General features: G+C 42.0%; 1 protein-coding gene across 1 annotated transcript; it reads left to right on the top strand.

The window, feature by feature from the left end:
* The first annotated feature begins 27158 nt into the window (after positions 1-27158).
* Positions 27159-70261, top strand: LOC147092433 (uncharacterized). Its single transcript, XM_085975594.1, has 18 exons — positions 27159-27261; positions 28881-29033; positions 31393-31553; positions 34533-34731; positions 36696-36856; positions 39971-40169; positions 40875-41081; positions 42999-43159; positions 46279-46477; positions 50040-50209; positions 53295-53493; positions 55405-55565; positions 58672-58870; positions 59582-59788; positions 61716-61876; positions 64987-65185; positions 68244-68354; positions 70083-70261. Exons 1-18 carry the CDS (start codon positions 27159-27161, stop codon positions 70259-70261), a joined length of 3129 nt encoding a protein of 1042 aa, XP_085831720.1.
* The last annotated feature ends 1828 nt before the right edge of the window (positions 70262-72089 follow it).

Genomic DNA, 72089 nt, shown 5'->3' with positions numbered 1-72089 from the left:
CGCCTATCTTTTAATAATCGGTAGACTTGAAATAACAGGGCTTTGTGATTATTCAAACTGATTTAATAAAATACCACGGGGCCTTTAATATTATTTTCTTAACTCCAGTCCAATATTTTGAAAAATTCCTTTTAATTTTCTACCATGGCAACCGTAAATTCCATTCTCAAACTTGGACTTAAATTTATATTTTCTTAAATAAACTTTTGTTTTGAAATTTCTCAGCTTTTTTACGCCAGCATTTTTAACTTAAATTGTAGGTCAATTTTTTTCCCTCGAATCTGGGTGCACCATCTTAAATTAAAATGAACATAACCAAATAACTATATTTACAATTTTATACAACTTAGAAATATATTTTCTAACGACTCTAATGATTTATTTTCTCTGGTCTTCTCAACATTGTTTGAGTTTGCCACTCTTAATTCTTTTGCCTTTTGATACTAATCCACGTCTGGACTGCTCAAAAACGACACTGATTTCTTATATCTGTTTTTTTCCAAAGTGCATTTGGATCCTATTGCAGGTGACTACACTCCCGTATTTTTCCTTCCATTGATCTCTGCAATGAATTATAAACTCAAATTGCCAAAATGTATGTGATATTCCCAGGCTGCGACACAATAAACATGCACCTAAACTCTCAGAAACGTTTTCCTTTTTTTAAGAAAATTAAAACCAAATGTGCTGAAGACGCATCCTATTTCTCCCTCACAGCGATCCTATTTCTTTAACTTTGGCTGTGGCCTTTTTAACTTCATTCTCCTTTTCCTAACCCCTTTTGTTGCAGATCAAGTATTCAATACAGGCTTGCAATTAGCTGATATTTACACTTCTAAATTGTCAGGCAATGTCACGCCTGGAGTTTGGTTAGCATTCAGTTTGATTACCATTCCTTGTTTCTAGCTGCTGGCGTCCTTTTTCACTCTCTCTTTCATTTCTGTGGTAGTGTTAACCCTTATGTCGCCAGGTTGTGTGCAAACGTGAGCTGCTTAGTTTGACAACGTTTTGCCTTTATAATCTTCAGCCCACACCCTCCATGAGGGTGCTTCAGTATTATCGCTTATCATATTATTTTTAAAGTTTCCCTCTCTTTGGCCCTCTCCTTTTTGGACTCGGCCTTTATCAAACTTCCCCATAAGGTCGCTGTAAGATTCACGGTTGCCCCCCTCAAATAGGTTCTTCCCGAGTATCTTCTTCTTAGGCAGTCCCTCGGAACCGACGATGACTTGCTTCCACATTAAAATGAATTTTCAGGTGACTGATGAGTCCAATGTGGGAACTAAAGACTCTTTCACAGGTGGGGCAGATGGTGGTTGAATGGGCAGGAGGGTGAGATGCTTGGCTTGATGTGCACTCCTTCCGCTGTTTGCTATTGGCTTCCGCTTTCTTCATGCGAAGAGGCTCGAGGTGATTGGCGCCTTCACGGATGCTTCTCCTCCACTTTGAGCGGTCCTGGGCCAAGGATTCCCAGGTGCCAGTGAGGATGTTTCACTTTATCAAGGAGGCTTTGAGTGTGTCCTTGAAGCGTTGCCTCTGTCCACCTCTTGCCGTTTCAGAGCTCCGATCAGAGCTGTTGTTTTGGGAGTCTCGTATCGGGCATGCGGAGGATGGTGCACGTCCATCGGAGCTGATTGAGCGGGGTCAAAGCTTCGAGGCTGGGGATGTTGGCCTGAGTGAGAACACTTACATTGCTGTGCCTATCCTGTCAATGGATTTGCAGGATCTTGCGCAGGCACCATTGATGGTACCTCTGCAGTGCTTTGAATTGCCTGCTGTACATGGTCCATGTTTCTGATGCATACAGAAGGGCGGGTATCAGTGCTGCTCTGCAGACCATGAGCTTAGTGCAGGGTTTGATGTCCTGGTCATCAAACACTCTCTTCCTGAGACGACCGAAGGCTGCACTGGCACACTGAGGGGGTGTTGAACTTCGGCATCGACGTCTGCCATTATTGACAGTGGACTCCCGAGGTATGGAAAGTGGTCCTCGTTGTCGAAGTCCTCGTCATGCATTTGGATAATCAGGGAGCAGCACTGAGTGGCGGGGCAGGTTGGTAGAGGACCTTTGTCTTATAGATGTTTAGTGTAAGGCCCATGCACTCGTGTGATTCAGTGACAGTGTCGACGATGGTTTGGAATTCGACCTCAGAGTGTGCGCAGACGCAAGCGTCGTCTGCATAGTGTAATTCGATGACAGAGGATCGGGTGCACTTGGATCTGGACTGGAGGTGACGGAGGTTGAACAGTTATCCATTTGTTCTATAGATTAGCTCCACTCCAGCGGGGAGCTTACTGAGGGTAAGATGGAGCATTGTGGCCAGTAAGATCAAAAAGAGCGTTGGTGCGATGACACGGAGTTGCTTGATCCTGGTCCGTAAATGACTTGTGTTTGTTTTGGATCCGTTGGTCAGGATCACGGCTTGCCTGCGGAGGATGATGACAATCTTTTGAGGGCAGCCGATTTTGACGAGGACATTCCATAATTCCTCACGTTTGACAGTGTCAAAGGCATTTGTAAGGTCAAAGAAGGCCATGTACAGTGTTTGGTGCTGTTCCCTGCATTTCTCTTGTAGTTGACGTGCGGCGAATATCATGTCCATTGTGCCCCTTAGTGGGCAGAATACGGAATGCGACTTTGTGAGGAGCTCTTCAAACAGGGGGAGAACGCATTTGAGGAGGGTTATTGCAGTGACTTTCCCTGTGGCAGACAGTAGGGAGACTCCTCTGTAATTACCACAATGGGACTTGTCACCTTTCTTGTTAATTGTCACCATTACAGAGTTGCTGAGATCCGATGACAGGCACTTCCCGAGTTTGCTTTTAAACATAAACGTCTGCCCACAATATCCACCACAATATCACCTTGTCATCGTTAATTTTTACAGTTGTTCCCTGTCCAGCTCTCTGCTTCTTGAACTCGGGCTTTATTGGATGTGATCAGTCTCCAATTTTCCCAAATACAACAACCGTCCCCTTTCTATAATGCCTATAAGACATTGAGAGCTTTATAATCAATAAAGTAATCCTCCAGGCACTGTTACGTTACAAAGCTTTTAAATGTTTATCTGCTATAGCCCCTTAGAAAATTGAATACTGCTCACATGTGTATGTTCCTTTATCCTGAATCCTGCTTCCTTTATTTGGTTTGACTTTGGTGAAAGTAATCTCTCTCCTTCCCCAGACATCGCCCACGATTGCATTCTTGATGGCTGATATTCGACTTCAGTCCCATCTCGATGCCCGGGTTTTCAAACAGCAACAAGATTAGGCCCTTTGCTCAGTTCGCCGATGTTGTCTTACAACAGACTTCTGGGCCTAGAAATTCAGTGGGTTGCGCCAGCCGCTAACGCCATAAAAGGGCTATATTTCCGGCGCAAGACACTTAGCGCCTGAACGCAGTCCGATCTGCGCCGACGCCCAACTTCAGTTGACATTTAGCGCTGGCGCAAAGTGTTTGCGCCCGCTCAGGTGCACGCGCAGCTTATGACGTCATATCGTCGCGCAACGCTGTTTGTGCGCCCCAAATCGGAAATTCAGTGGCGCCCGCCCAATGTGGGCGTGGCGCTGCTAAGAACTGTGAGGTGGAACGCAAAAGAGGCCCTGTGGGCCTCGGGGAGTGCAAATTAAAGGGCACTTACACTGACCTATAAAGCCCAGCCATTTTGCTTTAATGGCTTTACTGCTTTGGATTTCTGGACAGAGACCAAGGGACAGAGGTTACAGATTTGGGACAACATAGGAGAGGTATTTTTGGCTTCTGGCCAGTGCTTTGACATTTGATTCATTGTGATTTATCTGTTCTCAACTTTATTATGGGGGCTGTATGGGGGGCCAACCCTCAGTTGCAGCATTATGTGCGAAGGGCTCGCTGACGCTGTGAGAGAGGGCCAGCCATGCCTAGACGCAGAGGGGCCATCAGGCGTTGGCAACGTAGGCCTTACCCACTCAGGCAATACCGGCAGCAGGTGTCCTATCTCACCATGACTGCGGCGCATTGTGTGAAGAGGCTGCGCTTCAGGAGGGAGGTGGTTGCAGAGATCTGCCAGCTGCTTCACACAGATCTGCGTCCACAGCTGATGTGCAGGACGTCTCCCTCGGTGGAAGTGAAGGTTACGGTGGCTCTGAACTTTTATGCAAGCAGCTCCTTCCAAGCCGCTGCTGCGGACATAGCGAACATCTCCCAGTTCGCCGCGCATCGCTGCATCCGGAAGGTCACCGATGCACTTTACGCGAGGAGACACCAATTCATCTCCTTCCCCATGACCCGACAGAGGCAGGAGCAGCGTGCAGTCGGATTTGGCAGGATCGCGGGCTTCCCCATGGTGCAGGGCGCCATTGACTGCACGCATGTGGCTATGAGGGCACCTATCCACAATGCTGAGGATTACCGCAACCGGAAGGGCTACCATTCCCTAAATGTACAGCTGGTGTGTGACCACAGGCAGCGCATCCTAGCTGTCAATGCCCGCTTCCCAGGAAGCAGCCACGATGCATTTATCCTGCGCCAGACTACTGTGGCTGACATGTTCGAGGCACAGCCTCCACCAAGGGGATGGCTTATCGGGGACAACGGCTACCCTTTGTGTACATGGCTCATGACCCCGCTCCGTGCGCCCAGGACCCCAGCGGAGGAGGCATACAACGAAAGCCATCAAGCCACAAGGAACATCATCGAGCAAACGATAGGCGTCCTCAAGCAACGGTTCCACTGCCTGGATCGTTCCGGAGGATCTCTTCAGTATTCACCGGATAGAGTCTCCCAGTTCGTCGTCATGTGCTGCATGCTGCACAACCTGGCTATCCGCAGGACTCAGGCACTGCCACCTGGAATTGCACCACCACCTCAGGAGGACGAGCAGGAGGAGGAGGAGGAGGAGGACCAGCCCAGGAGGGAGTGACAAGGGCCAAGGGCCGTCTGCCGGGGGCTTATTGATCGACACTTCTAGGCCCCCTGTCAGGGAATGGCCTGTGGCAATGAACGCACCTGAGGCAGCCGCTCCGCAAGCCCTCAGCCGGTTAATGCAACAACCACTTCAAACATGACACCTGGACATGCTGAATAAGTCAAAAGCTTTATTTCACAAACTCAGGGCCCTTCCCACATGAAACAGAAAAACAGACAAGACCCCCAAAAAACAGTCAAAAACATCTGTCACTCCCAAAACCTGGGGAGGACTAACAAAACTGGCCCATCCAAAAGGCCTTCAACAGCGGCCTTACAAAAATAAGCCCGCCCCCCCACAACAGAGACAACCCCATGAAAGCAAAAAATGCCTTGATCCTCGGACTTAACAAATTAATACCCCCCACTACACAAGCCCCCCAATATAAAAGAAACCACTCTCACCACACTCTAATGGGTGTGCCGAGAGGGTGAGTCCTTAGACAGGCTTCTCCGGCCCCTGGCCGACCTGCTGCTCCGCCTCAACCTGGGCCCTGCGGGTGTGGCGAGGCTGGGGGAAGGCTCATGAGGGCCACAAAGCGTGTCGGCAGATGCCCTTGGGGGTCGGCCTAGACGAGGCCTGGCCCGGGAGGGGCCGGCTGCTGACTGCTGCAGCTGTGGCTGGGCAGCATCAGTTTTAGCAGCAGCTCGTCACACCTTGGCTGGGGGAGTGGCAGTGTCGGCAGCACCATTGGGGGCAAGCTGGCTGATGGCAGGTGCGCGCTGCTCGCCAGAGACACTGGCACTCGGCCGGGCTGGCAGTGTAGCAAGCGCAGCAATCTGGGGGAGGCCAGACCGCTGTGCTGCAGCAGGGCGGCGGGTGCCATGGCGATGCCTCCGTGCCACAGCGAGTGTGGCAGAAGTGAGTGCCCGAACTGCCCTGGTATGTGCCCGCATCAGCTCTGCCAGTGTGTGGACGGCACCACTCATCTCGCGAGTCTCGTCCTGCGCTGCCGCCAGTTGCTGCACACCCGCGTCCTGCAATGCCGCGAGTTGCTGCACACCCCTGTCATGTGCTGCGGCCAGTTGCTGGACACCCCGTCGTGCGCTGCCGTGAGTTGTTCGAACCCCCTGGCCTGTGATTCCCCGAAAGCCACCACACTCTGAGCCAGGGACTCAATGGCATGAGGCATCTGTTCGACCACCCCCATGAACTCTTGGTGGCGCCGCTCAGACGCCGCCGACATCTCATCGAGGACGCGCACCTCCTGGGCGAGGACCGTGTCCGGACTGGAGGGCGGACTCTCCCTCCGGGGAGAAGGCCGCCGAGCTGGCCGACCCTTCCCGCGTGCATCGACCCCACTTGGGCCAGGTTCTGCCCTCCCCTCCAACACCTCCCCCCGCTGGGCAGAAGGCCGGCGTGCTGCCGGAGCCTTCCCGCGTGCGTCCACCCTACTGGGACCAGCTTCGGCCCTCCCCTCCAGCACCTCCCCCCTCTGGGGAGAAGGCTGGCATGCTGCCGGACCCTTCCTGCGTGCGTCTACCCTACTGGGACCAGCTTCGGCCCTCCCCTCCAACACCTCCCCCTGGCTCTCCTGCAGGCCAGACGTCTCCCCTCCATTGCCATCCCCTGGCGCAGAGGAGGGTTCCCCCGATGTGCCGCCTTCCTCCTGGTCCTCGACGTCCTCCTCCTCCAAGGGCCTGGCTCTCTGCGCTTCAGGGACCACCTCCTCCTCACCAGCTGAAAGCAGGAAGGCACAAGAGTAGCTTTAGAGTGAGGACAGGCCGTCAGCGAGGGAGGCCTGCGTGGTGCATTATGCGCATTTGTCGGTCAGTGGGAAAGGATGTAGATGTGAAGCGCAAGGGGAATGAGAGAGGTGCAACCGGTCATGTCCTTACCAGTGGGTACCAGTACAGGGTCCGCCTCGCCGATCGCGACAGGGCCAGTCACCCGGCCACGCATGAGTCGTGCCATGCTCTCCTCCAGATCAGTGAGTGCCTGGTATTCGGGACGGCCTCCACCAGTGACAGCCTGGCTCCTTACATTGCTCGCCAGCTTGGCCTGCAAGAGAAAGGACAGCCTCTAAGTACAGTGTGGTGCCCTGACGCTGTGTGCACTGCCTCCCATGGTGGAATAGCTTGGCCAGTGTGGTGCCCTGTCGCTGGGTGCACTGCCTCCCATGGTGGAATAGCTTGGCCAGTGTGGTGCCCTGTTGCTGGGTGCACTGCCTCCCATGTTCGAATAGCTTGGCCAGTGTGTTAAGTGCAGAAAGTGCTATTGATGAACATGCAAGTGCCATTGCTGTGGGAGGAGGGCTGCCCATTAGGCCTTTGAGGTCCCTTTGCCCATAATGTGAGGTGCACATGCAAGGATGAGGGGGACACTGGAAAGGGTACTCCCCTTCACCATCCGAGTGAGGTCGTTGAACTTCTTGCGGCATTGGTCCGCACTCCTGGGGACATCACAGGTGGATGACACCCTGCGGGCGATTTTGCCCCAGGCTCTCCTGTACTGGCTCCTGGGAGCCTTCCTGCCACTGTCCGGGCACAGGATCTCTCTTCGCTTCTCCACACCATGAATGAGCACACTCAGAGCATGCTCTGAGAAGCGCTGCGCTCGCTCACGGGCCCTCTCCATTGCTCCAGGCGCTATTTTGGCACACCAGTAGTGCTGAGGCCTAGCTGCAGGGCTCCAGTATGCAGGGCGTGGCAGCAGTCAAAGTTGACCCTTCCCCCTTTAAGAGCTGGCTGGCGTCAGGGTGTCTGCTGTCAATCAAAACATGACCACACCTGCGCTGCGCCCGGCTTCGGCGTTATTAGGCCGCATCGCCGGCTTAGCGCCGGAACACAGCATTTCAACGCCAGTTTCAGCGCTCGGCCAAACTTAGGGCCAACTCTACTGAATTTCGGCGATGTGGCCTACACTTTCCGGCGACCGCTAACTTTAGCGAGCGCCCGACTTTAGCACCCCAAAAGTGTCCAGACTGAATTTCTAGGCCCAGTTGTTTACTTGAGTAGTAATTAATTCAGTCACCTGGGTGTAATCATTTTATTCTTTAAGGTCAGCATAAAAAGCAATTTGCAGGCGGAGTATATAGTCACAGATAGATCAGGGGATACTAGGCATGGGCCCCGACCCATGCTGCTTGAAAAAAGCAAAAAGCTTATATTTATACATTATTCTCTTTACCAAACTGGAAGTAGCCTTGCCTTATTTGGTAGTCTCCAGTCAAAATCACCGTCCTTCAGCCGATGCACAAAAGTTTATATTTATTGTAAATCAACATTCGCTAGTTTACTTTCAATGTACCATCCTTCAACCGGCTTGTATTCAACATTATCTGGAAAAGATTGCATTGGTGCATGATGGAATGTTTACAGTATGGCAGTGCTTTAAACATCCCAAAGCCCTACTTCAAGCTTGAACACTAGCTATTGCTAAGCAAAATCTGTACCCCTCTCTCTCTCTCTCTCACTGATGATGCCAAACACATTTTGCCTATATATTGAATGAACTAAATATGAACACTATTCATAAGATCAATTAACCAAGTGCCATAAGCCAACACTAATTACATAGATTCCATAAAACATGTGGGGTAAATCTCTCCACTGCTGGAGTCATAACTGTCACAAAGGAAGATGGTTTTGCTTGTTTGAGGTCAATCATCGCAGACCCGGGACGGCAGGAGATTCTCAGGTTAGTGTCCTAGGCCCAAACATTTCCAACTGTTTCATCAATGATCTTCCCTCTAGTTAAAGGTCAGAAGTTGGAATTTTAGCTGATGAATAAACACTGTTTAGCCCCATTTGGAATTCCTCAGACAATGAAGCAGTCCGTGCCCAAAATCTACATACAAGCTTGGGCTTTTTTTTGTGCCTGGGAAGTGGGAGACGCTGGCAAATCCAGCATTTATTGCCCATCCCCAATTGTCCTTGAGAAGGTGGGGTGCGCCCCCTCTTTGGACCGCTGCAATCTGTGTGAAGAAGGTACTCCCATAGTGCTGTTAGGGAGGGGTTTTCACTATTTCGGCACAGCGACTATGAAGGAACGGCGATATATTTCCAATCAGGATTGTGTCTGACCTGAACGGGAACTTGGAGGTGCTGTTGGTCCAATAAACCTACTGCCCTTGTCCTTCGAGGAGTTAGAGGTCGAAGTTTTGGGCGGTGCTCTTGAACAAGCCTTTGCGAGTCACTGCAGTGCATCTTATAGATCGTACACACTGCAGCCACTTTGCGCCAGTTGAGGAGAGAGTGAATTTTTAACGTGGTTGATGGGCTGCCAAACAAGCAGGCTGCATTGTCCTAGATGGTGTCGAGCTTCTTGAGTGTTGCTGGAGCTGCACCCATCCATGCAATTGAAGAGGATTCCTTCACTCTCCTGACTTTTGCCGTGTAGATTGTGGCATGCCTTTGGGATTCAGGAGGTGAGACACTCCTCGCAGAGTACCTAGCCTCTGAACTGCTCTTGTCACAGTATTTATGTGTTGATAAGTGAAAAGTATCATTTGCGTCACAGAATTGCCAGGAAATGATAATCTACAGTCGAACCACCTCCCCATGACATTCAACAGAATTACAATGGTCGAATCCCCCACCGTTAACATCCTGGGGGTCATGCTAGACCAAAGCATAACTGGACGAGCCAGATAAATAATGTGGCAACAAGAGCAGGACAGAGGCTGGTTATTCTGCGACCAATGGCACACCTCCTTACTCCCCAAGGGAAATCCGCAATTGGCAATAAATGCTGGCCATACTAACGACACCTATATCAAATTAATTGATTCGGCCCAACCAGTCAATGCTTCTGTTTGTGCTCCACTCGAAAGGCCACCCATATTTCGTAATCTAACTCCAGGAGCAAACACACAAATCCCATCTCCCTCCCATGCTTACCTAGCTTCCTCTTAAAAGCAGCTGTGCTACTCGCCTCAACCGCTCCCTGTGTTAGCGAGTTCAACTTTCGCACCACTCTCTCGATGAATACATTTCTTTTGAATTTCCCGTTTGCATTTCTTGTTGACTACCTTATATTGATGGCCTTTATTTTTTATCGTCCTTACAAGTGGAAGCACTCTCTCTGCATGTACTCTATCAAAACTTTTCCTAATTTTAAACACCTTTATTAGGTCAACCCTCAACCTTCTGGTTTCAATAGAAAAGTGACCCAGCCTGGTCATTCTTTCCTGATAGTTTTAAGTATTTTTCCCGACCCCTCAAGTGCCTCTACATCTTTTTTTATAAAATGGCCAACAGAATCCTGCACGGTACTCCAACTGTGGTAACGAAGGTTCGATACAAGTTTATCATAACTTCTCTACTCTTCAATTCTATCCATCTATAAATAACCCACAATACCTAGTTTGATTTTTATGGCATTATTAACCTGGGTCGCTACTTTAAATTGATTTGTGTATTGTCATTCCCAGAACAATTTGTTGCTCTGCCCCGTTAAGATTTTATTTCCCAAATAATATGTGATCTCCATCTTATTCTTTTCCAAATTTAATACATCGCACTTATCTCTGTTGCAATTCATTTGCCAATTATATGCCCATTCTGCAAGTTTATTAATATCGTCATAATTTCATGCACTGCTCCTCATTATTGACAATCCCCACCAACCAATTTCTTGTTCACCTGTAGAATACTTTGCTTTTTTATTTTCCTTAGTTTAGATAATTTAGTTTCAAAGTTCCTCTTTGCTTTACTAATGTTTTTTTTTATGTCTCCCCTCTTTTATTCGTATTTCACTTGTCCTACTCTCTCCTGGTGTCCATGTAATTAGAGAATGCCTCTTTCCTTAACCTCAATTTTCCCTTCATCGTTATTCACACATGGTGCATCATTGCTATTAATTGTTTCTTGTTTTTGTAATGGATTATATTTTCCTTGAATGTGTTGAAGAACATTTAAATGCTTCTAATTGATGTTGTACATGTTTGTTTGCCAATATTGTCGTCCATCTTATTTTCCAAATTCTATTCTCAGACCGTCAAAATCAGATTTTTTTCATTTTATTGCCACGGTCTTTGTAAGGCTTACACACTTCACAATAATTATCTTAAAATATTTTGTGTTATGGCCACGAAGGTCTCGATGTTCCACTACTTTTACTTATCTTTTCTGCCCTGGTTGATTCCAGTAGCGAAACCTCCCTTGTTGGACCACTTACATAATGGGTTTTAATAGATTCCTGTACATATTTTCGAGATGCTGTTCCCTTATCGCATTAATCTCCCTCATCTGGCCAATTAATTTCGCTCCAGTTGAAATCACACCATGATTATTATTCTATATTTTTCACACATTCCCTAAATTGCTTGCAGATTTCTTCCCCCTTCTCCCTTCCACTATTACGTGGTCTGTCGACTACGCCTATTATGGTGCCTGATCATTAATTATCTTTTAAGAAGCCACACAACACCAGGTTTTAGTCCAACAGTTTTATTTGAAATCACAAACTTTCAGAGCGCTGCTCCTTCGTCAGGTGCTCCTGGTGTTGTGTGACTTCTTACATTTGTCCACCCCAATCCAACACCGGCATCTCCACACCATTTATTATCTTGTATCTCTATCCAAATGGATTATTTTTTTTCTCTTACTGATGGCTGCGTCAGTTTTTCTACTGACATTATTATATCTCCAGTAAGTAGAGGTATTCCACCTCCACTTTTCCATCTTATCTTTTCTAAATATGTTGTACCCTGCAATACTTATTTCCCAGTCATGAATTTGCTGTAGCCACGTCTCAGTAAACAATTAAAATGGTGAGCAATATAGTCGAATCGAGGACACGAAACTGAATCCATCTACAGAAAACAATTTCTCTGCAACGTATTATGAATCGCAGATTAATCATTGTTATCACACATAGAATTAATGACTTAAATAAAAATATTAGTAACATATCAGAACACTTTAATGTGAATGAGACTCAGTTTGATTCAGATCGAAACCTGCACCAGAGAACAGGGCGGGAAGGGATTGTACTGATCAGGCTGAAGTTCGGTTTTATGACTGTGATGTGTAACTGACCTTTACTCAGGGTGTGTTCATTATCCTGCAGAACACACAACGCTAACTTACCCGGACTCTCCGGTAACAGAACCAGGAGCCGCAGCACAAGGCAAGGACCCACAATATACCGAGCACAGTTATTAGGTTTTAATGTACGGGAATGGATATATCGCCGTTGAATGCTGTCGTTGTTCAGTGACAGTGAAACTTTGTATTATACATAGGGGATGGGGTATGAAAGGATTATTTTTTTCAGAAATAAGTTGAGTGCAAGGAGCGGCAATTAACAGACCAAAACTTCCAAATATAAACTGAGATGCTGACATTCTGCGGCTGTAAATATTATTTAAATTATTTCTCGTTTATGACACTGTCACGACGAAAATGTTAGAGCTCGAGACTTTTGAACATAAAATACAACTACTAAACATCACTGAGTTCGAAAGTTTCAATCTATGCGAGTTTTGCCATTTCAATCGCATTATATCAGAATGCAAAACCGAGTGAAATGCAGCTTTGTTGTCGAGGTGAGGTACGGTCACCTGTTCTCAAGCATTCAAATATTGCATCAATGAAAAAATCCGAATTCTCTCATTTCAGGCACCACCCGAACTGAATATCGGTAAGCAGGTTATTGATGAGTTAATGTCATTTGATCGCTCTATTGAATAGTCCATCCATCGCTTTTCTGATCATTATAAGGCAGCTGATATGTCATTAATTGGCAGGATGCAGTCTGTTTTTTAAATTTGTGGGTAGGACACAGTTGGTCATCCTTGTTTATTGTCCATCAGATGCCAGTTTCAGATGCACTGGATTAGTGTGGCTGCGGATGGGGTCAGCGAGTTCTGAAGTTGAGCCCTTCTACAGCTAATGGTGCTATGTCAGCAAGGCCAAAAGTACTCACTGTGTTCTGTGCATTCATCTGCTTCTTAACGGCAAATCGATGGAACTGAATTCGTGGGACACTGATAGTATGAGTGTGGCAAAACGTCGATGATTCCCAATACTACTCGGCAAATTTGGTTGAAGACACTGTCACGCACTGCAATCTTCTATCTTGAAATCACGTGCTAATGTTACACTTATTTGAGGATAGTAAAGTTCATAAAGTCTAATCCTTCAGGGAAATAGCAGAGACTTGAACAAATATATTGTGTCAGTCTTCACGGTTGTAGACACTAAAAGCATCCCAATAATAATTCATAATCAAGGGGTTATAAGGAGGGAGGAACTTAAAACAATCACTGTCACTAGATAAAATTTACTAGGCAAACTAATGGGACTAAAGGCAGACAAGTCCCCAGGATCTGATGGCTTGATCCTAGGTTCTTAAAATAAGTGGCTGCAGAGATAGTGGTTGTAATCTATGAAAAGTCCCTGGATTCTGGAGAGGTCTCAGCGGATTGAAAAACCGCAAATGTAACTCCCCTATTCAAGAACCGAGGGAGACAGGAATCATCAAGCTATAAGTCAGTTCATCTAACATCTGTCAATCCGAAAATGCTGAAATCCGTTTTTAAGGAAAAAATAGCAGAGCATTTATAAAATCACTAGCTGGGGGAGCCCGGCTTTGCCAGGGCTGTTTTGGGCCGGGCGGTTTAAATCGAGTCCCAGGCTTTGGGGCCTCTCTGTGTCCCTCTGTGAATCTGCTGCCCGGCAACATTTCTACCTTTTAATACCTTGAAAGATGAAAGTGAAAGTACTTATAAAACGTTTTTGGTAAATGTTACGTTATTTTTAAAAGAGATACTAACTTTTTCAAAGCTGGATGAGCAGAGTAGTTTGAGCTGGAAGCAGTGAAGCAATGGCTGGCACATCCCTGCGATGAAAACGATTAGTCCCGCCCACACACACACACCGATTGTCCAACAATCAGGGGACTGTACTGTAGGATTGGTCAATCGTGATGGCACAGGATTGCTCGAACCTTGACGTCAGTCAATCAATGCTAAGTAGCAGATAATGAGATTAATTTTGAAGGTTTTTTGCATAAGGCGCGAACAACTTTCGTCCGACCGAAAAGTAAATACGCTTACGACCGTCCCGGAAGCGTAAGCTTTCTTTGGAGGTAACGCACGCATAGGTACGCTCTATAACTTTCAAGCGCATAGCCAGACAGACGCACACCCGAGGACAGACAGACAGATAGACAGACAGATCGACTCGTTTATACATATAGATAAAACAATCAGGCAGAGTCAACATGGTTTTATGGAAGGAAAATCTTTTTTGACAAATGTACTACAGTTCTTTGAGGATGTAATGAGCAGGGTGGATGAAGTGGAACCAGTAGATCTAGTGTATTTGGAATACCAGGTTCAATAAGGTGCCAGATAATAGGTTACTGCACAAGTTAAGAGCTCACAGGGTTGGGGTAATATATTAGCCTGGATAGAGGATTGGCTAATTAACGGAAAACAGAGACTCGGAAAAATTGGGTCATTTTCAGTTTAGGAAACTGTTACTCGTGCGGTGTCACAGGGAGCAGTGCTGGAGCCTCAAATTTTTACAATCTATATAAATGACTTGGATGACGGCACCGAGTGTACTGTAGCCAAATTTGCTGATGATACAAAGATAGGTGGCAAAGGAAGTTGTGTGTAGGACACAAAGAGTCTGTAAAGCGATATATACAGGTTAATTGAGTGGGCAAATATTTTGCAGATCGAGTACAATATGGGAAAATGTGAGGGTATCCACTTTGGTAGGAAGAATATAGAAGCAAATTATTATTTAAACGGAGAGAGACTTGAAAATGCTGTGGTACAGAGGGATATGGCGGTCCTCGTACCTGAAACACAAAACAAATTAGCGTGCAATTACAGCAAGTAATAAGGAAGTAAATTTGAATGTTGGGCCTGATTGCAAGGGGGGTGGACTATAAAAGTAGGGAAGTCTTGCGGCAACTGTTCAGGGCACTGGTGAGAACACATCTGGAGTACTGCGTGCAATTTTGGTTTGTTTATTTATGGAGGGATATACTTGCATTAGAGACAGTTCAGAGAAGGGTCACTAGGTTAATTTCTGAGATGAACTTTTCAGCAGGATGTGCCTATACTCATTGGAGTTTAGAACAATGAGAGGTGATCTTATTGAAGCATATAATATTGTGAGGGATCTGAACCGTGTGGATGCAGTGAGGATATTTCCCCTCGTGTGGGAAACTAGAACTAGGGGGCATAGTTTCAGAATAAGAAGTCGCCTGTTTACAACGGAGATGAGGAGGAGTTTCCTATCTAATAGGGTCGTGAATCTTTGGAATTTTCTACACCAGAGAGCTGTGGAGGTGGAGTCATTGAATAAATCCAAGGCGGAGCTAGACATTTATTTGAGCTACTGGGGAGTCAAGGGTTATGGGGGACGTGTGGAAAAGTGGAGCTGAGGCCAAGAACAGATCAGCCATGATCTATTGAATGGCGGAGCAGGCTCGAGCGGTCAAATGGCCTATTCCTGCTCCTATGTATTATCTTCTTATGTTAGTTATATGATTAATCAGCACCATACTTGACTGGTTGCAAATGGTTACAATATTGTGCTGTGGTCCATCATTTGGAAACTGGTTTTGCTCTATCATTGTCCACTTGTGATTTTTAAATTACAGGTATGATCTCTGAGTGGTGACAAATTCCAAATTCTACCTGAGGCTGGTGATGACTCTCCTTTTTAAATTTCTCTTTGAACTAGAGTTTATTTATCAGCTTGAAAGTGACGACGGGCTGTTGGATGTTCTGAGTTGTAAGGTTATAATTAATGGAGGTGGGATACCTGGTGATCAGCAGAATGTTTCTTTGACTTTCTTTGACCTGTAGGTACGTGGAAGTATGTATGGCTGTGGTACTAAATGGATACTACAAATAGGCCTTCATTAGAGAAGAGGAAGCTGCCAATCCAGCAGTAACGGAGGAAGTAGTGCTGATATTGGATATGATAATAATAGATAAAGAGGAGATACTTAAAACGTTGGTGGTACTCAAATTAGAAAAGTCACCACATCCAGAAGGGATGCTTCCTAGGTCACTGAGGGAAGTGCGGGTGTAATGTAGAGGCTCCGGATAGAAAGTTTGTGCAGGTTGGGAATATATACATTGGAGTATTGAAGAATGAGAGGTGATCTTATTGATACCTATAAGCTGCTGAGGGGGCTTGACAGGGTAGATGCAGGGAGGATGTTTCCCCTCATGGGGGAAGCTGGAAAGTAGGGTGCACAGATATGTGGCCATGCCAGAGGACAAGTTACACCAATGTAACGCCTCTGTTCGAAAAAGTGGAGAGGGTGAAAACTGTCAATTACATGCAAGTCAACCTAAAGTCCCTGGTGGGAAAATTTTAGAGATAATAATCAGGAATAAATAGTTAACTCAACGAAAATTACGGACTGATAAATGAAGGTCAGCAAGGATTTGTTAAAATAAAATTATGTTTCACTAACTTGATTGAGTTTTTTGCTAAAATAATGGAGAGGGTTGATGAGGTTAGTGCGATTGATGTTGTGAATGTTAATTTTAAAACACATTTTATTACGTCCCACATAATAGACCTGATACAAAAAATAAATCCCACTTTTTTAAAGGAACTCTGGCTGCTTGGATTCAAAATTGGCTAAGGGACGGAAAACTGAGTGGGAGTGAACGGTAGTTTTTCATACTGCATGAAACTATACAACGGTGTTCCCCAGCGATCTTTATTAGGACCACTGCAGTCTTAATACATGTTAATGACCTGGAATTGAGTTTACCAGTAACAATAAAATAGATAGCAGATGACACGAAACTCCGAGCTGCAGTAAACAAAATGTAGGATGTTATTTGACTCCCAGAGGACAGCAGCAGATATTGGATTGGCAGAAATATGGCAGATGAAATTTCACGGAGAGATATATTTTGGTAGGACGAATGAGGAGACGCAGAATAAAGTAAATGGTACCATTTTAAAGAGGCTGCAGAAAATGATAGATCTAGGGATGCTAGAAATGCACATGATATCCTTTCTTTATTAACAGAGACATAGAGTACAAAAGCAAGGAAGTTATTCTAAATCTTTATGAAACATTGGTTATGCCTCGGCTTCAATATTGTGTTAAATTATGGACACCATACTTTAGGAAGACTGTCAATGTGTTAGAGTGGGTGCAGATGCAATGTACTGGAATGGGACCAGGGATGAGGGAATGTATTAATCTGTAGAGCAGGGAGCAGCTGGGGTGGACCTCCTTAGTGCAGTGCAGGTTGAGTGGACAGCTGATGGGAATGTTCAAAATCTATGTTTTCATAGAGTAAATAAGGAGAAACTGATTGCAGTGCAAGAAGGGTAGGTAACCAGAGTACACAGATTAAAACGTAATTATAATTAGATGGGTAAGGAGGAGAAGTTATTTCACAAAGATTGTTTTCATGATCTGGAATGCATTACCTGCAAGGCTGGTAGAATCAGATTTCATAGAAACTTTCAAAATGTAATTGGATAAATACTTCAAGGAATAAAACACGGTTTTGAGGAAAGAACAGGGGAGTGGGACTAATTGGACAGATCTTTCAAATAACCAGCACAGTCATGATGGGCCGAATGACATCCAAATGTGCTATAACTGTCTATGATTCTATGATTATCACTTGGGTATCGGTGCCATCTGTGAACAGGGAAAGCAACAGTGAGCTTCTTCAAACAATCAGCTTGAAATATCCTCACTGAGCCACGATATTCAAACTAGTTACCAAAACCAGGAAATATAAATTACATTTTAATCATGTACACGAAGCGAAATAAAGATTGGAAAAAGCAAATGGTACGCTTTATGTGTCTATGGAATACTTTTTATATTCTTTAATAATTTGATTTCGTAATTACTCTTTTCTTCCTAATATTTTCCTAACCTATTGTCCTTCCCTTTTTGCTCTCTACTTTACCATTTATATACTTAGTATGCCTTCAGATTTAGTTGAAGTTTTAACCTTATCTACTTATTAATTTCTGGTATCTCGTTATCGGCTAGCGTGTTCTTTTTTAGCGGTATGTATTCCTCCTGAACTCCATTTATCACTTTTTTTATAACCAAATTCCCATTGTTGCTCTGGATCTTTGTTTATCAAGGTTGTTTTCCAGCTGACCTTCTCTGGTTCCATACACGAAGACTCCTCCCCCTGTATTAACTTTCTACCAATGTATTTATTTGGTTTCTGTCTGAGTTATGTGGCTCTCAGTCATTATTTTAATCCTTATTAATTTGTGATTGCTATTGCCTGGGTACTCTCCTAAGCGCTTACATCTGATTTTTTCCAAATTTTACTGTTGTTATTTCGGATTTCCAGCATCCACAGTATTTAGCTATCGTACATTTGACACCTGCTCTGTTTCACTTCCCATTATTAGATCCAGCGGAGATTCCTCTCATGTTCGGCTTCTTACATAATGGTTACGAAACGCAACCTTTGCACACTGTAAAAAATCCTTTCGAATTTCACAATTCACTATTTGTTCTTGCGCCTGTAGTTTGTGTGCTTGCACGTTGCACACCTGTACATTACGGGACTTCACCCTGCCCACTTGTACATTGTGTTCCTATACGTTGTGCACATTTAAAATACTTTCTCTCTACATTGTGCAGATTTATATTGTGCAAGTGTGTATTGTGTGTGTGTGCATTGTGCAATTGCACGTTGTGTGTCTGCGCATTGATTAGCTGCACATTGTGCAGTTATACATTGAGCCCCTGTATACTTTTGACCTGTATAAGGTGTGTGATTACATGACAAACCTGTATATTTGCTCAAACTGACATCCACTGTAATTTATAAATGTGTGAGGCCATTATGGTTTAACCCAACTTAATTTAGTGTCTGATGTAGTATTACAGAGTCAGACTCATGCAAGTGGTAGTAAATGTAATTTAACCGCCAATTACACACCCGCCCTATTTCCCATTCCATTGACTTCAATCGGGCAATGTGCATAATGAGTGGACAATTTGAAATCGCCGGTTTTACACAATTGCTGAACATTAAAATTGCTCTCACGGATTTCGTGTTAGGTACATGTTAGTAGGAGGAGGTAGCTTCGATAAATATATGGGATGATACGTTAGGTTTTTTTTGCTTGACGCCCTTCATCACACAGATAAGTATTCCTTGTAGCTGATGAAAAGAGATGGGCAGCCGGATATTCAATATGGTTACATTTCTACAATTTCAGTGCTGGAGCCCTCATCTCCAGCAAGAAGAGCGAGGAACTCATGAACCTCGTTGTTACGAAGATTGAGACCATCCGTTCAGCTGCCTCTGCCACTTCCCTCCCTTCCCCTAGCCAACCAACCAAAACGTCCTCTAAGATTCTCCCCTGCCCTAAATTTCAACCCGCATTTTTCTCTATGTACTCTCCTATCTAGCTTCTCGCACTCTCCGAGGTCATCTTGTCCATGAGACTTAGCTCCTGCTCCATCGAGTCTATTCCCACGAAGCTGCTCACCACCGAACTTCCATTCCTGGCCAGCATGTTAGCTGCTATAATTCCCGGTACTCTCTTCTCTGGCACGGCCCTGCTCCCCTTCAAATCGGCCACCCTCACCCTTTTCCTCAAAAAACAACTCTCTAGCCATCTGTTCTTGCAAAATACCGCACCATATCCAATTTCCCCTTCAAAGTGCTGTCGCCTCCCAAATTCTTGCCCATCTTTTTTGGAACTACTTGTTTGAATCCTCAAATCAGGTTCCCGCCCCTTCCACAGTAATTAATCGGCTCTTATCAAAGTGACAAATGACATCATATGTGATAAAGTACAATTGCTTGTCCTTATCGAAATTTCTACAACCTTTGACACCATTCTCCTCTAACACCTTTTCTCCGTCATCTATCTGTGTGGACCAGCACCCACCTGGTTCAAATATTACCTATCCAGTCATAACCACAGAAACGCCTGTAATGGCTTTTCTTCCCGCTCCCGCACCGTTGCCTCTGGTGTCCTCAAAGTATCTATCCATGTCCCCCTCCTATTTCTCATCTACGTGCTTCCCATCGGCGACATGATCATAAAAAAAAGTCAGGTTCCACATGTACGCTGACGGCACGCAGTTCTACTACACCACCACCTCTGTCGACCACCCGCTCCTCCACACCCCTCCCATTGTCTCTAAATTAGCATGCTACATGTTGCACACCACGTACTTGATGAGCAGAAATTTCCTCCAACTAAATATTGGGGAGATCAATCCCATTGTCTTCAGTCCCCACCACAAACTCCATCAGTCTTCCTGCAACTGTCTGAGACTGAAGCTGACTTTTTGCTACCTTGGTGTCGTTTGTGACCCCGAGATGAGCTTCCGACCAGATATCGATGCCCTTTCTAAGTCCGCATATTTCTAGCTCCATAACTTCGACTGACTCTGCCCCTGGCTCAGCTCATCTGCTGCTGAAACACTCGTCCATGTCTTGGTTGTCTCTAGATTTGACTATTCCAAGGCACTCCTGGCCGGCCTCCCATCGTTCACCCTAAATAAACTTAATATCATCCAAAACTCTGTTGCCTGTATCCTAAATCGCACCAAGTTCTGGTCAACCATCACCCAAGTTCGCTGACGTACATTGGCTCTAGGTTAAGCAACGCCTCGATTAAAATAGTCTCATCATTGTTATCAACACCCTCCATGGCCTCGCTCCTCCATATCTCTGTAGCCTCCTCCTATCCCACAACCCTCCGAGATCTCTGCAATTCTTAAATGCTGGCCTCTTGTGCATCCCCAATTTTAATCACTCCACTATTGGTCAACATGCCATCATATACCATGGCCCTAAGTTCTGGGATTCCCTCACTAAACCTCTCTGCCTCTTTATCTCTCTTTCCTCCTTTAAATCGCTGCTCGAAACCTAACTCTTAGAGCAAGCTTTCTGTCCTGAAATCTACTGTGAGCGTCGGTGTCAAATTCTGTTTGATAATGCTACTGTGAAGCGCCTTGGGACGTTTTACCATGTTAAAGGCGATACAGAAATGCAAGTTTTTGTCAAATGCCCTTCGACCGCGTTGTCACAGTCGAATGGCTGTGAAATTTCTTCTCAAAAGACAGCAGAAAATGACGGTAAGTAGGTTGATAGAATCGTAGTATATCACTGCACAGAAGGAGGCCATCAAATTAGTTCCACTCGCAGAGTATTTCTCCATAGCTGTGCAATGGAGAAAATATTAATGTTCGTCCATTTCCAATTTTAGTCCATACTGTGCTAGAAACAAAAACGGGTTAGCAACGCAGAATCAGACACTCTCCGTGAATGCTGCCGAGTAAGGTTTGAGATTGTATTAGGCTGCCCATTGCAGCATGGGGAGGTATCTGATGACATGTGTTCAACTTCCCGTGTGGATTCTTATATCGGGCTGATTCCATCTATAAGTACTGAAGGTAATTTTACATTTTTTGAAAAGAGGTTTATCGCGAACGGCTATCACCAGTTTTCTACTATCGCGAAAATCTAAAGTTACCTCAAGTTTGCGTTAGCAGTTTACCTCCTATTAGAAGTCTCTTGTCAAGCGGGGACATGATTGCATACAATTAGCGGATGAGCAATAGACGAGGGGAACAGTGGGAAGGAATTTCGAGTGCCTATCGGCTCATGTTGAGTATTGTTCTTGGCTGGATATGCAAATTAACTTGCTCACACTTGTCCTGATACCTTTTGATGTGCAATTGTTTCTCTTTCATTTTTTGTCCGCCCACTTGTTCTTGGAGTTAATGGGAAATAAATGCGTACAAATTCGTCAGGTGCTGGGTATTGGATCGGCCGATCCATAAACAGCCCTTGGACCAATAGAGATAACACATCTCTTTTCTCACCTGACCAATTAAGCTCAGGTAACTCGTGGCAGGATCCCGGGTAACAGAGTAACATGAAGAGGAAGAGTTTAAAATAGGAGGAAAACCTCATGGAAAGAAAATGAAATTGGAAACACCTGGAAGAAGCAGAATAGTATAGGATAAAGCCAGGGAGCGAATTGTGAGTGAAGATGGCACTGAATGGCTGGAAAAGACAAAAGGAATGCTGAGGAGCGTCGTTCATTGCAGAATAGCTGCATCATGAAAATAGTGCTGGAGAGTGAAAATAGTTTCCGAATAATCACGCAATCGATAAAGCACTAACGCTGTCTCTGATTGCAAAATTGCTAGTTTCTATATTCTGTTTCTGGCACTGAGCAATAATAACTCCAAAAACTACCAGACATGGCAAATTGATTTAAATCTGATTCATATGTGCAACATGAATATTTTATTTTGGAGAGTGTATTGGAGGAGTATTTTAATTGCCGTCTTCAGTTTCCAGCAATTCAGAGTCAAATTATTGCCCTGAGCCTCACTAATTCTAATCCACACATGCCTTGTATGACCTCAATATAACTTGCGAAAGCATATACACCTGGTCAGATACTGCTGCATTGTGAAACCCATACACAAGTGGTAGTTCCTGATACACTTAGCAACCCCATAGATATCAGGCAGTATCCTGATAAACGTTGCCATCCCATACACACCAGTCAGGATCCTGATAAAGTGAACAATCCCCCACACATATATGGCAGCATACGGAAATACAGTGGAAATCCATGCATACCTGTCAGGATCCTGATTCACCCTGAAACACCATACACACCTGGCACGATTCTGATACAGTGTGAAACACCATACACACCTGGCAGGAGCCTGATACACTGTGAAACCCCATGCACACTTGGAAGGATCCTGATACACTTTGAAAACCCATACATACCTGGCAGGATCCTGATACACTGTGAAACATCGTTCACATCTGGCGGGATCCTGATATACTTCGAAACCCCATATACACCTGGCAGCATCCAGGTACACTGTGAAACCCGATACGCACCTGGCAGGATCCTGATTCAATGTTAAACCCCATACACACCTGGTAGGATCCTGATACACTTTGAATTCCCATACATAAATGGCAAGAACCTGATACACTGTGAAACCCATTGCACATCTGGCAGGATCCTGATACACTATGAAACCCCATACACACCTGGCAGGATCATGATGCTCTGTGAAACACCATAACCACCTGGCAGGATCCTGACACACTTTGAATACCCATACATACATGGCAGGAACCTGATACACTGTGAAATCCATTGCACATCTGGCAGGATCCTGATACACTGTGAAACCCCATACACACCTGGCAGGATGATGATGCTCTGTGAAACACCATACACACCTGGCAGGATCCTGATTCATGTGAAACCCCAAACACACCTGGTAGGAACCAGATAAATTGTGAAACCTCATACACACCAGGCAGGATCTTGTTACACTGTGAAATCCCACGCAAACCTGAATTGATCCAGATACACTGTGACACCGCATACATAGGTAAGAAACCCGGGAAGTGGGTCAGCAGATCCCAGCCGGGGGGATGGTCAATAGGTTGTTGTTTGGAGCAGTGTGAGAACAGTGAGGAGGGTTATTATGGGATCCAGTTCTAAAGGGCGTGGGTGAGATCACGAACGTGACCCAGATGGAAAGATGGATATCGTTCTCCCAGTGCTCGTCCTGGATCAGACAAAAATTTGAATGAGTCGCACAGCCCTTAAAGGAGCCGTGCCCCCAAAAATGACAGGAACATTGTTTGGCTCATGGTCCAAGAACACCTTGCTGACAAAAAGCTCATTCTCATGTTGGATTCCATCCATGCCCTCACCCCTTCCAACTGAACTTGACAGTTTGAACGCTGTGAGATCTTGTAACATTGGAGGGTGAGCTCTGACTGTTCTCTGATAGCAGTAGTGTTCGCTCTGTGAGCTCTGGAGCTTGGTTTTCACAATGACCGTATCAAATACATATTGTCAAAGATGTTGATTACTCAGGCAGGATCTAATTACACATTCCAGACTAATTGATGGGTGAGTCTTGTACTCCAGGTTGGACCAATCAGAAAAATGGTCTTGTCCTCCATTGGTCCAATCAGAAATTTGGTTTTGCAAATGGACACATCCTAATTTTAAACCTGAGTTCAATAGATGTTGGATAGCGAACAATATTAATGGGTAAGGAACAAAGGAGATTTGATGGAGATAAGGTACAAATAACCAATTATCTCATTGAACGGCGGAACATGATCAAGGTTCTGAATCGCCAGCTCCTGTTAAAAAATGATGTTAAAGCGATGGATAGAATCTTATAATCGAAGGCGACCATTCAACCAATCGTTCCTGTGCTGGCTAATAGGAAGAGCTAGACAATTACTTCCACTCCCCTGCTATTTCTCCACATGCATGCAATGAAGGAACTAATACAATTCTGCCATTTACTATGTTTGTACCGACAGTGCCAGAACCAAAATCGGGGTAGCGACCCTGGAAACTGTGGCGCAGGGATAACAGAGCATGTCCGTGAAAGCTATCATATTACCACAGCTTTGAAATTCTACTAAGCTACATATTGACAAATGGCCAAGTCTCTAATGACACGTTTTCAACATTCCATGTGAATTCTGATAACGGGAAGAATCCATCCCTAAATATTGGGGGTAAGTCATAGAGTCATAGAGTTTTACAGTGCAGAAAGAGGCCCCTCGGCCCATCGTGTCTGCGCTGTCCATCAATCCCTGTCCAGTCTAATCCCATTTTCCAGCATTTGGTCCATAGCCTTGTATGCAATGGCATTTCAAGTGCCCATCCAAATGCTTCTTGAATGTTGTGAGGGTTCCTGCCTCTACCACCCTTTCAGGCAGTGAGTTCCAGCTTCCAACCACCCTCTGGGTGAAAAAGTTCCTCCTCAAATCCCCTCTAAATCTCCTGCCCCTTGCCCTGAATCTTTGCCCCCTTGTCATTGACCCCCATACTAAGGGGAAAAGTTCCTCTTTATCTACCCTATCTATGCCCCTCATCATTTTGTACACCTCAGTCAGGTCCCCCCTCTGCCTCCTTTGCTCCAAGGAAAACAACCCCAGCCTGTTTAGTCTTTCTTCATAGCTGAGGCGTTCCATCCCAGGTAACATCCTGGTGAATCTTCTCTGCACCCTCTCCAAAGCAATCACATCCTTCCTATAGTGAGGCGACCAGAACTGCACACAGTACTCCAGCTGTGGCCTCACCAGCGTTTTGTACAGCTCCATCATAACCTCCCTGCTCTTATATTCTATGCCTCTGCTAATGAAGGCAAGTATCCCATATGCCTTTTTAACCACCTTATCTACCTGTTCCGCTGCCTTCAGGGATCTATGTACATGTACACCAAGATCCCTCTGACCCTCTGTACTTCCTAGGGTCCTACCACTCATTGTGTATTCCCTTGCCTTATTTGTCCGTCCAAAATGCATCACCTCGCACTTTTCCGGGTTAAATTACATTTGCCACTTTTCCGCCCATCTGACCAACCCGTTAATATCGTCCTGTAGCCTGAGGCTTTCCTCCTCGCAATTGACCACCCCACCAATTTTCGTGTCATCCGCGAACTTACTGATCATACCCTTTACATTCTCATCCAAATCATTAATGTAGATCACAAACAGCAAGGGACCCAGCACCGATCCCTGAGGTGCCCCACTGGACACCGGCTTCCAGTCACAAAAGCAACCTTCGACCATCACCCTCTGCCTCCTGCCACTCAGCCAGTTTAGGATCCAACACGCCATGGCCCCCTGGATCCCATGGGCTCTTACCTTCTTGACCAGTCTCCTATGCGGGACTTTGTCAAAAGCTTTACTGAAGTCCATGTAAACCACATCCACAGCATTTCCCTCATCCACACACCTAGTCACCCCCTCAAAAAATTCAATCAGATTTGTCAGACATGATTTACCCTTGACAAAGCCATGCTGACGATCCCCGATTAATCCTTGCCTCTCCAAGTGGAGACTAATTTTGTCCCTCAGAATTTTTTCCAATAATTTCCCTACCACAGATGTTAGGCTCACTGGCCTGTAATTCCCTGGTTTATCCCTGCTACCCTTCTTGAATAATGGTACTACGTTAACTGTTCTCCAGTCCTCTGGTACATCAACTGTGGCCAGAGAGGTTCTGAAAATTTGTGTCAGAGCCCCTGCAATCTCCTCCTTTGCCTCACACAACAGCCTGGGATACATCTCGTCCGGGCCTGGGGATTTATCCACTTTTTGGCCTGCTAAAACCGCTAGTACCTCCTCCCTCTCGATGCAAATATGTTCAAGTATGTCACAGTCCCCTTGCCCGACTTCTATGTCTACATCGTCTTTCTCCATAGTGAACACAGAGGCAAAAATTCATTTAAAACCCCACCTACTTCATCTGGCTCTACACACAGCTTGCCACTTTGGTCCCTAATGGGCCCTACCCTTTCCCTGGTTATCCTCTTGCCCTTAATATACTTATAAAACATCTTAGGATTTTCCTTTATTTTGCTCGCCAGTGTTATTTCATGGCCCCTCCTCGCCCTCCTAATTTCCTTTTTAAGTATGCCCCTGCACCTTTTATACTCCTCTTGGGCTTCCTCCGTCTTTTGTCTTTTGTAACTGCCAAAAGCCCCCCTTTTTTTCCTAATGCATTTTTGTATATCCCTTGTCATCCAAGGTTCCCTTTGCTTGTTGGTCCCACCCTTGACCTTTATAGGAACATGTTGGTGTTGTACTCTCTCTATTTCCCTTCTGAAAGCCTCCCACTGTTTTCATGTGGATTTTCCTATAAGTAGCTGCTCCCAGTCCACTTTGGCCAGATCCTGCCTTATCTTATTAAAATAGGCCTTCCCCCAATTTAGAACCCTTATTTCCAGGCCATCTTTGTCTTTTTCCATGAGCACCTTAAATCTCTCCGAATTATGGTCACTATCGCCAAAATGCTCTCCTACAGACGCTTCCACCACCTGCCCGGCTACATTCCCTAGAATTAGGTCCAGTACCGCCCCCTCTCTTGTAGGACTTTCTACATGTTGGCTCAAAAAGCTCTCCTGGATGCACTTTAAGAATTCTGCACCCTCTAAGCCTTTCACACTCTGACTATCCTAATTTATATTGGGGAAGTTGAAATCCCCCACTATTATTACCCTATTATTTTCACACTTTTCTGAGATTTGCCTACATATCTGTTCCTCTATCTTTTGGCGCTAGTTTAAAATGGATAATATGCAATATCGAAAGATTTATCTCCGAGCCACTGTCGCCCATTAAGCGTTATCGGGACAAGCAAAAATTACCCCAAGTGTGTGCTGGCATTGTTCACTCCCTATTAGTAGGCCACACTCAAGAGGGTACATCGTCAAATCCAATTCCTGTTGGAGCAAATGACTAGCGGAAACCTGGGAAGAAGTTTCGAGTGGATATCGGCTCATGCTGCAGACAGGTTTAGGCTGGATATGTTCACAATCCAGCTTGCTAACCCTTTTGGTAATTCATTTAGATGTTAAATGGTTTATCTTTCATATTTAGCCACTTGCTTGATCTTCGCACTAAGGGAAATTAAATGCATAGAAATGTGTCCAGTGGTGGATACTGTTTTGGCCACCGCTGTAGACGACCCCTGCAACATTCCTGTCAATAAAGGCAAGAGATTACTTATATTAGTTGAAAAATTACGTTCGGTTAAATCACAGCAGGATTCCGGTTAAGTGAGGAATGTCAAGAGGAAGCATCGCTGCCGATGGGGAGATAGGAGGGAATGCAAAAACAACGTGACTTAGAAGGAGGAAGTGAAGCATGGAATTTCAAAAAGAAAATAAGATGAAGTGGGCAGAAATCTGCAGGTGGCAGAGTAAGGAAGTTAAGTGAATTATGAATGAAGATGGCAATGATCCGCTGGTATTTGGGCTGAAAAGACAAACGCAATAATGCGTAGGGTGGTTTATTGCAGAACAGCTGCGTCATGAAAAATGTGCTGGAGCAGAAATGGAGTGACTGAATAACCATGCCAGTGGTAGAGGCCTAATGTGGTCTCCAATTGCAAAGGATGTTACTCTTTTTAATTCTGTTTCAGGCTATAACTAACAATGAGACATTTCAATAATTACCAGGCATGGCAAAGTAATTTAAATCTGATTCATATCTGCAACATTAATTTTTCATTTTAGCATATTTATCTACAACGTACTTTAAAGTTCTTCTTCAGCTTCCAACCATTAGGAGTCAACATATTCCCCTGCCACTCAATAACTCTAATCCCGTTAGTTTATGTTATACTTGATTACTCTGTTGACAGGATCGGCGTTGTTTGCTTTGATAGCATGTGAAACAAGGTTATTGATTCATAAGTAGTAGGGATATCGAATAAACATGGTTTAGCCATCTGAACAGTTCGTTAAAATGCTGGTAAAGACGCGGATTTAAAATAATAGTTTATTTAGTCACAAAATAACAATGTACAATTAAACCACGAATGATTGCTAATTGTACGTGAAGAAACAGTTCTAAAAATAAATTAATTAGAATTAGTGCATCTTTAGTTGGGAATCACGAGCAAGCGCTTATCTCTAAAAGTACATCCTACTGTTGTAGGAATATAACTTGGGGAAATGTAGCTTCTGTCTCTAAGCAGACCAAATTTGTAGCAGAATCAAACAGCTGCAGCAGTGAATTGTTTCGGTTTCAATTATAACAGGAAAATCCAAACGAGTCAGAAACCAAAAGCAGAACTAAATGGCGCTATCCGAATAATATTGGCTCGAATATATTACAGATTGTTTATTGTTGTGTGAGAATAATGCTAACATTTGAACTAATAAATGCATAGTCAGCTCAACCACAGTTCGCGTTTTTCCCTGATAAACCTCTAGGCGACACCTTATAAACCCGTTATTTAGGCAAAGTGTAAAAATGCACAAGATTGCGATTACCTGGCAAAGAATATCAGTGAAGACAGCAGAGGATATTAAAAAGTAAACTGAACAATGTGGTACGCAAAAAATAAATGGAAGTTAATGCGTCTGCAGCTTTTAAATTGGTTTAGATTTTCTGGACTGTAACTGAATACTTAAATAACAACAACTCAAAATTTGTTCTATAATTTACAGTGATTGTAGATACTTCAATAATGAACGAACGATGCAGAATTCCCTTCGCATGTATAGTCATTGCTGGAATGCTACTGGGAGAATTAGGATTCGGTGGGACCTGTTCTTTGAAAACGCAGATATATCATCGCAGAAATGATGACGCACCGCTGGGTAAGGAAAACAATACGGGCTCCTCTCCATGCATTAATGATGCAGGAAAACCAAATAGTGAAGCATAGAGTTAAATTCCCGATGGAGAAAGAGGTACATGTCTCACACTTTGTTATTCACTCCCTAAACGCCTCCGCCTCTACACCGTGGTTAATCCTTTAAGCCTCTGCATAAAACCCACTTATTTGACTGCAGATTATGGCCCAGAAATTTGGCTCGGGGGCTTCCCACGGGTGCAAGCCTCCGACCTGCACTTACCTAGCTTGCTGGCCGTTGAGCTGTGGGCCCGTGTGGAATTCCGATCATGGGCATCCTCCAACTGCTGGTGCGCAGTGCTTGCGTATCCCAGGGGTGCAGTTAATTTGATGCGTCCCTGGGATCAATTGGGCCATGGAGAGCCAATGGGAGCAGGGAATGCTTCATTCATAAGTTTGACAGGAATAAATACTATAAGCACCAAAACATCACTAAAACTTCAAATAATTTTTTAAAAAATCAAATTTTCAAAATAGCTATAAATTACATGAAATAACTATTTTCAACAAATTTGAAATTTTTGAAAAAACTTAATTACATCTTCTAACGGGGCTAAAAATAAACTTACCTTTCTTTAAAGTATTTAGAAATAATAATCCTGTGGAAAAAATGTTTTAAATTTAATTAATTCACCACGTACATTGTTAAAAGTAGGCCTTGCGCCTGCTTTTTAAAAGTGTAACTGTTGGAGACTTACCCTCCCGGAGAAACTTGCAAAAAAATTGTAAATTCGTTGCGCACGCGCTGCCTTTCCAGTGCACGTGTTACACCTCGAACCCCTTCTTTCAGGGGAACGGAAGTGCCGGTTTTCCGCGCATGCGCAGTGCATGCATGAAACCGGCACTTTCGTTGGGCCAACGCGTGAGTACCCCGTGCATACTCACGCATTGGGACCCAAATTTCAATGTAAGTCTTCCTGAACCCTTACAATCACTTTCTTCGGCCAGGATGTTCGGGTAAATTTAATTGTGGAACTTTATTAGCTACGGTCATGCCTAATCTAAATTATTTGTATCTGTGCTTCATAAATACAGGAATACAGTACAAAAGCAAATAAGTTATAATGATATTTTATTAAACACTGCATCGACCTCAACTGGATTTCTGTGTCCAATTCTGGGACCGCACATTAGGAAGAACGTGAAGGCCTTAGAGAGAGAGCAGAAAAGATTTACAAGAATTGTCCCAGGGATGAGGGACTTTGTTTTAGTGGATTGACTGGAGAAGCTGGTGGTGTTCTACTAGGAGCAGAGAAGGTTGAGAACAGATTAACTTGCAGAAATATGCTAGCTACCGTTATGTCTAAGCTAAAGTATTTGTCTTGGTGTGATTATATTCTAATGATAATGTAAACTATTTTCCCAAAGTTTTGTTTCCTGTACTCGATGTATTGATATCCGTAAAGCTTAGCGTGACTGCCTGTGGGCTTCACATTATTTCCATTTCTCAGTTCCTGTTTCACAATTTAGTCTTCCTTTAAATAAAGAAGGAAAATGGAAGCACAAATGAAGTTGCATTTAGTGTTTCATACTATTATCTCTGTATATTATTTATTAGCTGTTCAGGCAAACATGGGAAAGTCACGACTATGTAAAATTGCTCACCAGCATCTGCTGATTCCAAGGATTTAAATCAAGCCTGGAGTCTTAGATCACCGTCAGCAACAACTATAGGTGATTTTTCTGGATATTCACGTCCATTTGAATATTTGCTGGTTCTTTGTCCATGCTTTTGTGAGATTTCGACTCGATTCCTCAAACGACCTTTGGGCCTAGCCCATCATAAACTCCAGCATGTCCACAGCTCTATTACTTCAATTCAAATTCACCCTGATTCCCGTAAACCACTTGGTCACTGATTTACATTCACTTCTTATCCCAAATTGATCATGTGTGACATGGTCCTACTAATCTTCAACTTAATATACGGCCCCACCTACCTTATTCCTACAGTTTACTTAACATCCCATCTGATGCACACCTCTACCTGGCTGTGGTCTCTGCTGTATCGGTTCTTCCGCTCCGCACTCCAGGCAAAGATGTCAATCCCACTGACTCCGTTCCTACGGACACCCCTCCTTCTCCTTCTTAATTACTTGAACCAGCCTCCTAATTTGGCAAGGACTGTGTCGTTCCACCTAACTATACGAAAAAGGGACAGCATTAATTTTAATTCCTCTTCTGTGAGTCACCACTGGTGTAATCATTGCGTGAAAGGTTGTAATAAACGCTGTTGCTATATCAGTTGGTCCAGAGTATTAATTGTTTTATGGCGGGCGCAGTATTTTAATCTGTTCTCATTTATGCTTTGACGTTAAATTCAGATGCTAACACGTTACTGATGATGCAGAGCTACACGGATATCGAGCTGCGGAGAATTATCCAGTGCAACCGTCAGATTCTAGAACATTCAATTAAAGAATACGTGGAGGATGTTAGTCAGAGGCTATTTAATGTAAAAGTGTTTACTGAAACAGATCATGAGGTATGCAACAAATATGGCGGAATCTCATAGCGTTAAATGAGTCATGAATCAAAGTTAGTTTCACTGAATGCCGTGCAAGGGATCGATATAAGCAGTTCTCAATGGTGCCTCTGCAATTGAGTCCGATGCCAATGTAAGCAACATCACAACTGCTCCTCTGAGATATATCTCTGTTAAGATAATTTGTTCCTTAATCTTCAATTAATGCATTAAATAATGAGAGAACAGAGTCTCATGGTTTGACTATGTTTGTGCCATGGCAGCATCCGTGGCCCAACTCTCGTTAAGTGCTTCTTCAATGGCCATCCCTCACGAGGTCAGAATTGAGGCAAGTCACTCATGATTGCACAGTGTAAAGCTCCATTCGCATTTCCTCCAAAAATGAAGCAGTCCATCCCGATATGAAGCTAGACCTGGACAACATCCAGGTTTGGCCAGATGATTGACAGGTAATATATGCGGAACTCAAGTTCCAGGCAATGACCATCTCCACCAAGAGAGAGTCACGTCATCTCTCCCTGATATTTACCCGGCGAATCGGCCATCAACAAAATCCTGGAGGACAGGCCTCAAACCAGCTCTGTGAATTCACTGTGAAATGTGCGGCTTTTAAGGAAATTCTAGTGACCGCATTTCTGCAGGGGATGGATTTGCTGCAGTTTCTGAAAGCGGACATAGAGAGCGTCCTTTCAATTAATCATTTACCCAAATTACAGGATTGCACGGTCCAACGCAGACTAATCGAAATTAATATTTTATGAGACACCACTAGCAGCATTACCATCATAGGTCCTCAGAATAGCCCCGCTGGAATACCTGGAGACAGATGAAACGTGTAATAGCGACATACTTCAAATATCACATGACGAAATTAACTGACATTTATAAGCTAATCTGCCGGAATGAAAGGTCGTGAGTTTCCGTCCATTCTCTATCAAAGGAACCCTGTTTCTCAAGTGAAACATCTGATTGGTTTTAGCCAATGCCTGTGGCTCGGATCTCTAGAAATTTTTAGAGAAATTATCTAAATCGTTGCTTCGATTCCACTGCTCCTTTGCACTTCACAGCATGACTGCCTCTCTCTGCCTTTATAACACCTTCCCTGCAACAATTTTACATCGAAATAAACACTTTCTGAATTTCTAACCTCACAGAATCTGCATTATCTCACGTATCACCAAGGACTCGCAACATTCATGCAGTCTATGGGATATGCAACCGATTGCCTTGATTCCAGGCCAGCTCATGTGAAGCCCATTCTTTGGCTCACTGCTGAGTATACTGGCCTCTCCTCAGTCATCATCCTCTGACGTCAAGACTGCCATAATGACCCATTCGATAAAAACAATCTCTGAACTCATCTTTAATATCCACCTGCTCGCTTTTCCGAATATCTACGACAATTACCAAACCCATGCATACACAATGCAATGTGAATATAGCTGGTTATTTGAAGGCACAGATTGTGTTGGGATATGCTATAAATTATGATGTACATATATTAACAGCTTATCTGGCTTAGGAAAGGACAGGATTAGGGGAAAGAATGTATTATTAAAAGACAAATTTGCAGCACGGGAACTCATGACTGATATAAACAATGCTCCACCAAATTAATCCATATGATTGGCGTTTCAGAATAATAAAGGAGTATTTTAATGCATTGAATAGTGGGAAAAGGGTAGAAGAAGATTAATAAAGAAAAAATGAGAAACTGCAGCAATAACAGTAACATGATTATTGGCGACTTTAAATATCCAAAGGTTAAAAGTAACATAAGTGTTGGAGAAACGGCATGTCATTCGTTGCCAGTCCGATACGTTGTTTAGATTTGTGTGGTTTTCGGAAAACAAGACAGGAATGAGTATTGGATCCATTTCTAGAAACGGGGAGGGAATAGTAGATGATCTAGTGGTAATCTAACATCCAGGAAAGTATGATATCATTAGGATTCATATGAATCGTAAAAGATAACGGGACAATGAAAGTAATATTCATTTTACAGGAGTAAAACAAATTTTAACGCAAGTAAAATACAGCCCAAATATATTGGCACGTTAACGAGCACAAAATGCAGCTGAGAAGCAATAAGAATCTGCCAAATAGGAAAAGAGTGCCATAGAAGATATAGAAATGAGACCAGAATAAAAGAGGTGCTGTACAAACTAGAAACTTGGACGAGCATAGAAAATGACCGAAACATGAGATTTTAAAATACATATAGGGTATTAGGGCTGATAAAGTAAAACAAATGAAGGAAAAATAGAGAATATAAAATAGAAGCAAAATCATTCAAAATGTATGAAACGAATGAGTGGCAGCTGTCAAAATTAGAGCCAATTATCATGTTGCATAATCTCCTCAAAAACAGTTTATCAAATACAGAGCTGTTTAGAGATATAAACTACAAGTTTCATAAAGAGCATGGAGAACCGACTGATAAGCTTTTGCTACTGTTTCGATGAATGAAGGTGATACTTGGATTGAATGAAAGGCTCACTGAAGTAAATTGACTGATAATCTGATGCGGCATAAAGTGGGCCACCGATTGTCTATCAGCCCCTTTCTTGCTACTGGCCAGCAAAAAAATCACACACATTTTTATATTTTTCAATTTCTGCAATTTGAGTTTGTGAAACCACTTTGTGAGCTTAAGAAAAAGTACTGTAACTGACAATCAATAATGCTTGATTTTGGTCTCTGTGCCCATCCAATTCTGGACATATGCTCCGTTCCGATTTTCTTTGCCTCACCCTTGATAGCGGTGCCTTCAGATACCTCGGCCCTAAGCTCCGAAATTCCTTAGCTGATCATCTCCTTTAAGAAGAACCTTAAATCATAACTCTTAACTAAGCTTCTGGTCACCCGATTGTGAGATTTTCTATTCATTCATCTCATAATGAGAGGGAGAAATATAAAAGACGCTTATTATCTGATTATTGTGTTACTTGGCTCAATATGATTGCAATTTTTTTTTAGAAAATAAGATCTCTTGTTGAAAAGCAGAGAAGCAACAACGCTTCCAGACATATTTTCGCTACCGTGCTGGAAAAGGGAGTTCGGGGAGAAAGAACAATCTGGAACATAATTCTTCAACTGCAGAACACCAACCCCCAGTTGAAAGCGATACTTTCAAAGATACAGAACAGAGATACATGCTTAGAAAATAATCTGGAAGGTATGTGGTGTCCAATTATAACTTGCAAACGATCGCGTTTACTGTTAGAGTAATAAAGTTCTTTATTTATGGCGAGGTCCTAATTTTAAATTTGGCTTTGAGGATGAAATTCTCCATGGGTGGGTAAACAAAACAGGCGGATTCGCAATTGCCGACCGCCATAAAATGCGCCCTGTATTCAATTCTATTCAAGGGTATTCTGATGCAGTGCACAATAGGTGACCAATGCAATACCGCCTGTAGTATAGCTTCACCGAAAACGGGCGGTGTCGCATCTGAAAAGAGAAATTTAAGAGCGGACGTGAAAAAGGAAATAAGAGGGGCAAAGAGAGAGGATTAGAATAGACTGGCAGCTAACATCAAAGGGAATCCAAAAGTCTTCTAAAGGCATATACATAATAAACAGGTAGTAAGAGAAGGGGTGGGGCCGACTAGGGACCAAAAAGAGATGTACACATGGAGGCAGAGGGCATGGCTGAAGTAATGAATTAGTACTTTGCATCTGACTTTAACAAGGAAGAAGATGCTGTAAAGGTCATGACTAACTTATGTACCTGCCCTGCTGGTAGATACTGGATGGGATTAAAATGGATAAAGCGGGGGTACTATAAATTGTGGCTGACCGGATGGTATGAATCCTAGGAGGCTGAGGGAGTTAAGGGTGAAGATTGAGGAGGTACTGGCCATGATCTTCCAAACATACGTAGATACGGGGGAGGTGCCAGACGACTGGAACATTGCAAAAGTTACACCCTTGTTCAAAATTAGGTGTACTGATAAACCAAGCAACAAAAAACCAGTCAGTTTAAACTTAGTAATGGGGAAGCATTTAGAAACGATACATCTTGACCAAATTAAAACCACTTCGACAAGTGTGGATTGATCATGGAAAGTCAACACGGATTTTGCAAAAGCCAATCCTGTTTAAATGAATTGATTGATATTTCTGCTGCAGTAACAAAGAGGGTTGGGTGGTGCGGCGGGGTGGTGAGGGCAATGTGGTTGATGCAGTTTACAAGGATTTAAACAGTCGTTTGTTAAAGTGCCACTTAATAGGCTTGACAGCAAAGTTGAAACACATGGAATAAAAGGGACAGTGGCAGAATCGATACGAAATTGGCTAAGTGACAGGAAACAGATAGTATTGGGTAACGGTTGTTTTTAGGACAGGAGGAAGGTGTTCCCCTTGGGTAAGTACTAGGACCACTGCTTTTTTGGACATATAGTTATAATTTGGACTTGGGTGTACCGGGCACAAATTCCAAATGTGCAGATCACAAAATATTTGGAAGTAGAGTGAAAAGTGAAAATAAAAGTGATACACTTCAAGAGGACACAGACAGGCTGGTGGACAGAGCGGACACGTGGTAGGAGAAATTTAATGCAGAAACATGCGAACTGATACATTTTGGAAGGAAGAACGATGAGAAGCAATAGAAAATAAAGGGTACAATTCTAAGCGAGCTGCATGAGCAGAGAGACCTGGGTCTATACGGCACAAAGCTTTGAAGGTATCAGGGCAGTTTGAGAAAGAGCTTAAAAAGCTTATGGGAAGCGGTGCTTCATAAATAGAGAAATAGAGGACAACAGGAAGGAAGTTATAATGAACATTTATTAAACACTTCCTCGACCTCAAATGGTTTATTGTGTCCCAATCTGGTACCGCACTTTAGGAAGAATGTGAAGGCATTAGAGAGAGTCCAGAAAAGATTTACAAGGAAGGATCCAGGGATAAGCGACTTTGGTTATTTGGATTGACTGGAGAAGCTGGTTGTGTTCTAACTATTCCAAAAAATATAGCATTAAATATTAATTCTTCCTCTGTGAGGCACCAATGGCGGCATCACTACTTGAAAGGCTTTAAGAAACGCTGTTGCTATATCAGTTGGTCCAGAGTATTAATTGTTTTATAGCGGGCACATTATTTTAATCTGTTCTCATTTACTTCCTGATTTTAAATTCAGATGCTAAAAGCTTACTGATGCTGAACAGCTACACGGATATCCAGCTGCGGAAAATTATCGGGTTCTACCGTCAGGGAATAGAACATTCAATTGAAGAATTCGTGGAGGCTGTCAGTCGGAAACTTTTTGATGTGAAAGTGTTTACTGAAACAGATCATGAGGTATGCAACAAATATGGTGGAATCTCATTGCGTTAAATGAGTCATGAGTCAGAGTTAGATTAATTGTATTCCGTGCAACCCAACGATATAAGCAGTTCTCAATAATGACTCTGAAATTGAGTCCGATGTCAAAGAAAGCATAAGCGCTCCTCTGAGATATATCTCTGGTAAATTCATTTGTTCTTTAATCTTCAATTAATGTATTCAATAATGAGAGAACAGCATCTCATTGTCTAACTATGTTTGCTTCATGGCAGCGTCCGAAGCCCAACTATCGGTAAGTGCTTCTTCAATTGACATCCCTCATGAGGTCAGAATTGGGGCTAGTCACTGATGATTGCCCAGTGTGCAGCTCCATTTGCAATTGCTTCAATAATGAAGTAGTCCAGCCCCATATGAAGCTAGACCTGGCCGTATAAGTGAAAAGTAATATTCTTGCAATGCAAGTTCAAGGGAATGACCATCTCCACCAAGCGAGAATCTCATCATCTCTCGCTGATATTTAATGGAATTACCTATGGCGAATCGGCCATCATCAACATCCTGGGCGACAGGACTAAAACAAGCTCTGTGAATTCACTGTGACACGTGTGGCTGTTAAGGTTTATCCAGTGGCCGCATTTCTGCAGGGGATGGATTTACTCCAGTTTCTGACAGCGGACATAGAGGGCGTCCTATCAATTGATCAATTACCCCAAATTACTGGATTGCACGGGCCAAGCCCAGACAAATCGAAATTAATAATTTATAAGTCATCACTAGCAGCTCTACCATCATACGTCCTCAGCATAGCACCAGTGGAAAACCTGGAGAAAGATAAAACTTGTAATAGCGGCATACTTCTAAAATAACATGAAGAAATTAACTGACGTTTAAAAGCTAAGTTGTCAGAATTCAAGGCCATGAGTTTCTGTCCATTCTCTATCAAAGAAGCCCTGCTTTTCCAGTGAATCATTTGATTGGTTTCAGCCGTTGCTGGCTGCTCGGATCTCTAGAAATTTGTAGAGAAAGTATCTAAAAAGTTGCTTCGATTTCTCTGCTCCTTTGCACTTCCCAGCATGGCTAGCTCTCTCTGCCTTTATAAGACCTTCCCTGCCACAATGTTTACATCGAAATAAGCACTTTCTTAATTTCTAACCTCACACAATCTGCATTATCTCACATATTGCCGAGGACTCCCAACATTCATCCAGTCTATGGGATATACAACCTATTGCCTTGATTCCTGACCCCTTCTTCGACTCACTGCTCAGTGTCGTCACTAATACTGGCCTCTCCTCAGTCATCATCCTCTGACGTCAAGACTAACATAATTACCCATTCCATAAAAACAATCTCTGGACTCATCTAAAATATCCAGATGCTCGCATTTCCAAATAGCTCCTTCAATTAACCAACACATGTATCTACAAAGCATTCCGAATATAGCTGGGTAATTGAAGGCACAGATTGTCTGGGGATATGCTATAAGTTATGAAGTACAGACATTAATAGCTTAACTGACTTAGGTAATGACAGGATTATGAGGGAGAAGTTATTATTAAAAGACACAATTGCAGCACGGGAACTCATGACCGATATAATCAATTATATGCCAAATTAACCCATAGGTTTGGGGTTTCAGAATAATAAAGGCGCGATTATCATGCATCGAATAGTGTGAAGTGGATAGAAAAAGATCAATAGAGAACAATTGAGAAAGTGCTGCTTTAACAGTAACGTGAATATTGGTGACTTTAAATATCCAATGGATAGAAGTAACATAAATGTGGAAGAAACGGCTTGTTATTCTCAGCCTGTCCGGTACATTGATTAGATTGTTATGGCTTTACGAAAACAAGGAAGGAGTGAGTATTGGATAAATTTCTAGAAATGGGGAGTGACTAGTAGGTGCTCTAAGGGTTGTGTCACATCCAGGAAAATATGATATCAAAAGGATCGATATGAATCGTACAAGATAACGGGACAATCAAAGCAATATACATTTTAAAGGAATAAAACTAAATTTAACGAAACAAAAATACTAGCCTAAGTATATTGGCACGTAAATGAGCAGAAAAAGCCACGGAAAATCAATGAGAATCTCCAAATACGAGAAGATTTCCATAGAGGATACACAAATAACACGAGAATAAAAGATTCGCAGCACAAACGAGAATTGCTCGGATCTGCAAAGGAAATGAACGAAATATTAGATTTTAAAATAAATATAGGGTAGTAGGGCTCATTAAGTAAAAAAAAAATCAAGGAAACATGGAGAATTTAAAGTAGAAGCGAAAACATTCTAAATTTCTGAAACAAACGATTGGCAGGTCTCAGAATTAGAGACAATTATCATATTTCAGAAACTCCGAAATAATCAGTTAATCAAAGGACAGAGCTGTTTAGAGATGAAAACTACAAGGTTCATAAAGAGCATGAAGAAGTAACCGGTAAGATATTGCTACTGCTTCGATGAATGAAGGTGATACTTGGAATGAATGAAAGGCTCAATGAATTAAATTGAATGAAAATCGGACGCGGCATTAAGTGGGCCATCTAATCTCTATCAGCACTTACGTGCTACTGGCCTACAAAAAATTCACACGTATTTTTATGTTTTTCAATTTCTGCAATTTGATTTTCAGAAACCACTTTGTGAGCTTATGAAATATTACTGTTCCTATCAACCAATAATGCTTGATTTTGGTCGAAGCCTGTTCCCCTGTTCCTCCAAACTTAACTTTCGCTCTTTTATTCAGCAATTTATCCTTTTCCATTTTTGATGAGAATTTAGAATTTCCCAGGATGGCTCAACGATGCTCCTCTCTTTCTCTGCAACTCTCCGTGATCTCTGTGCTCATTTAATTCTGGGCATTTGCTTCACCCCCATATTCTCCACCTCACCATCGGCAGCAGTGCCTTCAGCTGCCTCGGCCCAAAGCTCTAAAATTCCTTCGCTAGTCCTCTCCTTTAATAAACTCCTTAAGACTTACCACTTTGACCAAGCTTCTGGTTACCCGAGTGTGCGATTTTCTATTCATTCATCTTAAAAAGAGATGGACAAATAGAAAATGCTTTTTATTATCTGATTATCGTGTTACATGGTACAAAATGCTTGCAATTGTGTTTTAGAAAATCAGATCTCTAGCTGAAATTCAGAGCAGAAACGATACCACCAAACATATTTTCGATACTGTGCTGGAAAAGGGAGCTCGGGGAGAAAGAACAATCTGGAACATATTTCTTGAACTTCTGAGTACCAACCCCAAGCTGGAAGCGACACTTTCAGAGATACAGAAAAATGTTGCATGGTTAGAAAATAATCTGGAAGGTATGTGGTGTCCAAATCTAACTTGCAAAAGATCGTGTTTACAGTCAGAGTAACAATGTTCATTGCTTATGGCGAGAACCTTGTTTTAACTTATTCTATGAGGACGAAATTGGACATAGGCGAGTAAACAAAACAGGTGGATTTGCATTTGCCGTCTGCTATAACACGTCCGGTATTCAGTTTTATTCAAGGTTATTCGGACGCAGTGTAAAATATGCGATCGATGCAATACCGCCTGTAGTATAGCTTCGCCAAAAACGGGCGGCATCGCATCTCAAAATAGAAATTTAAGAGGGAAAGTAAAAAAGGAAATAAGAGACGCAAAGAGAGGATGAGAATAGACAAGCAGCTAAAAAAGGGAAGCCGAAAGTCTTCTATAGGCATATAAATAATAAGGAGGCTGTAAGAGAAGGTTTGGGGCCGACTAGGGACCAAAAAATAGTTCTACGTATGCAGGCAGAGGGCATGGCTGTGGTAATAAATGAGTGCTTTGCATCTGACTTTACCAAGGAAGAAGATGCTGTCAACTTCATAAAGAAAGAGAAGTTAGTTGCAATACTGGATGGGATATGCATTGATAAAGAGGAGGTACCAGAAAGGCTGGCTGACCGGATGGGAGAAATCATAGGATGCTGAGGGAGGTGAGAGTGAAAATTGCTAGTAGAAAATTGAAGGTACTGACCATAGTCTTCCATTCATCTTTAGATACGGGACAGCTGCCAGAGGACTGGAACATTGCAAATTATACATCCTTGTTCAAAAGAGGGTGTAAGTATAAACCCAGCAAACACAAACCAGCCAATTTAATCTCAAGAAAGGAAAAGCATTTTGCAACGATTAATCGGGACAAAATTAACAGTCACTTGGACAAGTGTGGATTGGTTAATGAAAGGCAGCACGGATTTTTCAACGGTAAATCGTGTCTCACTAATGCTCGTGATTTTTTTGATGCGGTAACAGAGAGGGTGGAGGTGGTGGGGGCAATGCGGTTTACAAGGCCTTCCAAAATACGTTTGAAAAAGTGCCACTTAATAGGCTTTACAGCAACGTTGAAACCCATGAAATAAAAGGGACAGTGGCAGCATCGATACGAAATTTGCTAAGTGACAGGAACGAGACAATATCAGAGAATAATTGTTTCCAGACAGGAGGAAGTTGGTCCCCTGGGGCTGGGTACTAGGACCACTGCTATTCTCGATATATAGTTATGATTTGGGCTTGCGTGTTTCGGGCACAATTTCAAAATTTGCAGGTCACATAATACTTGGAAGTATAATGAACAGTGAGAAGGAAAGTGATACACTTCAATAGGACCTCGGCAGGCTGGTGGAATGGGTGGACACGTGGCAGAAGAAATTTAATGCAGAATCGTGCGAAATGATATATTTTGGTAGGAAGAACGAGGAGAGGCAATATAAAACAAAGGGTACGATTCTAAACGGGCTGCATGGGCAGCGAGCTGGGGCATATGTGCACAAATCGTTGAAGGCATAAGCGCTATTTGAGAACGTGGTTACAAAGAGTATGGGAAACTGGGCTTCATAAATAGAGGAATACAGGACAAAAGCAAGGAAGTTTAAACGAACCCTTTTTAAAAACTGTCTCGACCTCAACTGGAGCATTGTGTCCATCTCTGGGCACTGCACTTTAGGAAGAATGTGAAGGCATTAGAGAGAGTGTAGATACGATTTACAAGAATGGTTCCAGGAATGAGGGACTTTGGTTAAGTGCATTGACTGCACAATCTGGTTGTGTTCTCCTTAGTGCCTGAAGTTTGAGAGGAGATTTAATTGTGGAACTGTACTAGCTACAATCATGTCTAACTTAAATTATTTGTTTTTGTGTGATTATTTTCTCTTGATAATTAAATCTATTTTCCCAAATTTTTGTTTCCTGTACTCAGTGTATTGATATCCATAAAGCTCAGCGTGACGGCCTGTGGGCTTCATTTCTCAGTTCCTGTTTCACAATTTAGTCTTCCTTTAAATAAGGAAGGAAAATGGAAGCACGAATGAAGTTGCATTTAGTGTTTCATACTATTATCTCTGTATATTATTTATTAGCTGTTCAGGCAAACATGTGAAAGTCACGACTATGTAAAATTGCTCACCAGCATCTGCTGATTCCCAGGATTTAAATCAAGCCTGGAGTCTTAGATCACCATCAGCAAGAACTATAGGTTATATTTCTGGACATTCACGGCCATATGAATATTTGCTGGTTCTTTTTCCATGCTTTTGTGAGATTTAGACTCGATTCCTCAAACGACCTTTGGGCCTAGCCCATCATAAACTCCAGCTTGTCCACAGCTCAATTACTTCAATTCAAATTAACCCTGATTTCCGTAAACCACTTGGTCACTGATTTACATTCACTTCTTATCCAAAATTGATCATGTGTGACATGGTCCTACTCATATTCAACTTAATATATGGCCCCACCCACCTTATTCCTACAGTCTACTTAACATCCCATCTGTTGCACACCTCTACCTGGCTGCGGTCTTTGCTGTATCGGTTCTTCCGCACCGCACTCCAGGAAAATATGTCAATCCCACTGACTCCATTCCTACGGACGCCCATCCTTCTCTTTCTTAATTACTTGAAGCAGCCTCCGAAGTTGGCAAGGACTGGGTCTTTCCTCCTAACTATACGAAAAAGTGACAGCATGAATTTTAATTCCTCTTCTGTAAGTCACCACTGGCGGCATCATTGCGTGAAATGTGATAATAAACGCTGTTGTTATATCAGTTGGTCCAGAGCATTAATTGTTTTCTGGCGGGCGCAGTATTTTAATCTGTTCTCATTTATGCTTTGACATTAAATTCAGATGCTAAAAAGTTACTGATGATGAAGAGCTACACGGATAATCAGCTGCGGAGAATTATCGAGTGCAACCGTCAGATTCTAGAACATTCAATTGAAGAATTCGTGGAGGATGTTAGTCAGAGGCTATTTGATGTAAAAATGTTTACTGAAACAGACCATGAGGTATGCAACAAATATGGCGGAATCTCATAGCGTTAAATGAGTCATGAGTCAAAGTTAGATTCACTGAATTCCGTGCAATGGATCGATATAAGCAGTTCTCAATGGTGACTCTGCAATTGAGTCCGATGCCAATGTAAACAACATTATAACTGCTCCTCTGAGATATATCTCTGTTAAGTTAATTTGTTCCTTAATCTTCAATTAATGCATTAAATAATGAGAGAACAGAGTCTCATGGTTTTACTATCTTTGTTTCATGGCAGCGTCAGCGTACCAACTCTCGTTAAGTGCTTCTTCAATGGCCATCACTCACGAGGTCAGAATTGAGGCAAGTCACTGATGATTGCACAGTGTAAAGCTCCATCCGCAATTCCTCCGAAAATGAAGTAGTCCATCCCGATATGAAGCTAGACCTGGACAACATCCAGGTTTGGCCAGATAAGTGACAGGTGACATGTGCGCAACTCAAGTTCCAGGCAATGACCATCTCCACCAAGAGAGGGTCACGTCATCTCTCCCTGATATTTACACGGCGAAGCGGCCACCAAAAAATCCTGGAGGACAGGACTCAAACCAGCTCTGTGAATTCACTTTGAAATGTGCGGCTTTTAAGGAAATTCAATGACCGCATTTCTGCAGGGGATGGATTTGCTGCAGTTTCTGAAAGCGGACAAAGAGAGCATCCATTCAATTAATCATTTACCCCAAATTACAGGATTGCACGGTCCAACGCAGACTAATCGAAATTAATAATTTAATGAGACACCACTAGCAGCACTACCATCATAGGTCCTCAGCATAGCCCCACTGGAAGACCTGGAGGCAGATGAAACGTGTAATAGCGACATACCTCAAATATCAGATGAGGAACTTAACTGACATTTAAAAGCTAATCTGTCGGAATTAAAAGTCCTGAGTTTCCGTCCATTCTCTATCAAAGGCGCCCTGTTTCTCAAGTGAAACATCTGATTGGTTTTAGCCAATGCCTGTGGCTCGGATCTCTAGAGTTTTTTAGAGAAATTATCTAAATCGTTGCTTCGATTCCACTGCTCCTTTGCACTTCACAGCATGACTGCCTCTCTCTGCCTTTATAATACGTTCCCGGCCACAATTTTACATCGAAATAAACACTTTCTTAATTTCTAACCTCACACAATCTGCATTATCTCACGTATCACCAAGGACTCGCAATATTCATCCAGTCTATGAGACATGCTACCAATGCTTTGATTCCAGACCAGCTCATGTCATGCCCATTCTTTGGCTCACTGCTGAGTATACTGGCCTCTCCTCAGTCATCGTCCTCTGACGTCAAGACCGCCATAATGACCCATTCGATAAAAAGAATCACTGAACTCATCTTCAATATCCACCTGCTCGCTTTTCCGAATATATACGACAATTACCGAACCCATGCAGACACAATGCAATGTGAATATAACTGATTAGTTGAAGGCAAAGATTGTGTTGGGATATGCTATAAATTATGATGTACAGATATTAACAGCTTATCTGGCTTAGGAAAGGAGAGGATTAGGGGGAAAAAGGTATTATTAAAAGATACATTTGCAGCACGGGAACTCATGACTGATATAAACAATGCTCCGCCAAACTAATCCATAAGTTTGGGGTTTCAGAATAATAAAGGAGTATTTTAATGCATTGAATAGTGGGAAAAGGATAGAAGAAGATCAATAAAGCAAAAATGAGAAACAGCAGCAATAACAGTAACATGAATATTGGCGACATTAAATATCCAAAGGATTAAAATAACATAAGTGTTGGAGAAACGGCATGTCATTCGCAGCCTGTACGATACGTTGTTTAGATTGGTGTGGTTTTAGGAAAACAAGACAGGAATGAGTATTGGATCCATTTCTAGAAACGGGGATGGACTAGTAGGTGATCTAGTGGTAATCTAACATCCAGGAAAATATGATATCATTAGGATACATATGAATCGTAGAAGATAACGGATAATTAAAGTAATATTCATTTTACAGGAGTAAAACCAATTTTAATGCTAGTAAAATACAGCCGAAATATATTGGCACGTGAACGAGCACAAAATGCAGCGGAAAAACAATAAGAATCTGCCAAATAGGAGAAGAGTGCCAAAGAAGATACAGAAATTAGACCAGCATAAAAGAGGTGCTGTACAACCTAGATTTACCTGGACGATCATAGAAAATGACCGAAAAATGAAATTTTAAAATACACAAAGGGTATTAGGGCTGATACAGAAAAACAAATGAAGGAAAAATAGAGAATATAAAATAGAAGCGAAATCATTCAAAATCTATGAAACGAATGAGTGGCAGGTGTCAAAATTAGAGTAAATTATCATATTATGTTGCATAATCTCCTCAAAAACAGTTTATCAAAGTACAGAGCTGTTTAGAGATATAAACTACAAGATTCATAAAGTGCATGGAGAACCGACTGATAAGCGTTTGCGACTGTTTCAATGAATGAAGGTGATACTTGGATTGAATGAAAGGATCACTGAAGTAAATTGACTGATAATCTGATGCGGCATAAAGTGGGCCACCGATTATCTATCAGCCCCTTTCGTGCTACTGGCCAACAAAAAAATCACGCACATTTTTATGTCTTTCAATTTCGGCAATTTGTGTTTGTGAAACCACTTTGTGAGCTTAAGGAAAAGTACTGTAACTGACAACCAATAATGCTTGATTTTGGTCGAATCCTATTACTGCAATCTTAACTTTCCCCCTTTTATTCAGCACTTTATGATTTTCCATCTGTTGGTGAGAATTTAGAGTTTCCCTGGATGGCTCAACGATGCTCATCTCTTTCTCTGCAACTCTCCGTGATCTCTGTGCTCTTTCAATCCTGGGCATTTGCTGATCCCCGATTTTCTTCGCCTCACCATTGACAGCAGAGCCTTCAGCTGCCTCGGCCCTGAGCTCTGAAATTCCTTCGCCGAACCTCTCCTTTAAGAAGCTCGTTAAATCTTATCACTTTGAACAAGCTTCTGCTGATCCGGTTATGAAATATTCTATTCATTCATCTCATAAATAGAGGGAGAAAGAGAAAAAACGTTTATTATCTGATTCTTGTGTTACTTGGCTCAATATGATTGCAATTTTTTTTAGACAATCAGATCTACAGCTGAAAGTCAGCGCAGATACGACGCTTCCAGACACATTTTCAATATTGTGCTGGAAAAGAGAGCTCGTGGAGCAAGAACAATCTGGAACATATTTCTTCAACTGCAGAACACCAAACCCCAGCTGAAAGAGATAATTTTAGAGATACAGAATAGAGATACATGGTTAGAAAATAACCTGGAAGGTATGTGGTATTCAACTCTAACTTGCAAAAGATTGTGTTTACGGTCAGAGTAACAACGTTCATTATCTATCGGCAGGACCTTATTTTAAGTTTGTCTGTGAGGATAACATTCGAAATGGACGGGTAAACAAAACAGGCGGCTTCGCATTTGGCGACCGTTATAAAACACGCCCAGTATTTAGATCTATTCAAGGTTATTCAGGCGCAGTGTATAACAGGCGATCGAGGCAATAGGTCCTGTAGTATGGCTTCTTCGAAAACGGGCGATATTGCATCTGAACATAGAAATTTGGGAGGCGAAGTGAAAAATGATATACGAGGGGCAAAGAGAGAGGATGAGAATTGATTGGCAACTAACATCAAAGGGAATCCAAAAGTCTTCTATATGCATGTAAATAATAAACAGGCAGTAAGAGACGGGGTGGGGCTGAAAACTGACTGAAAAGGAGACGTACTCATGCAGGCAGATGGCATGGCTGAGGTACTAAATGTGAATTCTGCATCTGAATTTACCAAGGAAGAAGATGTTGTCAACGTCGTAGTGAAAGAGGGGGTTGTTGCAATACTGGATTGGTTAAAAATTGATATAGAGGAGGTACATAAAGGCTGGCTGACCGGATGGGATGAATCCTGCGATGGTGAGGGAGGTAAGGGTGAAAATTGAGGAGTTACTGGACATAATCTTCCCAGCTTCCTTAGATACGGGGGTGGTGCCAGAGGACTGGAACATTGCAAATGTTACACCCCTGTTCAAAAGAGGCTCTAAGGAAAAACCCAACAACTACAGACCAGTCAGTTTTACCTCGATAATGGGGAAGATTTTAGATAGGATAAATCGGGACAAATTATCAGTCACTTGGACAGTTGTGGTTTGATTAAGGAAAGTAAGCACAGTTGTTTCAAAGGCAAATCATGTTTAACTAACTTGATTAATTTTGCTCATGCGATAAGAGAGTGGGTGGTGTAAGGACTGGTGAGCAATGCGGTTGATGTGGTGCACATGGACTTCCAAAAGACGTTTGATAAGGTGCCACTTAATAGACGAAAGAGCAAAGTTGAAACCTATTGACTGAAAGGAACAATGGCAGCATCGATATGAAATTGGCTGAGCGACAGGAAACAGATAGTACTGGGGAACGGTTCTTTTGAGGTTTGGAAGAAGGTTTTCCCCTGGGGTCGGTACTAGGGCCACTGCTTTTCTGGATATATAGTTATGATTTGGACATGGGTGTACCGTGCACAATTGCAACATTTTCACATCACACAATACTTGGAAGTATAGTGAATAGTGGAAAGAAAATTGATAGACTTCAAGAGGACATAGAAAGGCTGGTGGAATGGGCGGACACCTGGCAGATGAAATTTAATGCAGAAGCGTGCGGTTTGATGGCATAGAAATTCCGTTCCCTACGGGTGTGTAAGTACTATGTACTCAACCATAGGGCCAAAGGAAGTGCTGGTTTTACGCTTGCACTGCGCATGCGCTGGAAACCGGCTCTTCCGTTCTCTGCAGAACGGGCTTGTAGGACAAACGCCTGTGCCAGATAGGCAGCGCGTACATATCAAAATTCCGTTTTTTTCAGACTGGCTTGAGTCCAGGTAAGTCGGGAACAGCTGCGCCTAGAAATGCAGGTGCAAGGCCTGCTTTTAGCAGGTTAATAGTTTAAGAAAGTAAAAAAAATGTTTTTCCACAGATTTATCATTGTGAAATACTTTAAAGAAAGGTACGTTTATTGTTAGCCCTGATAAATACTTTAATTATTTTTTTGAAAAATTTACATTTTTGTTTAAAATAGTTAATTTATGTAATTTATAGTCATTTTAAAAATGTAATTTTTCTTTTTAATTTATTTGAAGTTTTACTTATGTTTTAGGACTGATCTCTATTCATAGATTTGACAGGTCTTCCTGTCAAATTTATGAATGGAGATTCCCTGCTCCGAATGGCTCCCCATGGCCCATGTGATCTCAGGGACGCTGCAAACTGGTTGCGCCCCTGGGATACGTGTCGGGCAGTTTGAGGAGGCGCATGAGCAGAACTGTACGCCGGCTCAGATCATTACGATCGGTGCAGTTCGTTTGTGCAGGCCGGGAGCTTTCACCTCCGATGGGAATTTCTGGGCCAATATATTTTGATTGTAAGACCGAGGAGAGGCAATATAAAATAAAGGGTTCAATGATAAACGGGCTGCATGATCAGAGAGACCTGGTGGTACATGTGCGCAAATCGTTGAATGTATCAGTGCTGGTTGAGAAAGTGGTTAAAAAGCTTACAGGGGACTGGTTTCATAAATAGAGTGATAGAGTACAAAAGCAAGGAAGATATAATGACTTTTTTTTAAACACTGCCTCGACCTCAACTGGAGTATTGTGTCCAATACTGGGCACGGCACTTTAGGAATAATATGAAGGCATTAGAGAGGGTGCAGAAAAAATTGACAAGATTGGTTCCAGGGATGAGGGATTTGGTTATGTGGATTGACTGAAGAAGCTGATTCTATTCTCCTTAGAGCAGAAAAGGTTGAGATGAGATGTGCTTGTGGAACTGTATTAGCTGCAGTCATGTCTAAGCTAAAGTACTTGTCTTTGTGTGATTATTTTCTATTTATAATGAAATCTCTTTTCCCAAAGTTTTGTTTCCTGTACTCGGTGTATTGATATCCATAAAGTTTAGTTTGACTACCTGTTGGCTTCAAAATATTTCCATTTGTCAGTTTCTGATTCACAATATAGTTTTCCTTAAAATAAAGATGGAAAATGGAAGCACGAATTAAGTGTTATTTACTGTTTCATACTATTAACCTCTATGCTATTTATTAGCTATTCAGGCAAGCATGTGAAAGTTAAGAATATGTCTAATTATTCAACAGCATCTGCTGATTCCAAGGCACTAAATCTAATCTGTAGTCTCAGATCACCGTCAGGAACAATTATAGGGTATTTTTTCTGGAAATGCAATCCAATTAGAATATCTGCTGGTACTTTATCCATGCTTTTGTGAGCTTTAGACTCGATTCCTCCAACAACCTTTGGGTCTAGCCCATCATGAACTCCATCTTGACCACAACTCAATTTCTTGAATTCAAATTCACCCTCAGTTCCGTGAACAACTTGGTCAATGAATTACATTCACTTCTTATCCCAAATTGATCATGTGTGAAATGAATTACACATTTTCCTGTATTCCTTCTGATCCCTACATTCTTCTTAACATCCCCTCAGTTACACACCTCTCTCTCACTGTGGTCTCCAGTGTATCGGTTCTTCTGCTCCGCACTCCATGCAATGATGTCAATCCCACTGACTCCGTTCCAAAGGGCCCACCTCTTTCTAATTCTTACTTACATTAACCAGCCTCCGAATATTGCAAATACTGGGTCGTTCCTCCTAACTACATCAAAAAGAGAGCATTAATTATTAATTCCTCCTCTCTGAGGAGCCACTGGCGGTATCACTGTTGAAAGGTTTTAATAAAGTCTGTTGCTAGATCATTTGGTCCGGATTATTCATTGTTTTATAGCGGGCACAGTATATTAATCTGTTCTCATTTACACCTTGACAGTAAATTCAGATACTAAACCATTATTGATGCTGAAGAGCTACACGGATAACCAGCTGCGGAGAATTATCGGGCTCTACAGTCAGAAACTACAACATTCAATTGAAGAATTCGTGGAGGAAGTTAGTCAGACACTTTTTGATGTAAAATTGATTACTGAAGCAGATCATGAGGTACGCAACAATTATGCTGGAATCGCTAGTGTTAAATGAGTCATGAGTCAAAGTTAGACTAACTGTCTTCCGTGCAACCTTTCGATATAATCAGTACTCAATAGTGATTCTGAAATTAAGTCAAATGTAAAGGAAAACAACATTTTAAGTGCTCCTCTGAGATATATCTCTGGTAACATAACTTGTTCTTCAATCTTCAATTATTGCATTAATAACGAGTGAAAAGCATCTCATGGTTTAAAAATATTTGCTTCATGGCAGCGTCCGAGTCACAACAATCGTTAAGTGATACTTCAATGGGCATCACTCATGAGGTCAGAATTGGGGCTAGTCACTGATGATTGTGCAGTGATCAGCTCCATTTGCAATTCCTCCAGTAATGAAGTAGGCCATTCCCATATGAAGCTGGACCTGGACAATATCCAGGTTTGGCTGGATATGTGACAAGTAACATTCGTGCAACTCAAGTTCCAGGCAATGACCATCTCCACCAACAGAGAGTCACATCATCTCTCCCTGATATTTAATGGAATTATTATCGGCGAATCCGACACCATCAACATCCTGGAGGAGGGAACTAAAACCAGCTTTTTGAATTCACTGTGAAATGTGCGGCTGTTAAGGTAATTCCAATGGCCGCATTTCTGCAGGGGATGGATTTACTCAAGTTTCTGAAAGCGCACATAGAGGGCGACATATCAATTGATCAATTACCCCGAATTGCAGGATTGCACGGGCCAAACCCAGACTAATCGAAATTAATAATTTACTAAGACATAACTTGCAGAACTAACATCATGCGCCCTCAGCATAGCGCCAGTGGAAAACTTGGAGAAAGATAAAACTTGTATTAGCGACGTACTTCTAATATCACATGAAGAGATTAACTGATGTTTAAAAGCTAAGCTGTTGGAATTAAAGGCCGTGAGTTTCCGTCCATTCTCTATCAAAGGAGCGCTCTTTCTCCAGTGAACCATCTGATTGGTTTGCACCATTAACGGTGGCTCGGACCTTTGGAAATGTGTAGTGAACGTATCAAAATCTTTGCTTCGATTTCTCTGCTGCTTTGCACTCCACAGCATGGCGGCCTCTCTCTGCCTTTCTAATACATTCCCTGCCACAATTTTTACATCAAAATAAATACTTTGTTAATATCTAACCACTCACAATCTGCATTATCTCACGCATCACCGAGGACTCGCAACATTCATCCAATCTATGTGAAATGCCAACTACTGCCTTGATTCCTGGCCAGCTCAGGTCATGCCCCTCCTTCGGTTCACTGCTCAGTGTCGTCACTAATACTGGCCTCTCCTCAGTCATCATCCTCTGACGTCAAGGCTAACAGAATTACCCATTCCATAAAAAAAACTCTGGAACCATCTATTATGTCCACATGCTCGCTTTTCCGAATATCTCCTACCTTTACGTAGCACATGCCTATGCAACGTGTTCCGAATATAGTTGGTTAGTTGAAGGCACAGATTGTCTGGTGATATGGTATAAATTATGATGTACGGACGTATATAGCTTATCTGGCTTAGGTAAGGACAGGATTAGGAGGGAGAAGGTATTATTAAAAGATTCAATTCAGCACGGGAACTCAGGACTGATATAAGGAAAGCTTCGCAAAATTAATCTATATGTTTGATTTTACAGAATATTAAAGGAGTTTTATCATACATCTAATCGTGGGGAAGGATAGAAGCAGAGAAATACAGAAACATTGAGAAAGTGCAGCAATAATGGAAAGACAGTTGTTGGTGACTTTAAATATCCAAAGGATAGAAGCAACCTAATTGTGGGAGAAAGGGCAAGACATTTGTAGCCTGTCCGATACGTGGTTTAGATTGGTATGGTTTTAGGAAACTTGGAAGGAATGAGTATTGGATAAATTTCTAGAAAAGCGGAGGGATTAGTAGGTGATCTAAAGGTAGTGGAATAGCCAGGAAAATTTTATATCATTAGGATTCATATGAATCATAAAAAATAATGGGATAATATTAGCGAAACTAAAATGCTAGCCCAAATATATTGCAAGTTAATGAGCAGAGAAAGCTGCGGAGAAGCAATAAGAATATGCCAAATAGGAGAAGATTGCCATAGAAGATACAGAAATTACACGAGAATAAAGGATAATTGCTTGGCTTTGCACAGAAAATAAATAATATGTGATTTTAAAATAAATATAGGGTAGTAAGGCTGATTATGTAAAACAAATCAAGGGAACATGGATAACATAAAATAGAAGCGAAAACGTTCAAATTGTATGAAACGAATGAGTGGCAGGTGTCAGAATTAGAGACAATTATCATATTTCATGAAATCCTAAAAAAACAGTTAATCAAAGGGCAGAGCTGTTTAGAGATGAAAGCTACATGGTTCATATAGAGCATGACGAAGTGACTGATAAGCTTTTGCTACTGCTGCGATGAATGAAGGTGATACTTGGAATGAATGACAGGCTCATTGAAGTAACTAGGATGAAAATCGGATGAGGCAAAAAGTGGGCCACCAATTTTCTTTGAGCCCCGTTAATGCTACGGGCCAACAAAAAATTCACACGCATTTTTGTGTTTTTCAATTTCTGCAGTTTGCTTTTCTGAAACCACGTTGCGAGTTTTCCAAAGTATTATTGTTACTAATAACCAATAATGCTTGAGTTTGGTCGAATCCTATTTCTACAAACTTAACTTGCCCCCTTTCATTCAGCAGTTTATCCTTTTCCATCTATTAGCTGAGAATTTAGAATTACCCAGGATGGCTCAACGATGCTCCGCTCTATCTCTGCAACTCGCCGTGATCTCTTTGTTCATCCATATTCTGGGCACTTGCACTTCCCCGATTTTCTTCGCTTCACCATTAGTAGAAGTACCTTTAGCGGCCTCGGCCCTGAGCTCTGAAATTTATTCTCTAATCCTCTCCTTTAAGAAGCTTCTTATATCTTACCACGTTGACCAAGATTCTGGTCACCCGATTGTGAGATTTTCTAATCATTCATCTCATAAAGAGATGGAGAAAGAGAAAAGAAGTATCTTATCTGATCATTGTGTTACTTGGCTCAATGTGATGGCATTTCTTTTAGAGAATCAGAACCCTTGTTGATAAACAGCACAGAAGCGATGCTTCACGACACCTTGTCAATACCGTGGTAGAAAAGGGAGCTCGGACAGTAAGAACAATGTGGAACACATTTCTTCAACGGCAGGATACAGAACCCAAGCTGAAAGCAACATTGACAGAGATACAGAACAATGGTACAGAGATACAAGATGACCTGAATGGTGCGTGGTGTCCAAATCTAACTTGCAAAATATCGTGTTTACTGTCAGAGTAACAACGTTCTTTATTAATGGCGAGGATCATATATTAAGTTAGTCTGTGAGGATGAAATTCTCTATGGGCGTGTAAACAAAACAGGGTGCTTCACATTTGTTCACCGTTAAAAAACACGCCCGGTATTCAGTTCTATTCAATGTTATTCGGGCGCATTGTGCAATAGGCGATCGGTGTGATAGCGCCTGTAGTATGGCTTCGCCGAAAAATGGGTGGTATCTCACATGAACTTATAAATTTCAGAGGGGAAGTGAAAAAGAGAGAGTGAGAGAATAGACTGACAGTTAACTTTAAAGGGAATATAAAAGTCTTCGAAGGCACATAAATAATAAACAGGTAGTAAGAGAAGGGCTGTTGGCGACTAGGGACGAAAAAGGAGACGACGAATGGAGGCAGCGTGTATGGCTGAGGTAATAATTGAGGACTTTGCATCTGACTTAACAAAAGAAGAAGATTTTGCCGACATCATAGGGAAAAGGAGACAGTTGCAATGCTGGATTGGATAAAAATTGATAGAAAGGCTGGCTGACCTGTTTAGATGAATCCTAGGATGCTGAGGGAGATAAGGTTGGAAATTGTGCAGGTACTGGCCATAATCTTCCAATCATCCTTAGATATGCGGGTGGTGCCAGAGGATTGGATCTTGTAAATGTTGCACCCTTGTTCAAAAGATGGTGTAAGGTTACATTCAGCAATTACACACCAGTCATTTTAACGTTGGTAATGGGAAAGCTTTTAGAAACGATAAATCGGGACAAAATTAACAGTCACTTGGACAGTTGTGGATTGATTAAGGAAAGTAAGCACAGATATTTCAAAGGCAAATCATGTTTAACTAATTTGATTGATATTTCTGCTGCAGTAACAAAGAGGGTTGGGTGGTGCGGGCAATGTGGTCGATGCAGTTTACAAGGATTTAAACAGTCGTTTGTTAAAGTGCCACTTAATAGGCTTGACAGCAAAGTTGAAACACATGGAATAAAACGGACAGTGGCAGAATCGATACGAAATTGGCTAAGTGACAGGAAACAGATAGTATTGGGGAACGGTTGTTTTTAGGACAGGAGGAAGGTGTTCCCCTTGGGTAAGTACTAGGACCACTGCCTTTTTGGACATATAGTTATAATTTGGACTTGGGTGCACCGGGAACAAATTCCAAATGTGCAGATCACAAGTTATTTGGAAGTAGAGTGAAAAGGGAAAATAAAAGTGATACACTTCAAGAGGACACAGTCAGGTTGGTGGACAGGGCGGACACGTGGTAGGAGGAATTTAACGGAGAAACGTGCGAACTGATACGTTTTGGAAGGAAGAACGATGAGAAGCAATAGAAAATAAAGGGTACAATTGTAAGCGAGCTGCATGAGCAGAGAGACCTGGGTCTACACATACACAAAGCCTTGAAGATATCAGGGCAGTTTGAGAAAGAGCTTAAAAAGCTTATGAGAGGCGGTGCTGCATAAATAGAGAAATAGAGGTCAACAGGAAGGAAGCAATAATGAACATTTATTAAACACTTCCTCGACCTCAAATGTTTTATTGTGTCCCAATCAGGTACCGCACTTTAGGAAGAATGTGAAGGCATTAGAGAGAGTCCAGAAAAGATTTACAAGAAAGGATCCAGGGATAAGCGACTTTGGTTATTTGGATTGATTGGAGAAGCTGGATGTGTTCTAACTATTCCAAAAAATATAGCATTAAATCTTAATTCTTCCTCTGTGAGGCACCAATGGCGGCATCACTACATGAAAGGCTTTAAGAAACGCTGTTGCTATATCAGTTGGTCCAGAGTATTAATTGTTTTATAGCGGGCACATTATTTTAATCTGTTCTCATTTACTTCCTGATTTTAAATTCAGATGCTAAAAGCTTACTGATGCTGAACAGCTACACGGATATCCAGCTGCGGAAAATTATCGGGTTCTACCGTCAGGGAATAGAACATTCAATTGAAGAATTCGTGGAGGCTGTCAGTCGGAAACTTTTTGATGTAAAAGTGTTTACTGAAACAGATCATGAGGTATGCAACAAATATGGTGGAATCTCATTGCGTTAAATGAGTCATGAGTCAGAGTTAGATTAATTGTATTCCGTGCAACCCAACGATATAAGCAGTTCTCAATAGTGACGCTGAAATTGAGTCCGATGTCAAAGAAAGCATAAGCGCTCCTCTGAGATATACCTCTGGTAAATTCATTTGTTCTTTAATCTTCAATTAATGCATTCAATAATGAGAGAATAGCATCTCATTGTCTAACTATGTTTGCTTCATGGCAGCGTCCGAAGCCCAACTATCGGTAAGTGCTTCTTCAATTGACATCCCTCATGAGGTCAGAATTGGGGCTAGTCACTGATGATTGCCCAGTGTTCAGCTCCATTTGCAATTCCTTCAATAATGAAGTAGTCCAGCCCCATATGAAGCTAGACCTGGCCGGATAAGTGAAAAGTAATATTCTTGCAATGCAAGTTCAAGGGAATGACCATCTTCACCAAGCGAGAATTTCATCATCTCTCGCTGATATTTAATGGAATTACCAATGGCGATTCGACCATCATCAACATCCTGGATGGCAGGACTAAAACAAGCTCTGTGAATTCACTGTGACACGTGTGGCTATTAAGGTATATCGAGTGGCCGCATTTCTGCAGGGGATGGATTTACTCCAGTTTCTGACAGCGGACATAGAGGGCGTCCTATCAATTGATCAAATACCCCAAATTACTGGATTGCACGGGCCAAGCCCAGACGAATCGAAATTAATAATTTATAAGTCATCACTAGCAGCTCTACCATCATACGTCCTCAGCATAGCACCAGTGGAAAACCTGGAGAAAGATAAAACTTGTAATAGCGACATACTTCTAAAATAACATGAAGAAATTAAATGACGTTTAAAAGCTAAGCTGACAGAATTCAAGGCCATAAGTTTCTGTCCATTCCCTAGCAAAGAAGCCCTGCATTTCCAGTGAACCATTTGATTGGTTTCAGCCGTTGCCCTCGGATCTCTAGAAATTTGTAGAGAAAGTGTCTAAAAAGTTGCTTCGATTTCTCTGCTCCTTTGCACTTCCCAGCATGGCTGCCTCTCTCTGCCTTTATAAGACCTTCCCTGCCAGAATGTTTACATCGAAATAAGCATTTCTTAATTTCTAACCTCACACAATCTGCATTATCTCACGTATTGCCGAGGACTACCAAATTTCATCCAGTCTATGGGATATGCAACCTATTGCCTTCATTCCTAACCCCTTCTTCGACTCAATGCTCAGTGTCATCACTAATACTGGCCTCTCCTCAGTCATCATCTTCTGACGTCAAGACTAACATAATTAATCATTCCATAAAAACAATCTCTGGACTCATCTAAAATATCCAGATGCTCGCATTTCCGAATAGCTCCTACAATTAACCAACACATGTATCTACAAAGCATTCCGAATATAGCTGAGTAATTGAAGGCACAGATTGTCTGGGGATATGCTATAAGTTATGATATACAAACATTAATAGCTTAACTGACTTAGGTAATGACAGGATTATGAGGGAGAAGTTATTATTAAAAGACACAATTGCAGCACGGGAACTCATGGCCGATATAATCAATTATATGCCAAATTAACCCATAGGTTTGGGGTTTCAGAATAATAAAGGCGCGATTATCATGCATCGAATAGTGTGAAGTGGATAGAAAAAGATCAATAGAGAACAATTGAGAAAGTGCTGCTTTAACAGTAACGTGAATATTGGTGACTTTAAATATCCAATGGATAGAAGTAACATAAATGTGGAAGAAACGGTTTGTTATTCTCAGCCTGTCCGGTACATTGATTAGAGTGTTATGGCTTTACGAAAACAAGGAAGGAATGAGTATTGGATAAATTTCTAGAAATGGGGAGTGACTAGTAGGTGCTCTAGGGGTAGTCTATCATCCAGGAAAATATGATATCAATAGGATCGATATGAATCGTACAGGATAACGGGACAATCAAAGCAATATACATTTTAAAGGAATAAAACTAACTTTAACGAAACAATAATACTGGCCTAAATATATTGGCACGTTAATGAGCAGAAAAAGCCGCGGAAAATCAATGAGAATCTCCAAATACGAGAAGATTTCCATAGAGGATACACAAATAACACGAGAATAAAAGATTCGCAGCACAAACGAGAATTGCTCGGATCTGCATAGGAAATGAACGAAAAATTAGATTTTAAATTAAATATAGGGTAGTAGGGCTCATTAAGTAAACAAAATCAAGGAAACATGGAGAATATAAAGTAGAAACGAAAACGTTCAAAATTTAAGAAACGAATGATTGGCAGGTCTCAGAATTAGAGACAATTATCATATTTCATAAACTCCGAAATAATCAGTTAATCAAAGGACAGAGCTGTTTAGAGATGAAAACTACAAGGTTCATAAAGAGCATGAAGAAGTAACCGGTAAGATATTGCTACTGCTTCGATGAATGAAGGTGATACTTGGAATGAATGAAAGGCTCAATTAATTAAATTGAATGAAAATCGGACGCGGCATTAAGTGGGCCATCTAATCTCTATCAGCACCTTTCATGCTACTGGCCTACAAAAAATTCACACGTATTTTTATGTTTTTCAATTTCTGCAATTTGATTTTCTGAAACCACTTTGTGAGCTTATGAAAAAGTACTGTTCCTATCAACCAATAATGCTTGATTTTGGTCGAATCCTGTTCCGCTGTTCCTCCAAACTTAACTTTCGCTCTTTTATTCAGCAATTTATCCTTTTCCGTTATTGATGAGAATTTAGAATTTCCCTGGATGGCTCAACGATGCTCCTCTCTTTCTCTGCAACTCTCCGTGATCTCTGTGCTCATTTAATTCTAGGCATTTGCTTCACCCCCATATTCTCCGCCTCACCATCGGCAGCAGTGCCTTCAGCTGCCTCGGCCCAAAGCTCTAAAATTCCTTCGCTAGTCCTCTCCTTTAATAAACTTCTTAAGACTTATCATTTTAACCAAGCTTCTGGTTATCCGAGTGTGCGATTTTCTATTCATTCATCTTAAAAAGAGATGGACAAATAGAAAAAATGTTTATTATCTGATTATCGTGTTACATGGTACAAAATGATTGCAATTGTGTTTTAGAAAATCAGATCTCTAGCTGAAAGTCAGAGCAGAAACGATGCCACCAAACATATTTTCGATACTGTGCTGGAAAAGGGAGCTCGGGGAGAAAGAACAATCTGGAACATATTTCTTGAACTTCTGAGCACCAACCCCAAGCTGAAAGCGATACTTTCAGAGATACAGAAAAATGTTGCATGGTTAGATAATAATCTGGAAGGTATGTGGTGTCCAAATCTAACTTGCAAAAGATCGTGTTTACTGTCAGAGTAACAATGTTCGTTGTTTATGGCGAGAACCTTGTTTTAAGTTATTCTATGAGGACGAACTTCTACATAGGCGAGTAAACAAAACAGGTGGATTTGCATTTGCCGTCTGCTATATATAACACGTCCGGTATTCAGTTTTATTCAAGGTTATTCGGACGCAAAGTAAAATATGCGATCGATGCAATACCGCCTGTAGTATAGCATCGCCAAAAACGGGCGGCATCGCATCTCAAAATAGAAATTTAAGAGGGAAAGTGAAAAAGGAAATAAGAGAGGCAAAGAGAGGATGAAAATAGACTTGCAGCTAACAAAGAAGGCAAGCCAAAAGTCTTCTATTGGCATATAAATAATAAGGAGGCTGTAAGAGAAGAGTTGGGCCGACTAGGGACCAAAAAATAGTTCTACGTATGCAGGCAGAGGGCATGGCTGTGGTAATAAATGAGTGCTTTGCATCTGACTTTACCAAGGAAGAAGATGCTGTCAACTTCATAAAGAAAGAGAAGTTAGTTGCAATACTAGATGGGATATGCATTGATAAAGAGGAGGTACCAGAAAGGCTGGCTGACCGGATGGGAGAAATCACAGGATGCTGAGGGAGGTAAGGGTGAAAATTGCTAGTAGAAAATTGAAGGTACTGACCATAGTCTTCCATTCATCCTTAGATACGGGACAGCTGCCAGAGGACTGGAACATTGCAAATTATACTCCCTTGTTCAAAAGAGGGTGTAAGTATAAATCCAGCAAACACAGACCAGCCAATTTAACCTCGAGAAAGGAGAAGCATTTTGCAACGATTAATCGGGACAAAATTAACAGACACTTGGACAAGTGTGGATTGGTTAATGAAAGGCAGCACGGATTTTTCAACGGTAAATCGTGTCTCACTAATGTTCGTGATTTTATTGATGCGGTAACAGGGAGGGTGGATGTCGTGGGGGCAGTGCGGTTTACAAGGCCTTCCAAAATACGTTTGAAAAAGTGCCACTTAATAGGCTTTACAGCAAAGTTGAAACCCGCGAAATAAAAGGGACAGTGGCAGCATCGATACGAAATTTGCTAAGAGACAGGAAAGAGATAATATCAGAGAACAATTGTTTCCAGACAGGAGGTAGTTGTTCCCCTGGGGCTCGGTACGAGGACCACTGCTATTCTCGATATATAGTTACGATTTGGGCTTGCGTGTATCGGGTAAAATTTCAAAATTTGCAGGTCACATTATACTTGGAAGTATAATGAACAGTGAGAAGGAAAGTGATAGACTTCAATAGGACCTAGACAGGCTGGTGGAATGGGTGGATACGTGGCAGAAGAAATTTAACGCAAAATCGTGCGAAATGATATATTTTGGTAGGAAGAACGAGGAGAGGCAATATAAAACAAAGGGTACGACTCTAAACGGGCTGCATGAGCAGAGAGCTGGGGCATATGTGCACAAATCGTTGAAGGTATCAGGGCTATTTGAGAACGTGGTTACAAAGAGTGCGGGACATTGGGCTTCATAAATAGAGCAATACAGGACAAAAGCAAGGAAGTTTAAATGAACCCTTTTTAAAAACTGTCTCGACCTCAACTGGAGCATTGTGTCCAACTCTGGGCACTGCACTTTAGGAAGAATGTGAAGGCATTAGAGAGAGTGTAGATACGATTTACAAGAACGGTTCCAGGGATGAGGGACTTTGGTTAAGTGCATTGACTGCACAAGCTGGTTGTGTTCTCCTTAGTGCCTGAAGTTTGAGAGGAGATTTAATTGTGGAACTGTACTAGCTACAATCATGTCTAACCTAAATTATTTGTTTTTGTGTGATTATTGTCTATTGATAATTAAATCTATTTTCCCGAATTTTTGTTTCCTGTACTCGATGTATTGATATCTGTAAAGCTTAGCGTGACGGCCTGTGGGCTTCACATTATTTCCATTTCTCAGTTCCTGTTTCACAATTTAGTCTTCCTTTAAATAAGGAAGGAAAATGGAAGCACGAATGAAGTTGCATTTAGTGTTTCATACTATTATCTCTGTATATTATTTATTAGCTGTTCAGGCAAACATGTGAAAGTCACGACTATGTAAAATTGCTCACCAGCATCTGCTGATTCCCAGGATTATAATCAAGCCTGGAGTCTTGATCGCCATCAGCAAGAACTATAGGTTATATTTCTGGACATTCACGGCCATATGAATATTTCCTGGTTCTTTGTCCATGCTTTTGTGAGATTTAGACTCGATTCCTCAAAAGACCTTTGGGCCTAGCCCATCATAAACACCATTTTGTCCACAGCTCTATTACTTCAATTCAAATTGACCCTGATTTCCGTAAACCACTAGGTCTCTGATTTACATTTACTTCTTTTCCCAAATTGATCATGTGTGACATGGTCCTACTCATATTCAACTTAATATACGGCCCCACCTACGTTATTCCTACAGTCTGCTTAACATCCCATCTGTTGCACACCTCTACCTGGCTTCGGTCTCTGCTGTATCGGTTCTTCCGCACCACACTCCAGGCAAAGATGTCAATCCCACTGACTCCGTTCCTACGGATGCCCCTCCTTCTCCTTCTTAATTACTTGAAACAGCCTCCGAAGTTGGCAAGGTCTGGGTCCTTCCTCCTAACTATACGAAAAAGAGACAGCATTAATTTTAATTCCTCTTCTGTGAGTCGCCACTGGCAGTATCATTGCTTGAAATGTTGTAATAGACGCTGTTGCTGCATCAGTTGGCCCAGAGCATTAATTGTTTTATGGCGGGCGCAGTATTTTAAGCTGTTCTCATTTATGCTTTGACATTATATTCAGATGCTAAAACGTTACTGATGATGAAGAGCTACACGGATATCCAGCTGCGGAGAATTATCGAGTGCAACCGTCAGATTCTAGAACATTCAATTGAAGAATTCGTGGAGGATGTTAGTCAGAGGCTATTTGATGTAAACGTGTTTACTGAAACAGACCATGAGGTATGCAACAAATATGGCGGAATCTCATAGCGTTAAAAGTGTCATGAGTCAAAGTTAGATTCACTGAATTCCGTGCAATGGATCGATATAAGCAGTTCTCAATGGTGCCTCTGCAATTGAGTCCGATGCCAATGTAAACAACATTATAACTGTTCCTCTGAGATATATCACTGTTAAGTTAATTTGTTCCTTATTCTTCAATTAATGCATTAAATAATGAGAGGACAGAGTCTCATGGTTTTACTATCTTTGTTTCATGGCAGCGTCAGTGTCCCAACTCTCGTTAAGTGCTTCTTCAATGGCCATCACTCACGAGGTCAGAATTGAGGCAAGTCACTGATGATTGCACAGTGTAAAGCTCCATTCGCAATTCCTCCAAAAATGAAGTAGTCCATCCCGATATGAAGCTAGACCTGGACAACATCCAGGTTTGGCCAGATAAGTGACAGGTGACATGTGCGCAACTCAAGTTCCAGGCAATGACCATCTCCACCAAGAGAGAGTCACGTCATCTCTCCCTGATATTTACACGGCGAATCGGCCAACAAAAAATCCTGGAGGACAGGACTCAAACCAGCTCTGTGAATTCACTGTGAAATGTGCGGCTTTTAAGGAAATTCTAGTGACCGCATTTCTGCAGGGGATGGATTTGCTGCAGTTTCTGAAAGCGGAAATAGAGAGCATCCATTCAATTAATCATTTACACCAAATTACAGGATTGCACGGTCCAACGCAGACTAATCGAAATTAATAATTTAATAAGACACCACTAGCAGCACTACCATCATAGGTCCTCAGCATAGCCCCGCTGGAATACATGGAGACAGATGAAACTTGTAATAGCGACATACGTCAAATTTCACATGAAGAAATTAACTGATATTTCAAAGCTAATCTGTCGGAATTAAAGGCCCTGAGTTTCCGTCCATTCTCTATCAAAGTAGCCGTGTTTCTCAAGTGAAACATCTGATTGGTTTTAGCCAATGCCTGTGGCTCGGATCTCTAGAAAATTGTAGAGAAATTATCTAAATCGTTGCTTCGATTCCACTGCTCCTTTGCACTTCACAGCATGACTGCCTCTCTCTGCCTTTATAATACGTTCCCGGCCACAATTTTACATCGAAATAAACACGCTTAATTTCTAACCTCACACAACCTGCATTATCTCACGTATCACCAAGGAATCGCAATATTCATCCAGTCTATGAGACATGCTACCAATGCTTTGATTCCAGACCAGCTCATGTCATGCCCATTCTTTGGCTCACTGCTGAGTATACTGGCCTCTCCTCAGTCATCGCCCTCTGACGTCAAGACTGCCATAATGACTCATTCGATAAAAATAATCACTGAACTCATCTTTAATATCCACCTGCTCGCTTTTCCGAATATCTACGACAATTACCGAACCCATGCATACACAATGCAATGTGAATATAGCTGGTTAGTTGAAAGAACAGATTGTGTTGGGATATGCTATAAATTATGATGTACAGATATTAACAGCTTATCTGGCTTAGGAAGGGACAGGATTAGGGGGAAGAAGGTATTATTAAAAGATACATTTGCAGCACGGGAATTCATGACTGATATAAACAATGCTCCGCCAAATTAATCCATAAGTTTGGGGTTTCAGAATAATAAAGGGGTATTTTAATGCATTGAATAGTGGGAAAAGGATAGAAGAAGGTCAATAAAGAAAAAATGAGAACCTGCAGCAATAACAGTAACATGAATATTGGCGACTTATATATCCAAAAGATAAAAATAACATAAGTGTTGGAGATACGGCATGTCATTCGCAGCCTGTACGATACGTTGTTTAGAATGGTGTGGTTTTAGGAAAACAAGACAGGAATGAGTATTGGATCCATTTCTAGAAACGGGGATGGACTAGTAGGTGATCTAGTGGTAATCTAACATCCAGGAAAATATGATATCATTAGGATTCATATGAATCGTAAAGATAACGGGCAATGAAAGTAATATTCATTTTACAGGAGTAAAACCAATTTTTACGCTAGTAAAATACAGCCCAAATATATTGGCACGTTAACGAGCACATTATGCAGCGGAAAAACAATAAGAATCTGCCAAATAGGAGAAGAGCGCCATAGAAGATACAGAAATTAGACCAGAATAAAAGAGGTGCTTTAGAAACTAGAATTACTTCGGCGAGCATAGAAAATGACCGAAAAATGAGATTTTAAAATATATAAAGGGTAGTAGGGCTGATACAGAAAAACAAATGAAGGAAAAATAGAGAATATAAAATAGAAGCGAAATCATTCAAAATGTATGAAACGAATGAGTGGCAGGTGTCAACATTAGAGCCAAGTATCATATTGCATAATCTCCTCAAAAACAGTTTATCAAAGTACAGAGCTGTTTAGAGATATAAACTACAAGATTCATAAAGTGCATGGAGAACCGACTGATAACCATTTGCTACTGTTTCAATGAATGAAGGTGATACTTGGATTGAATGAAAGGCTCACTGAAGTAAATTGACTGATAATCTGATGCGGCATAAAGTGGGCCACCGACTATCTATCAGCCCCTTTCGTGCTACTGGCCAACAAAAAAATCACGCACATTTTTATGTCTTCAATTTCGGCAATTTGTGTTTGTGAAACCACTTTGTGAGCTTAAGAAAAAGTACTGTAACTGACAACCAATAATGCTTGATTTTTGTCGAATCCTATTCCTGCAATCTTAACTTTCCCCCTTTTATTCAGCACTTTATCATTTTCCATCTGTTGGTGAGAATTTAGAGTTTCCCTGGATGGCTCAACGATGTTCATCTCTTTCTCTGCAACTCTCCGTGATCTCTGTGCTCCTTCAATCCTGGACATTTGCTGATCCCCGATTTTCTTCGCCTCACCATTGACAGCAGAGCTTTCAGCTGCCTCGGCCCTGAGCTCTGACATTCCTTCGCCGAACCTCTCCTTTAAGAAGCTCGTTAAATCTTATCACTTTGAACAAGCTTCTGCTCATCCGATTGTGAAATGCTCTATTATTTCGTCTCATAAATAGAGGGAGAAAGAGAAAAAACGTTTATTATCTGATTATTGTGTTACTTGGCTCAATATGATTGCAATTTTTTTTAGACAATCAGATCTACAGCTGAAAGTCGGCGCAGATACGACGCTTCCAGACACATTTTCAATATTGTGCTGGAAAAGAGAGCTCGTGGAGCAAGAACAATCTGGAACATATTTCTTCAACTGCAGAACACCAAACCCCAGCTGAAAGAGATAATTTTAGAGATACAGAATAGAGATACATGGTTAGAAAATAACCTGGAAGGTATGTGGTATTCAACTCTAACTTGCAAAAGATCGTGTTTACGGTAAGAGTAACAACGTTCATTATCTATCGGCAGGACTTTATTTTAAGTTCGTCTGTGAGGATAAAATTCGAAATGGACGGGTAAACAAAACAGGCGGCTTCGTATTTGCCGACCGTTATAAAACACGCCCAGTATTTAGATCTATTCAAGGTTATTCAGGCGCAGTGTATAATAGGCGATCGAGGCAATAGGTCCTGTAGTATGGCTTCTTCGAAAACGGGCGATATTGCATCTGAACATAGAAATTTAAGAGGCGAAGTGAAAAATGATATACGAGGGGCAAAGAGAGAGGATGAGAATTGATTGGCAGCTAACATCAAAGGGAATCCAAAAGTCTTCTATATGCATGTAAATAATAAACAGGCAGTAAGTGATGGGTTGGGGCTGACAACTGACAGAAAAGGAGACGTACTCATGCAGGCAGATGGCATGGCTGAGGTAATAAATGTGAATTCTGCATCTGAATTTACCAAGGAAGAAGATGTTGTCAACGCCGTAGTGAAAGAGGGGGTAGTTGCAATACTGGATTGGTTAAAAATTGATATAGAGGAGGTACAATAACGCTGACTGACCGGATGGGATGAATCCTACGATGGTGAGGGAGGTAAGGGTGAAAATTGAGGAGTTACTGGACATAATCTTCCCAGCTTCCTTAGATATGGGGGTGGTGCCAGAGGACTGGAACATTGCAAATGTTACACCCCTGTTCAAAAGAGGCTCTAAGGAAAAACCCAACAACTACAGACCAGTCAGTTTTACCTCGATAATGGGGAAGCTTTTAGATACGATAAATCGAGACGAATTAAAAGTCACTTAGAAAGTTGTGGATTGATTAAGGAAAGTAAGCACAGATGTTTCAAAGGCAAATCATGTTTAACTAACTTCATTAATTTGTTCATGCGACAACAGAGTGGGTGATGGAAGGGCTGGTGAGCAATGCGGTTGATGTGGTGCACATGGATTTCCAAAAGACGTTTGAGAAGGTGCCACTTAATAGACGAAAGAGCAAAGTTGAAACCTATGGACTGAAAGGAACAATGGCAGCATCGATATGAAATTGGCTAAGCGAGAGGAAACAGATAGTACTGGGGAACGTTTCTTTTGAGGTTTGGAAGAAGGTTTTCCCCTGGGGTCGGTACTAGGACCACTGCTTTCTGGATATATAGTTATGATTTGGACATGGGTGTACCGTGCACAATTTCAACATTTTCACATTACACAATACTTGGAAGTATAGTGAACAGTGGAAAGAAAACTGATAGACTTCAAGAGGACATAGAAAGGCTGGCGGAATGGGCGGACACCTGGCAGATGCAATTTAACGCAGAAACATGCGGTTTGATGCCGTAGAAATTCCGTTCCCTCCGGGTGTGTAAACATTGTGTACTCACCCGTAGGGCCAAAGGAAGTGCTGGTTTTACGCTTGCACTGCGCATGCGCTGGAAACCGGCTCTTCCGTTCTCTGCAGAACGGGCTTGCCAGCACAAACGCCTGTGCCAGATAGGCAGCGCGTACATATCAAAATTCCGTTTATTTCAGACTGGCTTTAGTCGAGGCAAGTCAGGAAGAGCTGCGCCTAGAAAAGCAGGTGCAAGGCCTGCTTTTATCAGGCTAATAGTTTAAGAAAGTAAAAAAAATGTTTTTCCACAGATTTATCATCGTGAAATACTTTAAAGAAAGGTACGTTTATTTTTCGCCCTGATAAATACTTTAATTATTTTTTTCAAAAATTTACATTTTTGTTTAAAATAGTTAATTTATGTAACTTATAGTCATTTAAAAAAGTAATTTTTCTTTTTTAATTTATTTCAAATTATACTTATGTTTTAGGACTGATCTCTATTCATCGATTTGAGGAACTTGATTGATTTTTTGATGCGATAACAGAGAGGGTGGGTGGGGGTTGTGTGGGCAGTACCGTTGATGTGTTGTATGTAGACTTCCAAAAGACGTTTGATAAAGTGCCACTTAATAGGTTTGACAGCAATGTTGAACCAGAGAATAAAAGGGACAGCGACAGCATCGGTCGTTAATTGGCTAAGTGACAGGAAACAGATAGTATTGGGGAACGGTTGTTCATTGGACTGGAGGACAGTGTTCCCCAGGGGTCGATACTAGGACCACTGCTTTTCTGGATATATAATAATGATTTGAACTTGGGTGTACGGGGCACAATTTCAAAATTTGCAGATGAAACAACACTTAGAAATATAATGAACATTGAGAAGAAAAGTGATTGACTTCAAGAGGACATCGACAGGCTGATGGAATGGGCGGACACGTGGCAGAAGAAATTTAACGCAGAAATGTGCGAAATGATACACTTTGGTAGGAAGAACAAGGAGAAGCAATATTAACAAAAGTGTACAATTCTAAACAGGGTTCATGATCAGAGAGGCGTGTTGGTATATTTGCACAAATCGTTGAAGGTATCAGGGCAGTTTGAGAAAGTGGTTAAAAAGCATAAGGGAGACTGGTCTTCATAAATAGAGGAATAGGGAGCAAAAGCAAGTAAGTTATAATAAACACTGCTTCGGCCTCAACTGGAGTAATGGCCCGTAATTTCCTACACCTACGTGTGTGTACGAGCTGTGTACACACCTGTAGGGACCTCACAAGTGCCGGTTTCAGGCATGTGATCTTGACAGGTCGCATGCCTGCTCTGGAGAATGGCCTCTGCGGGTGGAGTGATTTACTTTCTGCAGAACCTCCGCCCACTGAAATCCCTTAAACATCATACACATGGTAACAGCATGCGTAAGGCCTGCTTTTACCAGCATGAGTTTAAAAAAAGTAAGAAAGAAGTTTTACTCATTATTAATGTAAAAATACTTGTAAAAATGGTAAGTTTATTTTTAGCACCGTAACAAACTTTAATTATTTTTTCCAAAAAAAATAATCTTTATTTAAAACATTTAATTGAATGTAATTTTATCTCATTTTAAAAACTTGATTTAAATATTTATATAATGATTTAGTTTCATTTTCAGTGATCCGCATTCATACTTTTGACAGGTCTACAGGGAAGCTTGCGAACTGCCTACGCCCTTGGGATACATGAGCCTCTGCGTATGCGCATCAGGAGAGACCCAGGAGCCGAAGAGTCCGGAACTCGAGAGCTCACAGGCAAGGGCATAGATTTTTTCCCGATAGAAGGCATCTGCACTCATAATGCCTCCAATTGGAACTTCTGAACCATTATATGCAATTCAGTGCACCACTCATTAGGAAGAATGCGAAGGCCTTAGAGAGAAAAGGTTTAAAATAATGGTTCCAGGGATTTGGTTATGTGGATTGACGAGAGAAGCTGGTGTTGTTCTCCTTAAAGAAGAGACGTTTGATAGGAGATTTGATAGAGTTGTTCAAAATCAAGAGGGGTCTAAACTATTAGCCTGATAAAAGCAGGCCTTGCACCTGATAAAAGCAGGTGCAAGGCCTGCTTTTATCAGGCTAATAGTTTAAGAAAGTAAAAAAAATGTTTTTCCACAGATTTATCATCGTGAAATACTTTAAAGAAAGGTACGTTTATTTTTCGCCCTGATAAATACTTTAATTATTTTTTTCAAAAATTTACATTTTTGTTTAAAATAGTTAATTTATGTAACTTATAGTCATTTAAAAAAGTAATTTTTCTTTTTTAATTTATTTCAAATTATACTTATGTTTTAGGACTGATCTCTATTCATCGATTTGAGGAACTTGATTGATTTTTTGATGCGATAACAGAGAGGGTGGGTGGGGGTTGTGTGGGCAGTACCGTTGATGTGTTGTATGTAGACTTCCAAAAGACGTTTGATAAAGTGCCACTTAATAGGTTTGACAGCAATGTTGAACCAGAGAATAAAAGGGACAGCGACAGCATCGGTCGTTAATTGGCTAAGTGACAGGAAACAGATAGTATTGGGGAACGGTTGTTTATTGGACTGGAGGACAGTGTTCCCCAGGGGTCGATACTAGGACCACTGCTTTTCTGGATATATAATAATGATTTGAACTTGGGTGTACGGGGCACAATTTCAAAATTTGCAGATGAAACAACACTTAGAAATATAATGAACATTGAGAAGAAAAGTGATTGACTTCAAGAGGACATCGACAGGCTGATGGAATGGGCGGACACGTGGCAGAAGAAATTTAACGCAGAAATGTGCGAAATGATACACTTTGGTAGGAAGAACAAGGAGAAGCAATATTAACAAAAGTGTACAATTCTAAACAGGGTTCATGATCAGAGAGGCGTGTTGGTATATTTGCACAAATCGTTGAAGGTATCAGGGCAGTTTGAGAAAGTGGTTAAAAAGCATAAGGGAGACTGGTCTTCATAAATAGAGGAATAGGGAGCAAAAGCAAGTAAGTTATAATAAACACTGCTTCGGCCTCAACTGGAGTAATGGCCCGTAATTTCCTACACCTACGTGTGTGTACGAGCTGTGTACACACCTGTAGGGACCTCACAAGTGCCGGTTTCAGGCATGTGATCTTGACAGGTCGCATGCCTGCTCTGGAGAATGGCCTCTGCGGGTGGAGTGATTTACTTTCTGCAGAACCTCCGCCCACTGAAATCCCTTAAACATCATACACATGGTAACAGCATGCGTAAGGCCTGCTTTTACCAGCATGAGTTTAAAAAAAGTAAGAAAGAAGTTTTACTCATTATTAATGTAAAAATACTTGTAAAAATGGTAAGTTTATTTTTAGCACCGTAACAAACTTTAATTATTTTTTCCAAAAAAAATAATCTTTATTTAAAACATTTAATTGAATGTAATTTTATCTCATTTTAAAAACTTGATTTAAATATTTATATAATGATTTAGTTTCATTTTCAGTGATCCGCATTCATACTTTTGACAGGTCTACAGGGAAGCTTGCGAACTGCCTATGCCCTTGGGATACATGAGCCTCTGCGTATGCGCATCAGGAGAGACCCAGGAGCCGAAGAGTCCGGAACTCGAGAGCTCACAGGCAAGGGCATAGATTTTTTCCCGATAGAAGGCATCTGCACTCATAATGCCTCCAATTGGAACTTCTGAACCATTATATGCAATTCAGTGCACCACTCATTAGGAAGAATGCGAAGGCCTTAGAGAGAAAAGGTTTAAAATAATGGTTCCGGGGATTTGGTTATGTGGATTGACGAGAGAAGCTGGTGTTGTTCTCCTTAAAGAAGAGACGTTTGATAGGAGATTTGATAGAGTTGTTCAAAATCAAGAGGGGTCTGGACAGAGTCGATAGAGAGAAACTGTTCCCATTGGCAGAATGGTGGCGAACCAGATATCACAGATTTAAGGTGATGGGCAGAAGCACCAAAGATGACATGAGGGAAAAGATTTTATATGCAACTAGTGGTTAGGATTTGTAATGCGCCGCTTGATAGGGTGGTGGAGGAAGACTCAAACATGGATTTCAAAAGGGAATTGGGCAAGTACCTGAACCAATAAACAAGTGCAGGGCTATGGAGGAAGGGCGGGGAACTGGGACTAGCTGAAGTCCAGCATGGGCGCGATGGGCCAAACGGCCTCCTTCTGTGCTTTAACCATTCTATTATTCTCTGGGGTCCGTTATGCGCTCGGTACGATGAGCCCTTCCATCGACTTCAATAGAACTGAATAGCGGGAGGATTGAAGTTTGTGCAGTTTGTGTTCTGCTCTGGTACGATAATGTCTTCAACCATTTGAAGCGGAGGTTTCAACAAGCACATTCCTGCTTTCCATGGGTGTAACACAGCTCCATTGCAGTCATAAATATGGCAACTTCGTTATTTTCATAATTATATATATATATATATATTAACATATATATGCATTTATCTTCAGGTATATGTGGCAATATATATTTATAGGTTTATATGCCCAGCTGGAGAATCCCGTTACAACGTAAACCAGCATACACACCTGGTCAGGACCCAATAAATTTCGAAATTACATACTGAAAAGGCAGTATGCTGATACACTGTGAATTCCCATACAGATAGAAAGCTGATAAACTGTGAATCCACATACGTATCTGGCGGTAGCATGTTAGGCTGTGATTCACTGTGCACACCTAGGTAAATGTTGTTACAGTAACACTCCGAGAGTCGTCTGGCTGGATCACAATAAACTCTATCCCCAGAAAAATCTGAAAGGATCCTGATACACTGCAAATGTTCATGCACATTCGGCACGGGAATGGTAGCATTGTTGTTACGTTACTCGACTAATAACCCACAGGACCAGGTGGCTGATCCGGTAGACGTGTGTTCAAATCCCAGCATGGCAGCTGGGGAATTTTAATACAGTGAATTAAATAAATCTGGGGAAAAAGACGGTATCAGTAATGGTAACCATTAAACTATTGGGTTTCCTTAAAAGAAACCCATCTGATTCACTAATGTCCTTTAGGAAATTAAATCTGCCATCCTTACCTGATCTGGCCTATATGTGATTCTAGACCAAACAGCAATGTGGTTGACTTAACCGCCCTGTGAATTGGCCTAGCGAGCTACAAAGAATATTAGGAATAAAACTGGACCGACCACTCGGCATTGGCTACGGACATGACAACAGCACACTTAGCCCTGTCGATCCTGCAAACTCCTGCTCACAAATATCTGGCGGATTGTGCCAAAATTTGGAGAGCTGTCCAACACACTAGTCAAGCAATTGTCATTTTCAAAAAAAAATACATTTCAGCCAAAGTCTCAAAATCCTCCACCACCCTTCCAGGGCATGGCCATTCCCACAGGTTGGACAGTCCAACCAAGTGTGGCGGCACAGTGGTATACAGTCTGGAAGGAGTGGCCATGGGAGTGTTCAACATTAAATCCTGGCCCCATGAAGCCTCATGGCTTCAGGTCCAGCATGGGCAAGGAAACCTGCA

The sequence above is a fragment of the Somniosus microcephalus genome, unplaced genomic scaffold (genome assembly GCF_052327205.1).
Source record: "Somniosus microcephalus isolate GS21.2 unplaced genomic scaffold, FLI_Smic_1.0 unresolved_chr2, whole genome shotgun sequence".
In the NCBI taxonomy this organism is placed as follows: Eukaryota; Metazoa; Chordata; class Chondrichthyes; order Squaliformes; family Somniosidae; genus Somniosus; species Somniosus microcephalus.
The sequence above is the reverse complement of the archived record's forward strand: the minus strand, read 5'-3'. Positions and strand labels throughout refer to the sequence as shown.

Excerpts from the sequence above, each read along its gene's own strand:
- LOC147092433 (XM_085975594.1), top strand. The coding sequence starts at position 27,159 with ATGACTAGCGGAAACCTGGGAAGAAGTTTCGAGTGGATATCGGCTCAT. Across the intron at positions 27,262-28,880 it reads CCAGCTTGCTAACCCTTTTG|TGATTGTAGATACTTCAATA; the intron begins GTAATTCATTTA and ends TATAATTTACAG. Across the intron at positions 55,566-58,671 it reads TTACTGAAACAGATCATGAG|AAAATCAGATCTCTAGCTGA; the intron begins GTATGCAACAAA and ends ATTGTGTTTTAG.